Source organism: Pinus tabuliformis, chromosome 3_1 (assembly GCF_031772625.1).
Source record: "Pinus tabuliformis cultivar Carrire ecotype Pingquan chromosome 3_1, CPIR1, whole genome shotgun sequence".
NCBI classification, from domain to species: Eukaryota; Viridiplantae; Streptophyta; class Pinopsida; order Pinales; family Pinaceae; genus Pinus; species Pinus tabuliformis.
The window spans coordinates 295,374,962-295,447,050 of record NC_142301.1 but is presented as its reverse complement, the minus strand read 5'-3'; the positions used below and the strand labels follow the sequence as shown (position 1 = coordinate 295,447,050).

At 37.7% G+C, this 72,089-nt stretch overlaps 1 protein-coding gene across 1 annotated transcript; it reads right to left on the bottom strand.

Annotated features, from left to right (window-relative positions):
• Positions 1 to 34,642: 34,642 nt before the first annotated feature.
• Positions 34,643 to 38,794, bottom strand: LOC149186944 (uncharacterized). Its single transcript, XM_089409508.1, has 2 exons — positions 37,431 to 38,794; positions 34,643 to 36,683 (listed from the first exon to the last, which is right to left on the bottom strand). The coding sequence occupies exons 1-2, from the start codon at positions 38,792 to 38,794 to the stop codon at positions 34,643 to 34,645; spliced, it is 3,405 nt and encodes a 1,134-aa protein (XP_089265634.1).
• Between the last annotated feature and the right edge of the window lie 33,295 nt (positions 38,795 to 72,089).

The window sequence follows — 72,089 nt, the reverse complement described above, 5'->3', positions numbered from 1 at the left end:
TAAAATTCTCCATAAGAAACCTCTGAAGTATTTTAGAGGCATAGTACCCCTAAGAAACAAAAAATTTACGATCACCTTGTCATAGTTCCAGGTTGAGGAACTAATTCATTAAGCTGATCTATTTCATCTCAAGCTCCCTTACAAGATCCTATTTACAAGAGTGAATAAACTTATCATCACTTATCTATATTAAATCATCAACATACAAAACAAGAATAAGCAACCTACCATCTACCACAATGTGATAGAGATTCAAATCTACTTCACTTTTGGTGAAGCCAAATCCTATGAGAAAATTTTCAACCCAAGTGTACCATGCTCAGGGTGCCTTTTTGAGACCATGCAACACTCTCTTGAATATACACACATGTCAATCTTGATCATATGTCTCAAATCCTTTTGGATTCTCTATGTAAATTTCCTCCTCAACAACACTGTCAAGAAAGGCAGTCTTCACATCCATCTGGTGCATTTTCCACCCCATTTGCATAACCAATGCTACAATGGATCTGATTGCAGAATCTCTTTCAACTAGTGCAAAAGTCTCCTCATATTCCACTCCCTCTACCTAAGAGAATCCTTGATGAGCCTTGGTATTACAACAAGAATGCTACAACTCCCAAGGCTACCGACTTTAATTATCAACTCGGGGTTTGTACAAACTTAAGAGGTGTTGGCACTATATGTGCGACATACAGTGTGTCCTTCCTTTGTTGTCATGATGTAATGGAGTGCATGTACTAAAGTAAAATCCTAAACTAATTGCAAAAAATGAAATTTTTGAAATGGAACCTTAACCTATTGCAAGAAAGAGAGTACAAGGAAAGAGACAAAAATTCAATCCTAAATCACACCATTTCCTAATTAACTGCCAAGAAACTATTATTTGCAATAATGCTAAATTATCATGAACCAGATGCTACTATCTAAGCATGGAAGTAAGAAGCATCAAAAATCAATAATGTGCAAGGGACTGAAAGAAATCTGTTTTTGTCATTTTGTCCTATCGTGCAAAATCAAGTATGCAAACTAATCTCCTTCGGTGATGTGGCAGGTGAATTAATGATGTTTGAGGTTGGATGGAAGGGTTAGGATATGGTTGGATGGTGTGGGATACCCTTAGGATGCTTTTGGTGACCTCCTAGAGGGTTTCTCTCAATTCGGCCTCAAAACAGGCCATTTCAGGAAAGCCTACATGATGTACTAGAAACATATAGGATGATCCTGTAGGAATTACACTGAACCTACAAAATACAGCCGAGAGAAAAATGTGAGGTGTTGGAGGTGATGGGAGGCCTAGGAAAGGTGTGTTATGGGTGGAATGGAGTGGGAAAATTCCTAGGATCACTCAGAACTCAAAACGAAAGTCGGGAGATGGATGGATTCACTCAAAAAGCTTGGAGAAGTTTCCTTGTGAAATAATGAAATTCGTGAGGGTTTAATGACCAAGAAAATCAAATCCAAATTGGATGGGACACATTTTTTTATTAACTAGGATGTCTTAGGTCCTTATTCCAAGTGGAATCAATCAAAAATACCTATGTTAACCCATGCAAAAAAAATAAAAAACATTACTAGTCGAAAATCTAGAAATTAGAGAACTAGTGAGCCAGTAAATCTAAGAAATGCCTAACCAAATCAAGTGCAAATGCAATGGGGTAATTTTTTTATGAACTAGAATGTTTTTCTGATTAATGTAAGCGGAATCAATTCGATTGAAGCTCGTTAGGATGCTCTAAAAAATAACATAAATTGATTGTTCTTTGCTAAAAAGGAGGTCGAACAATCTAGATTTGGGAATAAAAATACTAATCCAAGAAACTCAATTATTACTATGAACTTCCAAAGCTTTTCCAAGGATGAAATAATGCTTGCGATCCTACAAAAGAACTTACTTCAAGCATTTAACTCAATCCTACAACAAAAAATCATTAATACTAAATGCAAAAATAGGCAGAAATGAAAATTAGATATGCATGTGAATAAGCAATGAAAAGGAGGAAATGAAATGATTCAAAAGGGCTCTAAGGTTCTTGGGATGGCCAAGCCCAAGGAAACTCAGAGACCTATGGAGGAGAAAAAGATTTCGAATCTGAACATGACACATGTTAGGGTCGTATAATAATAGGATTCATAATTTTGAATTGACTATGATTAGTCTTGTAATATTGTACATACTTTTTCTTTCTGCAAAATGTTTTCCCATATTTAAAAAATGAAAAGAGAGTATGTCCTAAAAGAAAAATCAAAGGAAAAAGAGAAACAAAGATAAAAAAAGAATATTAAATATGAACCCCACCAAAATAGATCCCGAAAGTGTTGCACATTCAAATGCCACTCCTCTTAGTTTACTTTATGCAAATAAAATTGTGTGCAACTTGTCCAAAACGCAACAATTCATGATAATCATACAGCTTGATCTTGATTATTCATTCTTCAAATTTCATGTTACAATAGTTAGTGAATAAAGATTTGACTAAACCATATAATCTTAACAGATCATTCGTTAGGTAAAGAATAAATGTGCTCAACAGTTTAATCTGAGCCATTGGACGTTATGAGATTAGAATTATATAGTCTGCTTATCAAAGATAAATAAGAGGGTCAACAAGCTCAAATGCACCCAATAAATGAAGAAAAAATGTTAGGGTAAATGATGTGTAGGCAGAAGCAGTTTTCACAAAGCATGCAAAGCATCAATTGGTCATTTCATATCACTAATATTCCCCAAGAATCCCCTTCCCTTGCTTAAAAATCCTATTTGAGATTCTCAACAAGCATTTTCCCTTGTAAAATGTCCTTTTCGATTTGAAAACATCCTTTTAATATCACTTTTACCTTCCCCCCTTATTTCACCCCTTTCCCTAGTTAGAAAACATGTTTTCCTTTAGAAAGGTGTATTCCCCTTTACCAATTACCTTTTCATTAGAAACATGCAAAAACCCACTTTTTGCATAGTTTTAAATGGTTGAGATATTGTCGGGCCTCCCTGTAAGAATCCTTCCCCAATGTGTTTTTAAATTTTCCCGCACATATTACTTCCCTTGTTTTATTCTAACCCTCCGCTATTATATTTTATAACCCCTTTATATCATTTTAACCCCTAGTATTTAAATCCACTCCCACTATCATTATTAACTCATCAGATATTATATAACCCACCTTATATTAAAACCCTTTTGTTTCATATTAACTTTCTGGATACATATCATACCCCATCACATTAAATATCCCGAGTCTCGCGTCAATTAACTCCACCTATCTAATGACCTAATCCTACCACCTTTTGAAGCCACAACTCAATCAACCAATCGATCACCACCATCCAGATCTGACGGCCATCGCACCATATGGCACCATCAAATGCCCAATGTTTAATACCAAAAAGAAATGTGATATGTGTGGTTTTGTCCACCCAACTTTTTCCTACATGGCACCTCCACATCTTATAGCATGCCTGAGCCAAAAACCACCCTACCACTTTTTGTGATGCAATAACCACTTGTCCCCTCCTACACTGTGTGGTAAAACCACCAATATGATAAATCCTTATGCTAATGCAATAGACCATTCATAAAGCCGCCAAACCACTGTGGTAACACATGTGCCATGCTAAAAATGACATACCACTATGCACAGTGTAATAAGCCCCCAGCATTTGAAATCCATACCTGCACCCTGTAAAATCTCAAATTTTCGAAAGAAACTTGGTTATTCGGTCCGCAACTTACATATGTTTGAATCATGGAAATGAAAATCCTTTTCTAGATAGAATTGAGCCATCCACATTCGGGACTATATCCACAGACATCTCAATTCAATAAAGCCATTAATTTATTTCCCTGTAGACATACGTTTTATTAATGATTGTTTTATTTTGTAGGTTATTAGTAGAATGGGAGCTTGGACAAACAATTTTGATAGTAGTTTCAAAACCTGTTTACTCCAAGATTTGCAAGGAAATGTATTCAAAGGCTTTATTCAGAAGGAAAAGACATTTATCACAAAGCAGGAAGAAATAATTTACACAAACACAGTAATTGTTGAAACAAAGATAAATTAGCAACAACATATTCACACTTTTACATGAAGTCAAAGAGGTCTTTAGTAAAATTAACTTTTACTAAAGACATAAAAGCACAATGAGAATAAAAGATACCAGATGATGTGATTTATTGTGATGGGTAAAATTAAAAGAAGGTGACAGAGCATTCATGGTAAAAGACTAAACAGAGGAGGCAGATAAAGAAACACAGTTGAAAGAGTAAATAGTTGGAAGGCAGAGGAAGAAAACAGTGTGAGAGACAAACTAACATAAAATAAATAGATAGATAACAACAATCAAGTAAAATAGGGACAAATTTTAGTCAATTGAAAGGTGTCACTACCTTTTAGCATCTACATATTTTGTATTAGTTTTTTCATATATACTTCATAATTCGAAGTATTAGGGGTGGATTGTTGAACATTTCTATATGTATATTGATGTGAAACCTAAGGGTTAATCGTAACATTTTCAAGTCAACAGACTGGACTAAGTAATAAAGGCATTTCATTACAAGATTCATGTGTTGGCCCACTTCAGTGAAGTATCTTTCATTCATTAAATTGTTATTTCCTTAAGTATTTCACATACATGCTTTCCAATTTGGATGTAATAACTGGATTATTATTACAAAATTTGCTTAAGTACACTCTGTCTTGAAAAGTTATTCATTTTGATGTTTTCTTCTAATATCCAGATTGGAAACCACTTCACCATCCAGCCTAAAAGATATGAATTTACTTAGCTACCTTGCCATGTGGACACTATCTTTAGAACTTGATTCAGTCTTGTTTTCTTGACATTTTGACTCCATATCCAAATGGAAAAAATACATTCATCTATCCATCTAAATCAGTGATTCCACCACCAAATCAAATAAAAACCCAATCAAGCTTAAATAACAAGCCTAAAATTGATTAATTCAACAAAGTTAAATTATTAAGATAGAGCCCTCTCTGAGCATTAGGAAGGCTAGATCCTGATCTCAAAAGTAGGTTTGTGGTTACCTCGGTGATCTCTTTCTTTATCCTTGAGAAATTACTAAGTGATAACATAATGGCAACCATACTGGGGACAAATTGTCTTCAGAAAGATTATACAAAGTTCATATATGATCTATGATGGTGGATAGTGATCAGACACACAGTGGTTAAAGTCATCCACTTGGCGACTCCATCTCCAAATTAATTTCACAATCAAGACTCCACTGGAGGAATGAACCTCAAAGAACAATATGGAAAGATCAGGCTTTTAACTTGGATTACAATCCAAGACATCATGTTCTTTCTCATCAAGATGGTTTTTCAATGTATATTTTATTTTACAGAAGATATTAGATTGGCATTTGATTATTTTCCTTTGAAAATTGTAAATATAAAATATCCTTACCCATTGGAGTAACTTTCTTCTGAAACTTATGAAGGTCATTTTCCAATTGAGAAGCCTCAAGCAATCAAGACGAACCTTACAATCCATGTACATATTCCTATACCTTGTAAAGTTCCTGATAGATATAAGCCCCTCATGTTACCTGCTATACTCCATGACTTTCTTTATAACTATTACAAATATCTCCCCAATTTTGATGGAGAGAATGGTATCACTGCCCAAAAACATATTCAATGTTTTGAGAATTATCTGGACCTATTTGAGATTAACGAAGATGATGTTAGAATCAGACTATTTTCTCTTTCTTTGCAAAGTAGAGTAAAGATTTGGTTCAAGAATCTACCTATTGCAAGCATCTCAAATTTCCAACAGTTTGTCAAATTTTTCCTTGATAGATGGATAGTCAAAGTCAATCTTTTTGTGATCATAGAAGAATATTATCAGTTGAAAAGATAGCGAAATGAAACAATATAACAATTTTCTGACATATTTAATCAAGTCTATTATTCAATTCCATAAAATATAAGACCTCCTCCTAATTCAGACTTCTTGCATTATCCAAAAGAATTTGATCCAGAAATAGAATTTTAGCTAATAGAAAGAAACCCAACAACGCTTGAACAAATGCAGAACATTGCAGTAGATGTAGAAGTTCATCTGAAAATTAGAAGACAAAATTTGAAAGCACAAGCAGAGAAGAACAACATTGCAGAGGTAAAACTTGACATTTTGGTAAGAAAAATAGAGGAAATGATACAGAAGATCACCATGAAAGATAAATTTTTTGTGCAAGATGACCATGACCTATTTATTTCATAAAAAGAAGGGGTTGATATCCATGAACAAATTTCTGCTAATTCCAATTGCCATAGATCAAAGAATGTATTTACAGATGAACATGTGGAAGAGGAATCTATTGATCTAATGTGTATGTTCGATGAAATTCATTCTTTTAATGATTTTCCTAAGTATGATTATTATGATGATAATTATGTTCTCTAATTTCAAGCTAACTTAATAGAGCAATCATAAGCATGCTTGGGAAATAAGGAAATTCAGTTTCAACATCTTGAAAACCATGATTAGCTTATTCATATCAGCTATGAAAGTGAGGAAGAAAGTGCTGAAAACTTGGAAATAAGTGAAGGTTCTTTGCCTATTTGTTTTGATTCATTTCAGATCATCAGAGAAAACTTTAAAGCAACAAAAAGTCTACAGTCTTTAGGTACTAATATTAACAACAAATAAGACAATGAAAATCTTAATCAGGATTCTTCAGTTTCGCAATTATAGTCATCAAATTCCATTGAAACACCTAATCAAGTAATACATGAAAATTCTATATCAATATCTTTTGAATCATTTCAGTTTTTAAAGGAAATGTGGTATAATATCTCTAAATAAAAGGATGAGCAACTTGTTGAAGTCTATGAAGTCCTGTGGAATCCTATATGCAATAGGTTGCAACAATCCTTCCAATTTTTTTATGATCTAATAGTTGATGTGTTGAATATTGAATGCAATCAAAATTTTTCTCCATTAACTAACTATGACATTCAGGATCAAGATGATAAAGGTTTCATTAGCCAAACATTTTAATCAGTAGAAAGATCATCACAAATCTTGTCTGAAAATTTGTAGGGAAATAACAGTTTAGTTTCATCGCATGGATCATCTAGAATAGATGTATAGTTGTTTAAATAAGTTGAGCATTAATGTATATACCTTGGAAGATCATTTTGTATAGTTTCTATAATCAACAAAGGAAATCAATTATTTCCTTATCTTCTCATTTGTTGACAATTTTATATTGGGTTTTAGAATCTCAATTTTGATCACAAACAAGCAAATGCATCAAAATACATCAAAGTATATAATGCTTGAATAGTTTCATTGGCAATGTCATTTTACCTAACCAGCAGTTGGACAAATTATTAGAGTAAGCAGTTAGGATTTCAGTTTGATTAAATTCAGTTTTTAGCAGCAAGTTTATTTCAGTTTACAGTTTTCAGCAAGTGTTGAAATAATTCATTAAGATTCAAGGCTGAGAAGAATGCCCTTAGGTATTGAGGATATAGTAGTTTGGTTTGAGGGTTGCAGTACCTTTTTTTTTTCAGTTTTAGATCAGATTTCAGTTTGCAGAAAACGTTGTGATTTCCGTTCAAGATTTTCATCACAGAGAGTATATAACAAAGCATGTTCAAGCTTGGGATAGGCCCAACGGGTCAGGCCACTAGCCAATCGTGTTATTGACATCTCACAAGGATATGCCATCCCCAAGTGGAGCCACTATTAGGGTCCTATAATAATAGGATTCATAATTTTGGATTGACTATGATTAGTCTTGTAAGATTGTACATACTTTTGCTTTCTGCAAAACGTTTTCCCATATTTAGAAAATGAAAAGAGGGTGTGTCCTCAATGAAAAATCAAAGGACAAAAAGAAACAAAGATCAAAAAAGAATATTAAATATGAAACCCATCAAAATAAATCCTGAAATTGTTACATGTTCAAATGCCACTCCTCTTACTTTACTTTATGCAAATAAAATTGTGTGTAGCTTGTCCAAAATGCCACAATTGATGATAATCATACAGTTTGATCTTGATTATTCATGCTTTAAATTTCATGTTATAATAGTTAGTGAATAAAGATCTAACTAAACCATCTAATATTAACAGATCATTACTTAGGTAGAGAATAAATGTGCTCATTAGTTTAATCTGAGCCATTGGACTTTATAAGATTAGAATTAGATAGTTTGCTTGTCAAAGAAAAATTAGAGGGTCAGCAAGGTCAAATGCACCTAATAAATGAAGAAACAGTCTTAGGGTAAATGATGGGTAGGCAGAAGTAGTTTTCACAAAGCATGAAAAGCATCAATTGATCATTTAATATCACTAATATTCCCCAAGAATCCCCTCCCCTTGCTTAAAAATCCTATTTGACATTCTTAACAAGCATTTTCCCTTGTGAAAAGTCCTTTTCCATTCGAAAACATCCTTTTCCTTTCATTTTTACCTTCGCCCCTTATTTCACCCCTACCCCTAGTTAGAAAACATGTTTTCCTTTAGATAAGTGTATTCCCCTTTACCAATTACCTTTTCATTAGAAACATGTGAAAACCTAATTTTTGCATAGTTTTAAATGGTTGAAATATTAGCGTGCACTGTAAGAATCCTTCCCCGATATGTTTTTAAATTTTACCGCACATATTACTTCCCTTATTTTATTCTAACCCTCCGCTATTATATTTTATAACCCCTTTATATCATTTTAACCCCTAGTATTTAAACCCCTCCCACTATCATTATTAACTCCTCACATATTATATAACACACCTTATATTAAAACCCTTTTGTTTCATATTAACCCTTTGCATACATATCATACCCCATGACATTAAATATCTCGGTCCCACAACAATTAACTCCACCTATATAATCACTCGACCCCACCACCGTTTGAAGGGGAAACTCAATCCACCAACTAATCACCACCATCCAGATCCGACGACCATCACACAATATCACACCCTTCAATGCTCGATGTTTAATACGAAAAAGTGTTGTGAGATGGGTGGTTTTTTCCACCCACCATTTTGCTACGTGGAGCCTCCACATATTATCTCATGCCTTAGTTGAAAACTAGCCTACCACTTTTTGTGATGCGATAACCGCCTGTCTGCTTCTGCACTATGCAGTAAAACCACCAACATGATATACCATTCACAAAGCCACCAAACCACCTTCCCACTGTGCAATAAAAACCCCGAACCACTGTGGTAACACATGTGTTGTGCTAAAAATGCCATACCACTCTGTGCCATGTAATAAGGCCCCACTGTTCGATATCCATACATGCACCCTATAAAATCTGCAGAAATTTCAAAAGAAACTCGGTTATTCTGTCCACAACTTACCTCTGTTTGAATCATGCAAATGAAAAGCCTTTTACAAATAGAATTGAGCCATCCACAGTTTGAACTCTATCCACAGAAATATCAGTTCAATAAAGCCATTGATTGCTTTCGTTGCAGACCTATGTTTTATTAATGATTGTTTTATTTTGCAAGTTATTAGTAGAATTGGAGCTTGGACAAATAGTTTTGATACTAGTTCCAAAACCTGTTTACTCCAAGATTCGCAAGGAAATGTAGTCAAAGGCTTTATTCAGAAGGGAAAGACAATTATCACAAAGCAGGAAGAAATCGCTTACACAGAAGTAGTAATTGCTAAAACAAAGATAAATCAGTAACAACATATTTACATTTTTGCATGAAGTCAAATAGGTCTTTAGTAAAATTCACTTTTACTAAAGACATAAAAGCAGGATGAGAATAAAAGATACCAGATGATGTGATTTACTCTGATGGGTAAAAGTAAAAGGAGGTGATAGAGCATTCATGGTAAAATACTAAACAGAGGAGGCAGATAAAGAAATACAGTTGAAAGAGTAAACAACTGGAATACAGAGGAAGAAAACAATGTGAGAGACAAAACAACATAAAACAAATCGATAGATAACAAACATCAAGTAAAATAGGGATAACTTTTAGTTAGTTGAAAGGTGCCACTACCTTTTAGCATCCAAATATTTTATTCCCCAGAATAAGTCCTAAATCAGTTTAGGATATTTTGTATTAGTTTTTGCATACATACTTCATAATTCGAAGTATTAGGGGTGGATATTTTCAAGTCAACGAACTGAACTGAGTAATAAAGGCATTGCATTATAGGATTCATGTGTTCGGACACTTCATTGAAGTATCTTTCATTCGTTAAATTGTTATTTTGTTAAGTATTTCGCATACTTACATGTTTTCCAATTTCGATGTAATAACTAGATTATTATTACAAAATTTGTTTAAGTACACTCTGTCTTGAACAATTATTCATTTTGATGTTTTCTTCTAATATCCAGAATAGGGAATTCTTCATTGCTCCCTAGTTTCGATTGACCTCTTTCATTTCCCTCATTATCCGGTTTGAGGAATCCTTAATTGCTCCTTGATCCCAATTGAAAACCACTTCACCTGATCCAAAATGGATCTAACATAGACTTCTAAGTCTATAAATTTTCCTCATAGAGGAAAAATGAAAGTCATTGGATTATCTTGAAAATAGTCTCATTTCGTAGATTGTTTCATTTTGAATCCAACACAATTTGAACAGGCCAAAATGGACTCTGGATGAAGGAGTTATTGTAAAAGGAAGATTTTCCCAATGTCCTTAGAAAATGAGGTGTTTCTTATTAAATTTGGCCTAAGGGTTAATATTAGCCTTATGCGCTAAAAACCTTTGTTAAGCACTAAACCTTATAAAGCTCGTTTTACATTAAAAAACACATGGGCAGTCTCAGCCAGGTAGATCTGAAGAATTTATAGAAAATAAAATAAACCTAGAAAGGATGCATGAGTTGGAGACATAGCTCTTTGTTTCCAAAGAAGCCTTAGTCAAGTATCAGCTTGAAGAAGAGATAAATAATTCCAGTTTGTCTTCAATTTCCTCTAAGAATGTTTATAATGGTTCTTTTGAAAAACATACCAGAGGCATAGGTTCCATGTTAAAGTCCAAGATGGCCTATGAAGGAAAAGGCTTGGGAAAACATGCACAGGGTATTAATGAGCCAATAATAGTTGAGGAAAGGCCTAAGTATTTGGGTCTTGGCTATTGACAAGCTTATGGAGAAAGTTCCAAAGCTGCCATAAATACCATTGAAATAGCTCCAAGAAGGCGTTTCATTGCAGGTCTTCTACCTCAAGATTGTGAAGATTGTATTCTTGAGGAATGCAATAGTGTGAAGCATAATTTGCAGAAAGAAGGTGTATATCAGCATACACTTGAACCAGAGAGTTGTGGAAACTTTGAAACCATTGAAGAGGTTGATGGTGTTCCATGGGGAGCTACTTCTTCATTCAATTCACCTCCTCATGAATGTAATAAAGGTGAAAGAGAATGGTATAAATATGGTTCTAGTCATATTCCTTTTGATTATGCAAAGCATGATAAATTTCCATATAAGCATGGGAAAAGAATTGCATGTTGCTTTTGTGGTTTGGATAACCATAATGTTTCTAGATGTTGGAAGAGAATGACCACATACAAGAAACGTTTGAAGGAAAGGAAGCAAGAAGCCAAAGGTCCACTAGACATGGTAAATCATGTTGTCAAGAGGATGCACATGTGTTGTAGTTACTGCCATAAGCAAGGACATATTGCTGCAAAATGTTGGACTCTGAATCCAAAAATGCTTCCATGAAACTTGAAGAGAGTGGAAAGAGAAAATGGTAGGAAAGGAAAGAAAGATTCCATGAATGATGTGTTTGAGGATGATTCACATGTGGATGCTGATGTGAAAACAAAGGTAGCACCTCTGAAATGGATTGGTAGGAAATGGTTAGAGTACTTATCCAATTAAGATTACATGTCTATTGATATAATGCATCTATTTGCATTTATTTGTTAATTAGATGCAAATTGCGAGATTCTACCAAGAAGGTGAATGGAAAAGTTGAGTAGGAGACTCACTTTATTGCTGCAACATTATGATCATTTCAGCTTCTAAAGTACAGTGTACTTAAGCGAAAGTTGAAGGATGAAACATTATATTTCATTTCAACTTCGAAAGTGCAGTGTACTTAAGTGAAATTTGAATGATGAAATGCATGCATAAGCATGATATGCATGAACACAGGGATGTTGATGATTTCCTTGTATTTGAACATGTATGTGTAATTAACTTGAAGGGTTGATTGCTTTGTTTTTAAACATGCATGTAATGTAATATTGAGTTGGGAAAAGTTGATTTGGTCTCCAAGATGGAGATAATGATGAAGTGTTTCATCTTTGAAAAAGAATCCTAAAGTTGTTTTTCTACATGCTTGACTTGAAGGGTCAATTGCTTTAAAGGCATGTTTTGTTGGCTTGTTATCTATTCAATCATTTGTATGCACATGTAAAGTCATGGAGGTGTTCACAAGATGTGGAATATGTTTCTTTTGTTGAAGTAGGAGTTTAGGCCATCCAGTTTTTGTTTGTAATCATGTTGTTATTAATAGTTGTTGTTGACAGTATGTCAAATAGGTACAAATGAAAATTTTGTGAAGCAGATGTAACTTTACATTAGTTCGGGCCACCTTGGATCAATGATCAAGGCAGAGAAGTTCAAACTACCTTCTGTGACCTTCTCAACAGGAGTTTTGCAGGAAGTTAAGAAGGAAGACAGTTCTTCCCAGGAGGACAAGCACATCCAAGAAGGGAGTGTTCAAAGGCTTTAGTTCGGAGGCACTATACAAGGCAAGTGTATGGAGGTTGAAAGAAGAGGGTGAGGCACTCTCATTTACTATTCAGATCAGTATATCAGTCTTTTGGAGTCCAAAAGCTTTTTAGTGGGAAGACATGATCCAAAATGGATCTAACATAGAATTCTAGGTCTAGGAATTTTCCTCACAGAGGAAAAATGGAAGTCATTGCATGATCTTGAAAATAGTATCATTTCATAGACTGTTTCATTCTGAAACCAACGCAATTTGAATGGGCCAAAATGGACTCTGGACGAAGGAGTTATTGTCAAAACAACATTTGCCCAATGTCCTTAGGAAAGGAGGCATTTCTTATTAAATTTGGCCTAAGGGTTAATATTAGCCTTATGCACTAAAAACCTTTGTTAAGTGCTAAACCTTATAAAGCACATTTTACATTGAAAAACACGTGGGCAGTCTCAGCCAAGAAGATCCGAAGAATTTATAGAAAATAAAATAAACCTTTTGATTTTCGGAAGGAGCGCAGTAAATGGTATTTTGGGCGGGCTTCAGGTGGTAAATGGTATTGGAAGGGCTTCGCCTGATTCCATACACCAGCCGACATGTAGCACACCACGGGAGAGAGAAAACCACTTTTTCGAGCGGGTAATATCCATGCAAGTGGGCCACTCGAAATGGTTGTTAGTTGTTGGATTGAAGATCGTGGATCAATCGTGGAGATTGAGTGGACTGCTTGATGTTTCAGGTTTAGCGCGAGCCGTCAGATTAAACAGGAAATCAACGGTCCAAATTAACTACCAAAATTGCATCATAGCTTAAACACTTGCGACGAAAACTTCCATCGTAGCCATCGGATGGATAAAAAGGGTCAACAGTTGTGATTGAATCAATGATTGTTGATCGAAAAGGTTAAAGGATCATGAAGTGGCAATATCACCGATACACCGATAGCCAATAAGGTCGATCGAAGCGATCAGGGATCACAGATCGGGGGAAGCAATATAAAGGGGCCATGCCATTGCAACTTGCGATAAAGCGTGGACCAGATAAGGTTTATGGACATGATTTCATATCATTTGAAATTTGGCCTTGGTGCTCGATAGAGGATTTTCTATGTATTTCCATGTATTTGAGTTTTTGAACCTTACATAATGTGATTGCGATATGGGATCAAAGTGCGGACCCAAAAGGGTTATAGAGCTGGCTTGATATTATTTGTGTTCTGGCTTGATATTATTTGGGCTTAAAGGCTTGTAATGTGTTTTCATGAGTTTTGTGTGTGTTTTCCGTTATATTGCTATTTCCAAGATTAAGGCAAAAGAAAGGTCGATGGCTCCTTTTCAATTGAAAACAACTCCTTTTCTTAAAGTGTTTTGTGCCACGCTATCAAGGGACGTTGTGGAACAAGAATGTGTTATGGAAAATGTAGAGATCCATAGAGATGGAAAGGAATTATTACTCATGATTGGGGACAGGTGAACAGACAGAAGTTGTAGAGCCAGAGAAGCTTAAGAGTGGAGAGTCAGAGAGCCAAAAGGTAGACGGAGCCAGAGAACAGCAAAGAGGTCAAATGATCAAGCTATTTATGGTGTCCTAGGTGTGTTGAAGATAGAAGAAGGAGTTCCAGAGACAGTTAAAATAATTCTGAGGGAGTTGGTGCAAGCTAGAGCTCAAGATAGTTCAAAGCACTCATTGAAGGAGTCTAGTCTAGAGAAGCCTAGATCTATTTGCAAAGTAAGGAAAACCAGGGGTAAGATGGTATTCTAAGCTCAATGGTTTAGTTGTAAACCATTTGAGTTGAGTCAAAGACTTGTAAAAGAATTCATACCATAATCCCAAAGAGCCTAATCGAGTTGATTAGTGCTCAAGGAGATGTAGCCCAAGATATAAGGGTGAACTCGATATTATATTGTTGTCTCATGTGGTTTGCCTATTTGCTACTTTATTTACAGTTAAATGTATTTAAATATCAATTTAAGCAAATGAACATAAACACTTAATAGTTAAAGGCAAACTAAAAGCATACACCTATTTCAAGTTCTTTTAATTCTGTATTTATCAATCATAAGCATAGATCTTGAAAATTGTTTAAGCTTTGGAGTGGGAGAGGTTCTTGTTGCTTGACAAGAAGCCTTTAGTGCTCCATTTCAGATCATCACCATCCAGCCTGAAAGATCTGAATTTACTCAGCTACCTTGCCCCGTGGACACTATCTTTAGAACTTGATTGACTCTTGTTTTCTTGACATTTTGACTCCATAGCCCAATGGAAAAAAGACATTCATCTATCCATCTAAATGAGTGATTCCACCACCAAGTCAAATCAAAACCAATCAATCTTAAATAACTAGCCTAAAATCAATTAATTCAACAAAGTTAAATTATTAAGAGAGAGCCATCTCTGAGCATTAGGAAGGCTAGATCCTAATCTCAAGAGCAGGTTTTTGGTTACCTCGGTGATCTCTTTGTTTAGCCTTGAGAAATTACTGAGTGCTAAGAACACCAATCTTCAATATTTTCATCAATAGAATTACATTCCTGCAAGAAAATACAATGGAGCTGCAAAAATAGAAGCTCTCTCCACAATAACACTAATGAAAAAATCTATCGGTAGAGGCAAATTTGACTTGGAACTTATACAAAATGATTAGGAATCTTTCCCCAATGAAATACCTTGATTAGTGGATCTAGTCCTCAATATTAGGAATTTGCATTAAATGGCAGGGAACATATTCCTAGATTTTCTCAATCATTGGAGTTCCACAATTTGTGCCATAATTCCATAATATCTTGTTGATTTATTATTTATTATTTATCCTCCAGTATAGGGAAAAAAACCCCTAAAATATCTCCTCCTCCAACTCTTCATAATCTGCCCAATATTCTCATAATATTCCATAAAAAAAAAATATTATGCACAAATATTCAATCTAAGTATGGGGTTTTACGCAAAGCATTATACTAGATATGATTTTGGAATTCAACTGCGTTAAGTAAGTCATTCAAGTATGACCATTTCCATGAGAGGTAGTCGTAACTGACTAATTTCTCATGCTTTTTTAATAGTTCACTTAGCACTCATTGCATCGGGTGATGCTCACAGGGGTGAAGAGGTGGGATTGATAGTAGTGAAATGAATCACATGGCATCAATCATCACTTCTTGGGCTTGCACCTGGTAACCAAGACTTCCTATGAGGTCACCCATCCCAGATCGCCTTTGGCTCAAGCACGCTTAACTATGGAGTTTTCCTCACAATCAAGCCCACTTAGCTTGCTACCCCATTTGCAAAACCTTAGCAAGTATTGTGCCTCATGAACCATTCAAGTAGAGATCCCTTCACTCTATTTTGAATTTAAGTATGGGGGTTTACCCAGTGCATTATATTAGATATCATTTTGGGATTCAACTATGTTAAGTAAGTCATTCATGTATGCCCATTTGCATGAGAGTGGTTTTACGGTTGAGATGGCCAATGTTGCCAAGGAAAGGGTGTGTTACAATTACTTTGAGGTGGATGTGCATAAGCTTGAAAGTATGAATTAGGCTCTTGCATCATATCAGGCTGAATAGGCTACCGTGTTCCTCTTTGTTAGGTCCCTATACTACTAGTGTAACCCCTTATTGCTATTAGTAAAACCCCCTTATTCTATTGTTGTGCCCATGTAGTCTTCATATTGTTATTATTGTGCCCCATAGAAGCCCACTTTTGTTATTATTGTGCCCTTACATTATTATTGTTATGTCGGCTCTGATTATATTATGACCCCTTAGACTCCTATATATACAAAGGAAGTCTTGTCATTTGTATCATCTAAAAATTGTTCATTTGTGTAATGTAAAGGAGGTTTCCCCCTCGAAGAGGCTTATTTCTAAGGCGTTGATCTATCTTTTCTATATTTTGTGAGCTGGGTTCATAACATTTGGTATTAGAGCTTCAGATTCTAGAGTTTTGCTACTCCAAACAGGTCATCATGTAATTTTTGCTATAACATTTTTTCTGCGATGTTTCAAAAGCTAAACACAAAACCCAGAGACGAAATCATACTGAACTTTGGGTCCAAATTTCATATCTTGTCTCGCTATATTTTAGGATATATGATCTGAGGAAGTTACGTTTTTTTTAAGCTCCAGAATTTCATCTAAAATAGGTCATTGTGGAATTTTTTCTATAACGCTTTCTATACAAAGTTTCAAAACCCAAACAAAAAGCCCATTTGAAAAGAAATCGTTCTGAACCTTGGGTGCGAATTTCAGATCTTGTTTTACTATATTTTCAGATATATGATCTAAGGAATTTAGGGTTTTTGCAGACTCCCAAATTACATCCTAAATAGGCAACCTTGAGAAAATCGTCATAACATTCTCTTTGAGCAGCAGATTGAAATTTAGTAAGATGTTACAGAAATAGGACAAACAATATTTTGTTTGTGTATAATTTTGAGAACCTAAGGTTTAAAAAATTGACACGTGGCACGTCATACAAGTTCACTCTACTGAACTAGTCTATCATGTAAGGGACCAACTCTTGTATCATTGTGGGAAGCTATGCATTCCACAAACTGAAAGAGTAAAGATAATTCGAGAAGCACACACTTCTCTAATATCAGGTCACTTTGGGGTGAGTAAAACAGTTGCACAACTACAAAGATTTTGTTATTGGCCAAAAATGAATGAGACAATTGCTAGATATGTAAGAGGGTGTACTATGTGTACTAAAAGCAAGCCCAACAATACAAAATTAGGCTTGTACACTCCATTACCAGTACCTTCTCATACTTGGGAAAGTGTTTCCATGGATTTTGTTGGAGGACTGTCTAAATCTAGGAAAGGTCATGATTATCTATATGTTGTTGTGGATAGGTTCAGCGAAATGTGTATTTTGACACTTTGTAATAAACAGATTACAGCTGAACAAACTGCAAAATTGTTCTTTCAACATGCATGGGTTCATTTTGGACTACCACTTCCATTGTATCTGATCGAGACACCCGATTTGTGGGGAAGTTTTGGTCAAGTCTGTGGGAATTGATGGACACCAAACTGAAGAGAAGCATGGCTTTTCATCCAAAAACTGATGGCCAAACAGAAGTAGTTAACAGGACAGTGATCCAATTACTCAGAGGATATTGCAGCAAACATCTTAAGCTTTGGGATGAGCACTTATGTTATGTGCAGTAAGATTACAACAGAGCAAAACATTCTTCGACATAGAGATCTCCTTTTGAGACCTGTTTTAGTTTCACACCAAGGTCTCCTATGGATTTTGTCTTTGGTAAAGACACCACAGTTGAGGGACATAGTGACATGGTCAGGGCAACTAGGTTCATTGAACAAATCCAAGAGATCCACCAGGAAGTACAGGAACAGTTGGAATGGAGCCAAGCCAAATACAAGGCAAGGCATGACAAGCATCGGATGGAGCATAGTTTCCAAGTTGGTGACCAAGTCTGGCTGTATATCAGCAAGGACAGGATGCAAGGTGAAGGTAAAAAGCTAAAGCCTATTAGGTATGGACCTTTCAAGATACTTGAGAAGATTGGTGAGAACTCTTTTCGCCTTGATCTACCAACTTAAATGCACATCTACTGAGTCATAAATGCAGATTTCTTGAGGTTGTTTGAACCTTCACTAATTGAGGATCCTGAAGAGCAGAGTCAATTGCCTTCTATTAATGACCTGCTACCTGAATATCTTAATGAATTGCAGGAGGACACAGTTCTGGGCAGGAAGGTGAGGATGACGCGCAAGGGAGATGTTGAGTACCTCAGAATTGGGCCTCAGAATTGGGCTCAAGGGCTCAAAGCCAAGTAGTGCAAAGTGGATAGAGATTGGACAAGTGAGACAATTGTATCCTCACTTAGTCGATGCTTGAAAACCAACTTTTGGTGGTCCAAAAGCTTTTTCAATGGGAAGGCCATGATCCGAAATGGATCCATGAAGATTATCAAAGTGCCATGACTGTATCAAAACAGGACAGAATTCGAATTTATGAACAAAGAGCAATCAGGAAGACCTATGGACAGTGGTAGTTTGCAACCAATAAGGAACGACGAGGACCTTGGTCAAAGCGTGCTGACTGAGGCCCATGGACACCACGCAGGAGGCAAAACTGGCAACTGGGAAGTCCGGATCGGGAAATCGAGGCCATTTCTAATGCGCAATTAGCACTGGGAAAAACCCCTCGAGAAGGAGAGGCCCTGAGGGCTCGGTCGCATGGGAAGCTGGGAAACCATGGGGAAGTCACTAAGGAGAAAGGCGGGGCCCGCGCTCCAAAACCGGCGGTATATCAGGGGCATCCTTGGGTGGTAAGCGGATTTGGCTGAAAGCGAGTGATTCCATTCAGTGCACGATGCATGTCCGCTGGATGAGTGAGAAAACCACCTCTCATCGCGTGCTAATGGTCGAGCATGTCAACTGCATGAATTGAGCGAATGTCGTAGAATTTGGGGGCTCTAGATCTGATGGTGGAGATTGCACCTGATGGAGGAACCGGATTTGATAAGGGATTAAGCCGTGGCTTAGAAAAGTTTGACGTCTGATTTGACCGCTGAGTCGGAGGATGAGTCATTCCATAGTGTAACTGAACTACTGAACCGTTGAGGACAAGCCGGCTCAGTTCGTGAGAGGACAAGTGGCCACTCCCTGTGAGACGTTACGAAGTTGCGATGACGCAGAGGCAAGGAACTCCAAACGAACAACAACAAGTGATTCGAAGGGGTGGATGTTAGGCCCCTATACCTTGAGCTGGTTTCATAACAACGGAAGATGAAGTGAACAGTCAAACATAGATTGGCTTTAAGCCATGAACAAACAACGAACATAAGATAGGGAAGAGGACGAAGACAGACAAAAGCGAGAGCATAGAAAAGGCAGTAAAGCAAGAAGCAGAAATAGAGAGCTAAGCTAACCTAAGGTAGCATCGAACTGATAGAAAGCTTGAGAGGGTCAAGCAATCCCTGAGAGGATCTGTCAGGAATTGAGCACCACATTGGGCTCCTTCCATTAAAGACCAAAAAGGTCAAGATCTAGTAAGGAAAAGAGTCTGTGCACTCTAGTGGCTTGGGGGATCCAAGAACCACCCTACCAAACATCATCTATTTTAGGAGACTCAAATTGAGCTCCTCATTGTAAATCTTTGCTTTAAAGACACAAAAAAAGAATGCCACCACTGAAAGCTGGACCGGAGATGTAGCCCTGGAGAATAGGGTGAACTCCATATTAATTTGTTGTGTTCTTGTATTTTCTTGCTATGTTTCTCTTGCTGTTTTCCTGTGTCTGTGTATTTTTGCAATCTCATCGATCCGTTGCCCAAAATAACATAGAAACACACCAGCACATGAGTTTCTAAAACCTTAATTCATTAATTATTTAACTGAGATCACTTAATGGTGATTTTCAGATCAGGTCAGAATCTTAGAGAAATTACAAACTTATGACAGCTTCAAAAAGTACGGATATGGAAAGATTGTTCAAAAGTTTCAAAAGAAGGTTTTTGAATTCATTCAAAATCATGTCCCGCTTGATGTTAACCTTAGTTTAAAAAAATAGATGCAAATTTAAGGTCGAAATGACTGATTGCGATCATGAAGATTGCAATGACGAATGATTCCAATTCCAATGCTATCATACTTGGGTAAATCAACACAACTTCGAGATTTTAAAACCACGATTAGGTATTTAAAAACCCTAGTGACCATGCAATTGCAAAGTTTTTGACCATTCTATAAACTACACCTACCAAGTCTAAGAGATAAACAAATTTCTACTAGGTTTGAAAAATCCAGTCAATGTTGTCAAAAAATTTCTATTGCAGGGTGGTGTTAATATCATTGGAGTGATAGGGATGGGTGGAAGAGGAAAAACAACTCTTGAATTTCCCCTTTGCAATCACCCCCAAGTGATATGTCACAACAAAATTTGAATTCCTATTATATTTTTCATGCAAACTTCAATTGTATGTTCTCATCATGAACTTTACAGTTTATTCTCTCTGATTTTCAGATTTCTTCAATAAAAACATAATTTTCATTACAGTTTCAAAGTATCCAAATGTGACCATCATTTTGGATATTTTAGAGACTATGTGGGATAAGGTAATTGGTGGTCAAAGGCCTAAATTCTAGAAGATACTGGATGTAGGGATCCAAATATAGTATAAGCTTACAAGAAGAAGATATCGGTGAACTCTAATGATTTTAGACAATGTTTCATTTGCATCACATCTAGAATCCTTGCTATTTGAAGAGGAAGGATACAAAGCAGTTGTCACACCAAGAGAGAATTCCCCTGTTCTAAAAAGAAATGATGCTCTTCTTTAAAATATGCATATGTTGGAGGTGAATGACGCCCTACCACTTTTCTACTTCTGGGCCTTTGGTCAACCTTCCATCCCAACAATAGAAGAGGTGGATCTTGTTAAACATGTATGAATTAGACATGGCATTCATAATCTCATGTATCATTATTATCCTAACGCATGTGAGAGAGATACTAATTTTGTAATCAATATCCAAAAATTTGCAACATAACAATAATGGCTCAATAAAACTCCAATAGAAGTTTGCAACTCATGGATTAATGCACCAGAGTGTCAAATGATGGTTGCAAGTGGAGGAACAATAAATTTCTCTAGAAACTACCATAATATCAAGCTATCCATGGGATAATATGTATTGAATATCCCAATGATTTCCATTCCAATGGGTGGTGCTGATGTTTTACTAGGAGTCAAATGGATACAATCTTTGGGTACGATAACTTTTAATTTTCACGAACTTTTCTTGAAATTTCTTTGGGAAGGAAACGAAGTTGAATTGAGGGTTATCGAAGGGAAATCATGAAATATAATCAACTCTAATAGCATGAAAAAGCTTCTAAATAAAAAACAACAGGGTGTAATTTCACAATTATGTTCACTTATCCCACATCGAAATCATGTATTTCTCCAGATCTCTAAAGAATTTTGGACAATCATTCTAAGGTATTTGAGGCTCCCAAATGCCTCCCACCTATTCAAAAGCCTCTGAGAAAAAATTTTCTAGAAAAAACCACCACAGATCTACATGGTGGGAAGGAGCACAAAAAGAACACTACACTGTTATCAAAGAAGACTATTCTAGAGAAAACTCTGAGTCACAAGAAATCAAGGAAGAAGGAAACAACTCTCAAAGCAAGCAAGGAGAAAGCCTGCCCCAACAAATCAACAGTTATGAAGATTTGAATACCGCAGAAAATAAATCTTCATTTAACAGCAAAGCAGATCTCCTAAACCAAACTTCTCCGACTATAGATCGCGAAGCTAAGACACCAATGTCCCAAGAACCAGAAGAGATGAAGGAGATGCAAGACAAAGGAAGTTGGAAGACCGTAGAGAAAAGAAAGAAAGCTACAACACCAATCTCGCCAAGAAAGACGAGGAGCCAGACAAGTAAAAATTAAGAAAATTGTAGGTCCGATAGACCAATTTGGTCTCAGTGGACGTTAACCATCATCATCATCATCATCATCATGATCATGATCATGCTATTCATTTGATTCCAGGAAGTGTTCCTCCAAACATCAGGCCTTGCAGATATCCATATGCCCAAAGGAGTGGGAACTCATTCAAAAGTTGCAGAAGATCCCAGTTCAAATAGTATTGCAAGAACTTGACAAGGAAGGAAAAATCATATTGGAACCTGAAGCAGTCACAAAACCGAGAAATTGACAACTATGAAATAGATCAATTTCAGGGTATCTCATAAAGTGGAAGAAATTACCCACTGAAGATCCAACATGGGAGGACAAGACTTTATACAAAAGCATTAAGAACTACTCAAGTGTTGAGGACAACACTTTTTGAAGGAGAGGGACATTTTAGGTCCCTATACTACTAGCGTAACCCATTATTGTTATTAATACAACCCCCTTATTATACTATTGTGCCCATGTAGTCCCCATATTGTTATTATTGTGCCCCGTAGAAGCCCACTTTTATTATTATTGTGCCCTTACATTATTATTGTTATGTCGGCTTTGATTATATTATCACCCCTTAGACTCCTATATATACAAAGGAGGTCTTGTCATTTGTATCATCTAAGAATTGTTCATTTGTGTAATGTAAAGGAGGTTTCCCACTTGAAGAGGCTTATTTCTAAGGTGTTGATCTATCGTTTCTATCTTTTTGTGAGTTGGTTTCATAACACTCTTGGTGATACATAACATTGCTGCATTGGCAATTGACTTGTTCCATTGTCCTCTTGGTGAACTTCCCTCAACCTTGGTAATGAGGAGAAACATTTAATATCATGTGATTTTGCATGGAAAAAACAAACACCTTATTTTTGCTCATTTTGTATTCTTAACATTTTTGCTTGTTTGGTTAGATTGCTAAGAATTTCTATTTTAAAGTCATCAAACAAATTTCCAAGATTAACTTGACATGCCGATCTTGATGTTGATTTACCTACTCTTGCTTTTCCTCTTGATATGTGTTGGCATGTTTCACAAATTTCCTCAAATGATAACTCATATACATCACATGTACTTATGAGATTAAGGAGATCAATCCACTCATCCCTAATTGTTCTATGTAAGAGGGTTTTTAGTGTGTTAGATCCTAAATGATGTAGCTTTTCCCTCTTAACATTATACATGAGCCTCTCTATTTGATCCTCTAGACTCTCATATTCTCTTTGATTCATTCTAAATATTTCTTCTTTAAGTTCATGATCTTTATATTTTTCTATAAATATCTTTTGCATATCTTTTCATGATCTTATTGAATTAGTCCCTAAACTCATGAACCATTTAAGAGCTCTATCCTTCAAAGTTGCCGGAAACAATCTCAGTTTCTGAGTTTTTAATAAGTAACCATAAGATCTAAAAACAATCTCAAATTCAAAGAGTAGGGTTTCTGGATCCTCTGACCTTAGACCATGAAATTTTGGAAGAAAAGAGGTAGGGATGTTCTTCATGTCCACACCACCATTAGTATCTTGAATGGGAAAATCGACAGGATATTCCTCATTGTCATCATCTCCATCCATTTCTTCTACATTCTTTGTCATATTCTTCTTCTACCTGCAAAAGTGAATAGTGATATCGCTCTTAATGTAACATGTGATCAAATGGGGGGGATGGGTTGGTGTTGGAAATTTTTTTGTTTTTTATTTTATGATTGAATGAAAACTATAATGCACTGCAATTTTCTACTTTTGAAATTAAATATGCCTAATGAAAACATTTTTTGTTTTTGCAAGAAGTAAAAAGAAATGAATCAACTAGTGAAGAAAACAATGCGTACTCTGACACCTCCCCAGAAACAGTGCCAAAAAGTGATCAGCCTCAATATTTCAACAAGAAGGTTTCAACTCCCAAGGCTACTGATTTTAATTATCAACCTAGGGTTCATACAAACATAAGAGGTGTTGGCACTATATGTGCAGCATACAATGTGTTCTTCCTTTGTTTTCATGATGTAATGGAGTGCATGTATTGAAGTCAAATCCTAAACTAATTGTAGAAAATGAAATGTTCGAAATGGAACCTTAACCTATTGCAAGAAAGAGATTACAAGGAAAGAGACAAAAATTCAATCCTAAATCACACCATTTCCTAATTAACTCCCAAGAAACTATTGTTTGAAATACTGCTAAATTATAATGAACCAAATGCTACTATCTAACCATGTAAGTAAGAAGCATAAAACATAACTAATGTGCAAGTAAAGGGACTAAAATAAATGTTTTTGTCTTTTTGTCTTTTCATGCAAAATCAAGGATGCAAACTAATTTCCTTCAGTGATGTGCCAGGTGAATAAAAGATGCTCGAGGTTGGATGGAAGGATTAAGAGATGGTTCGATGGTGTGGGAGGCCCTTGTGAATATTTTAGTGACTTCATAAAGTTTTTCTATCAATTCAGCCTCAAAACAGGCCATTTCAAGAAAACCTACAGGATGTACTAGAAACCTACACGATGATCCTGTAGGAGTTACAGTGAACCTACAACATACAACCGAGAGAAAAATGTGAGGTGTTGGAGGTGATGGGCGGCCTAGGAAAGGTTTCTGATGGGTGGAATGGAGTAGTAAAATTCCTAGTATCACTAAGAAATCAAAACCAAATTCGGGAGATGGATGGATTCACTCAAAAAGATTGGAGAAGTTTCCTTGTGAAATGATGAAATTTGTGAGGTTTTAATGACCAAGGAAATCAAATCCAAATTGGATGGGAAAAAAAAATTTATTAGCTAGGATGTCTTAGGTCCCTATTCCAAGTTGAATCACTCAAAAATACCTATGTTAACCCATGCAAAAAAAACAAAAAACATTACTAGTCAAAAATATAGAAATTTGAGAACTAATGAGCTAGTAACTCTAAGAAATGCCTAACCAAATAAAGTGAAAATGAAATGGGGTAATTTTTATTATGAACAAGAATGTTTTTGTGATCTAATGCAAGTGGAATAAATTTGATTGAAGCTCGTTAGGATGCTCTAAAAAATAGCATAAATTTATTGTTCTTTGCTAAAAAGAACGTGCAACAATCTAGATTTGGGAATAAGAAGACTAATCCAAGAAACTCAATGATTAATATGAACTTCTGAAGCTTTTCCAAGGATGAAATAATGCTTGTGATCCTACTAAATAACTTACATTAACCATTTAACTCAATCCTACAACAAGAAATCATTAATACTAAATGCAGAAATGGGAAGAAATAAAAACTAGAGATGCATGGGAATAAGTAATGAAAAAAAGGAAAGAAAATGATATAAAAGGGCTATGAGGTTCCTGGGATGGCCAAGCCCAAGAAAACTCAGAGACCTATGGAGGAGAATAATATTTAGAAGATGAAAAGGACACCAATCTTCATTATTTTAATCAATAGAATTACATTCTTGCAAGAAAATACAATGGAGCTGTAAAAATACAAGCTCCCTCCACAATTACATGAATGAAAAAATATATCCCAAGAGGAAAATTTGACTTGGTACTTTTAAAAAAATTATTATAAATCATGCCCCATGAATGGAGGAAGCTTTCCCCACTGAAATCCCTTGATTAGTGGATTTAGTCCCCAATACTAGGAATTTACATTAAATGGCAGGGAACACATTCCTAGATTTTCTCAATCATTGGAGATCCACAATTTGTGCCATAATTCCATAATATATTATTGACTTATTATTTATTATTGATCCTCCAGTAGTAGGGGACAAGTCCCTAAATTATCTCCTCCTCCAACTCTTCATAATCTGCCCAATGTTCTCATAATATTCCACAAAGAATAAATAATATTAGGCACAAATATTCAATTATTCATAAACCTTCTTAATGAATATATTAAAGTTAAAAATAAATTATATAATATAAAAAGAGAGGTTTAATGTGGTGAAGGATGGTCATAGGCCTTAATTTATGTTTTAATTTAGAGGCATGGGCCTTAATTTATGTCTAATTTAGAGGTCCATCATACTCCCTGCTGAAAGTTTTGCTCATCCTATGAGAAAATTAGTGACCTCATTGTGTCTCATCCATGGCCCTGGTACCCTCTCTCTTATGCATTAACAATCTTGGTTGTAAGCTCTGCAAGGACAAGCCTAAGAACATATTTGTTCAAAGAAAAATCATTGTTTCTTGAGACCATTATGTCTAGTCAATTTAATATCTTAAATTGCTCTACATAAATTATCAATCCGGGTATCATAAACTGATGAAGTGTGGTGCACCATATGTACTTAGTTAACCATTTTTCTTACTTCATTGTTTTATAGTTTATGTTGTTTTTGGGTTTTTCTTTTGTTGGTCTCCTACAATCTTCTAATGAAATGGAAATCCTAGTTTAAAGTTTTAAGAATGCTTTTAAAGATCAAGAGTGGATGTATAGTTGAAGAGAAGGTTTATGCTTCTTATGATAATTTCCAAACTTAGCACTTCAAAGATCTCAAAACATGCTATCTATAAAATCAAAACTTGAACAAAAGTGTAAACATGTAGCTACTTAAATCAAGCAAAAGATGAAGTACTGAACATAAGGTTACTGTCTCTGTTGTCCATCTAATTATAGAAATAAAATCTAAACTACTACACTCAAAACCAAAAATTGCAGACTAATGAAAGGAAAATCAAATTACTTCACTTATAATCTGATAGCTCGCCAATTAACTTCTCGGGTTAAGCCATGGCACCGGAGATAACATCAAATAACATGAAGAACTTGATATCTAAATTACCTACTTGTAGATTAATGAAAGCAAAATCAAATTACTTCACTTATAATCTGATAGCTCACCAATTATCTTCTCGAGTTAAGCCATGGCACCAGAGATAACGTCAAATAACATACAGAACTTGATATATAAATTACCTACTTGTAGATTAATGAAAGTAAAATCAAATTACTTCACTTATAATCCGATAGCTCGCCACTTCACTTCTCAGGGTAAGCCATGGCACTGGAGATAACGTCAAATAACATGAAGAACTTGATATCTAAACTAGCTAATAGCAGCAAAAAAATCTCACTGAAATCAAAACATAACAACTGAAATTTAAGAGCTAAAGTTCAACAGAGAAGCAAATCTCATATCACCACTTGATGCAAAAATTGCATTAAAAATCTCGAGAAAAAACTAAGAAGAAAATACAAGAACATGTAAAGAAAAACTAATCTACAATCAATCGGTTGAATACACTTGCATGAATTAGAATTGCATGAATGGAAGCTCTAAACTATCAAACTTGAAAGCAATAAAATGACATACATAAATGAAATCAAAGCAAAATTACAAAATAAAATCTACTCTACCTTACATTCTAATATGCTCCATGACATCTACTTCACATCTCCTTCCATGTTGAGAACATCAAAGCTTTATTCAAATTCTTCAAAATTACAAAGTACAACAAAGCTCTCCAAAGTTTTCCAAAGCCATCAAGGAAGAACTACAAACTCCAAGCTAAAGAACTAAAAAGCCAAGCTAAGCTAACAAATGAAGGAGAGAGATCTCCTATTTATACAAGAAGATGAGAAGCCATCTCATTAATGAAAGCCCATGAATCTCTCCCTCTACCTCTAGAGTCCTAATCAAAATAGGAACTAATAAGACACGTCTTCTTAGAGTTTCAATACAATTAGGAGATGTGACACATATCCTCATGATCCCATGATTCCCTCCACTCAAATTCGAATTTGGCTTTAGAGTGCCACATAAAGATCTTCTAGAAGCCTCCTTTTGACCTACATATGTCAACAATTTCAACCCACTTGTTAGGTATAATCATATGCACATTATTTTCTAATTTTTAACCACAAATTCACTTAAAAAGTATAAGAATTAATAAAGTTTGGAAAAACATAAATGTGGCCCAATGATAATGAAAGTGGGATGAATGTAGTGACATAGTAGTGAAATGGAGGTGAAATGGAGGTGATATAATGGACATAATAGTGATAGTGTAATGGAAATGAATGACATTTTCAAGACCCAAAACATTAGCTTGCTTTCTTGCCCTTTTTCAAGATGAGTTCTTGAATATTTTTTTAGTTTGGAAAGGTATTCCACACCCTTTTCAACCATCTGCTACCTTGTTCCACCATTTAGACATATCTAACACCTCCAAACTACCTTTAGATAAGAACTAGGACATCTTGTAGTAATTCCTGTCAAAACTACAGGAAACCCTGTTAAAACTACAAGATACCAGTTTTGAGCATAAATGATAGCCTGAGGTTAGGGAAGGCCCTTACTTGACTTCGATGCCTTTCTCACATTTTTATAACATATTTTAGGCTTTGGAAAAAATCTAGAAAGAGATTAGAGACCTCTTGGAAATCCTCTTTTTATCACTGCAGTTTGAGTTCTGTTTTCATGGTGAATGCCCCACTTCCTTGTGTTGCCTTCTTCTTCTGGTTTGTGGCCTAGATGACTACCTAATCTCCCTGGAGATCTCTAAAAAATCTTTTCCATCTTGGGGTTTAGCATAATTTGTTCATTTGTTCCTTCTTTTAGCAACATTTTTCCTTCTTGCAGTAGTTGTTCCTCCTCTTTCAGGATCTTCTAACTGTATGAGAGTCTTCTTCATTTTCTTGTTGTTTTCTAATGAGTCCTTTGTTTGTGCAGGTACCTATGGTTGAAGATGGTGGTGATGGTGCTACTTTGGAGCTCCCTTTTTTTCAAGAATGGAATGGGATGGCTAAATGATGAATAGATAGTGACTATGAAGTGGATGGAGGGCTTGGAGTGTTGTGGTGACCTTGGTCTTTGCAAAAATTTCTTCTTTTAATTGTTGTCCTCATTCCTTGAAATCATCACCCTTCATAATTTGACTTTTGAACATTTCATGAGCGAATAAGCGTGTTGCAATTAACTAGTTGAAGGCAGCTAAGATGACTAACTGATCCTTATCTTCTAAAACCTCATATCTCATGCATTGACAACAAATTTCTAACTATAATACGCTCAAGAGAAGAGGTTAAGAATATTGCATACCTGTACCTACCTGATGCTTGTTGGAGAGACATGCATGCTACTTCTTAGTGGATGTTGATGTGCAGGTGTTGGATGGTGATTTTAATGATCATGATGCTGCTGCTAAGCTCTGGAAAAGCTTCTTTGACCTCTGGATCTCCTTTAAAATTGCTCACTGCTAATCCTGTAGGTGTTTTTCTGTATCCTGTAGGTTTATAGGATAGCAACTTGGTTTGTCCATATCTCCCAAAAGGTAGACTAGATTGAGTTGAAACCTTTTTAGCATGTTTCCAACATCATTTATGCACCTCTCCATAGAAATATTTTTGTCAATGGATGCATGGATGTTGAGAAGAAATAAAAATGGCTCAAGGTGATGGAGGTTGATTTCTTGGAATCCATGCACTGGAATTTGCTGAAATTGCTTGAGCATGTTACCATCATCCATATGCATCTCCGCATGACACAACATTTTAAATGTATGCATGGATGAGAAAATGAAAAAATGGCTGAAGGTGATGCAGGTCAATTTCTTGTAAACCGTGCACTAGAATTTGCTAAAATTGCTTGAGCATGTTACCATCATCCATATGCATCTCCCCCTTAAAAAAATGGGCAAATGGATGCATGGTTTTCAAATTATGGCAAAAACAAATTTCTGCTCTATGTATTTTTGTATCGTGTAGTAAAATAGAGCATCCTGTACCTTTTTAGGAAAACAAGGAAAATGAGTGGTAGAATCTTGAGAATGATGGGTGGATGGTTAAAATAGATGAGCGTGATGGATTGAAATGGCCTTAGGCTTGTTGGAGCATTTGAGCGAAGTATTGAAAGTCAAAATTTGACTTCTTTTGACTAGGCTTGACCAATTTTCCTTTTCGTTGCGGAGTTTGGAGAGTACATGCATTCATGGAGCAAGGATTATTTTATTTTTTCTCTTTTTTTTATTCTAGGCCTACTAGATGCCTCAATTACGTTTTCAAATAGTAGGTCTCCCTAGGCACCTCAAAGAAGGTTTTCACCTATGATCTTCTTTTTTCTCTTTCTCTCTTTTTTGTTTTTTTCAACCCATTGACCGCCTCATGGAGGTTTTGAATCAATGAGCCAATCTGAGGTGCCTCCAAGGAGGTTTTCACCTTATATTTATATTTTTTCTCTTATTTTTCAAAAAAATTAATTCTTCTACCCTACCCTACTTGAAAAACAAAATCACTTTCAAGTATAACAATACTTCCAATGCAACCATGTGCACATCAAGATGACAGACGAAATGATGTGGAGGCTTGAAATGTATGCTTTGTCATATACCTGGATTTCACACCAAATGATTTGATTTTGAAAGGATCAAGCATAGTTGAGGAAGAGAGTGATGTTGCAACTTAGTGACTGTCTGGAACCATATTTCAATATAGTTGTGATGCATCTGGTCCACTTGCTAATTTAGATCATCTTGTATGTCTTCTTCTACCATGACCTTCAAGACTTCTCTCTTTGTTGATTGATCTCTTGAATACATGGAGGATTTGATGGTAACCATGATGGATCTTTCTCACTCTCTGATATTGTTGTCTGCCCTTCATCAAATGCAACCCATGGTTCTTTGATCTTCTCTTTTGAGTCTTCTTCTTCTATATGTGGTCCTTCAATGATATCCATATAATCTCTTTTCTGCAATAATCTTCCTAAGCTATGGTGAATACCACTAAGCTCAAGAGGACTTGTTTGGAAATGTTGTACCTGAGCATTGTAAGTGGGCTGAGCTACTTCAATGTGTGGGTTTGGAAATGGTGGTAAAGGTAGTTGAGGGGGAGTGTATATTTGAGATGGATGTGGAGGGGTTGGGGTTGTGGTGGAGGTGAATGGTAAGGATAACATGGAGTTTGGTATGGAAGATATTGAGGAAAATACTAAGGATATTGTGGATGGCTCACATAAGTTCCTTGCCAACCTTGTTGCCAAGATTGGTTTTGGGGTTGAGATGACCAATGTTGCCAAGGAAAGGGTGTGTTCCAATTACTTTGAGGTGGATGTGCATAAGCTTGAAATTGTGAATTAGTCTCTTGCATCATATCAGGCTGAATAGGTTGCCATGCTCCTCCTGGTGCTACATAACATTACTGCATTGGCAATTGACTTGCTCCATTGTCCTCTTGGTGAACTGCCTTCAACCTTGGTAATGAGGAGCAACATTTAACATCATGTGATTATGCATGGACAACAAAAAAATCTTCTTTATGCTCATTGTGTATTCTTAATATTTCTACTTGTTTGGTTAGATTGCTAAGAATTTATTCTTTAAAGTCATCAAATAAATTTCCAAGTTTAGCTTGACTTACCGATCTTGATGTTGATTTACCTACTCTTGCTTTTCCTCTTGATATGTATTGGCATGTTTCACAAATTTCCTCAGATGGTAATTGATATACATCACCTCTACTTATGAGATTAAGGAGATCAATCCACTCATCCCTAATGTTTTATGTAAGAGGGTTTCTAGTGTGTCAGATCCTAAATGATGTAGTTTTCCCTCCTAAAATTATACATGAACCTCTCTATTAGATCCTCTAGACTCTCATATTGTATTTGATTCATTCTAAACATTTCTTCTTTAATATCATGATCTTTATATTTTTCTATTAATATCTTTTACATATCATTCCATGATCTTATTGAATTAGTCCCTAAACACATGAACCATTTAAGAGCTTTATCCTTCAAAGTTGCCAGAAACAATCTCAATTTTTTAGTTTTTAATAAGTAACCATAAAATCTACAAGCAATCTCAAATTCAAAGAGGGAGGGATGTTCTTCATGTGCACACTACCATCAGTATCTTGAATGGGAAATCTTAGAGGATCTTCCTCATTGTCATCATCTCCATACATTTCTTCTACATTCTTTTCCATGTTCTTCTTCTACCTCCAAAAGTGAATGGTGATATGGCTCTTACTACACCATGGGGGGGGTGGGTTGGTTTTGGAGAATTTTTTGCTTTTGTTTTTATGATTGAATGAAAACTATAATGTAATGCAATTTTCTACTTTTGAAATTAAATATGCCTAATGAAAATATTTTTTGTTTTTGCAAAAAGTAAAAAGAAATGATCCAATTAGGGAAGAAAAAAATGCATACCTTGACACCTCCCCAACAACAACGCCAAAAATTGATGAGCCTCAGTATTGCAACAAGAATGCTACAACTCGCAAGGCTACCAACTTTAATTATCAACCCACAGTTCGTACAAACTTAAGAGGTCTCCGCACTATATGTGTAGCATACAATTTGTGCTTCCTTTGTTGTCATTATGTAATGAAGTGCATGTACTGAACTCAAATCCTAAACTAATTACAGAAAATGAAATGTTCGAAATGGAACCTTAACCTATTGCAAGAAAGAAAGCGTAAGGAAAGAGATGGAAATTCAATCGTAAATCACACCATTTCCTAATTAACTGCCAAGAAACTATTGTTTGCAATAATGCTAAGTTATCATGAACCAAATGCTACTATATAAGAATGGAAGTAAGAAGCATAAAAAATCACTAATGTGCAAGTAAATGGACTGAAATAAATCTATTTTTGTCTTTTTGTCTTTTCATGCAAAATCAAGTATCCAAACTAATTTCCTTTGGTGATGTGGTAGGTGAGTTAAGGATGTTGGAGGTTGGATGGAAAGGTTAGGAGATGGTTGGATGGTGTGGGATACCCTTGGGAGGATTTTTGTGACTTCCTAGAGGGTTTTTCTCAATTTGGCCTCAAAACTGGCCATTTCAAGAAAACCTACAAGATGTACGAGAAACCTATAGGATGATCCTATAGGAATTATAGTGAACCTATAAGATACAACCGAGAGAAAAATGTGAGGTGTTGGAGGTGAAGAGAGGCCTACGAAAGGTGTTTGATGGGTGGAATGGAGTGGGAAAATTCCTAGGATCAGTCAGAACTCAAAACCAAAGTCAAGAGATGGATGGCTTCGCACAAAGAGCTTGGAGAAGTTTCCTTGTGAAATGATGACATTGGTGAGGGTTTAATGATGAAGAAAATCAAATCCAAATTGGATGGGATTTTATTTTTATTAACTAGGATGTCTTAGGTGCCTATTCCAAGTGGAATAACTCAAAAATACCTATGCTAACCGATGCAAAAAGAATAGAAAACATTACTAGTCCAAAATCTAGAAATTTGAGAACTAGTGAGCTAGTAAATCTAAGAAATGCCTAACAAAATCAAGTGAAAATGAAATGGGGTAATTTGTTTTATAAAATAGAATATGTTTTTGATCTAATGCAAGTGGAATCAATTCAATTTAAGCTCGTTAGGATGCTCTAAAAAATAGCATAAAATTATTGTTCTTTGCTAAAAAGGAGGTCCACCAATCTAGATTTGGGAATAAGAAGACTAATCCAAGAAACTTAATGATTCCTATGAACTTCAAAATAATTTCTAAAGATGAAATAATGCTTGTGATCCCGAAAAATAACTTACATCAACCATTTAACTCAATCCTACAGCAAGGAATTATTAATACTAAATGCAGAAATATGAAGAAATAAAAACTAGAGATGCATGTGAATAAGCAATGAAAAGAAGGAAAGAAAATGATACATAAGGGTTTTGAGGTTCCTGGGATGGCCAAGCCCAAGGAAAATTAGAGACCTATGGAGGAGGAAAATATTAGAAGCTGAACATGACACCAATCTTCATTATTTTGATCAACAGAATTACACAGAATTACATTCTTGCAAGAAAATACAATGGAGCTACAAAAATACAAGCTCTCTCCAGAATAACACTAATGAAAAAATATAACCCTATAGGAAAATTTGACTTGGTACTTATAAAAAATGATTAGGAATCATTCCCCATGAATGGAGGAATATTTTCCCACCTAAATCCCTTGATTAGTGGATGTAGTCACCAATACTAGGAATTTGCATTAAATGGTAGGGAACACATTCCTAGATTTTCTCAATCATTGGAGTTCCAAAATTTGTGCCATAATTCCATAATATATTGTTGACTTATTATTTATTATTGATCCTCCAGTAGTAGGGAACAAGTCCCTAAATTATATCCTCCTCCAACTCTTCATAATCTGCCAAATATTCTCATAATATTCCACAAAAAAAAAAAATATTAGGCACAAATATTCAATTATTCTTTTTTTTCCCCTGGGAAAAAGTCGTAATTTCTATTATGAGTTAAGAAATTACATTTTGCAGATGCCGTAGCATATTCATATGTAGGTATCATTGCCTATCAGAGTTCAAAAAATAACTATAGAGCAGTCCATGATGACTCCACGCAGGGAGCATTTCCAAAATAATAAAACTGTTAAGTTATTAGAGATCAAAAAATTGACTGTGCTCTTCGCAGAGAGCAATATATATACTGTGTATAAACAAAATAAGGTGTGTTGTAGACATATCTGGATAGTGTCTATGTACATATATATAAACAAAAACGGTGCTGATATAATGTGGGCTTCACAGCCCCGCGTCCAAGAGGTCGTCAAAAGGTCTGTGGTAATGTTGGTAGTATGTGCCATCGATCTCCTCCTGTATCAACCAGTCTTCTCCATCTCTATGTGCGGCCTCTTTGGAGAGCTGGTCGGCAATGGTGTTATGCTCCCTGTATACATGTTGGCAGATAAAGGATTCAAAAGCAGCTGTTAATCTCTTTGCTTCATCAAGTATATGCCTCAAAGTAAATGCATAACAATGGGATGCATCATTCAGCCAATTACAAACAATTTTAGAGTCTCCAAAAAGTTGTAGGTGTCTGCAATGCTTATGAAGAGAAAAATGAATGATGTGTTTGGCGGTGCATAGCTCAGCAAAATTATTAGTGCCTCTCCCAAGGTTGATTTGTAGCTTGTAACAATGCCTTTCATTTAGGTGAAGGATAGCTCCTCCCCCACAGCCCGCTTCTTGAGCCGAGCCATCAAAGAAAGCCCAAGGTTTGGATGTGTCAATGGGTACAGGTCTGAGGATGCGGGGCGGGGGTGGGGGATCCTCATCAGGTAGCATATTGTAGTCTGCAACAGTGTGGAGAATGATAGTAGGCCAATGAGGGGCTTTAAGATTGAAAATAGACTGATTCCGAGCGATCCAAATGGCCCAAAATGCCAGCAGTGGCATGTTATTAGCTTTCCTAGAGTGATTTTGACACCAGGTAGTCCAAGCATCCATGAGGTTGTTGCCTTGCCAGTCTTTTAATAGCGGGATCTGCGATGTAAGAGATTGCCAGAATTGCTGTGAAGATCTGCAGGAGAGGAATAAGTGCTCGGTGCTTTCCTCTGCGTTATGACAGAGGTGACATCGGAAGGGTCCATAAAAGGACCGCTTCATGAGATTGGTGCCAGTGGGAATTTTATCGAATAGGATGTTCCACATCAGCAGTCTCGTCCGGGGGGCTGACTTAAGTTTCCAGAGAGCCTTCCAGGTGGGTTGAATTTCCGGGGGCTTATAAGGTTCCATGAGTTTTAGATATCCAAGCTTCGGTGTATAGACACCATGCTTGGCAAAAGCCCATATGATTTCATCCGGACCATCAGTGAGCCTGATATGTGCTTGAGATAGTGCGCTTGTATACTCCGTCCATTCGTTTGTCCATTGAGCAGGTACTTCCAGAGCTTGTGCGGTCAACCAAGCTTGATGTAGGAACGATGAGTTTGCATTGTCTCCAATATGCTTGATGTGTGTAATGCCTCTATCCTGAAGGTGTCGAATTAATTCAGCAGGTAATCTGTGGGCATTTCCACATCCCACCCATGGGTCCAGCCCGATGCGTACTGCGTTTCCTTCCTTTATGCGCCAGGTGATGCCTTCACGCAGAAGAGGTAAGGTACCCATGACCGCTTTCCAGATATTTGAGATTTGATGATTGGTGCCATGATGGGTACAAATCCAATCCAATACGGATTGGGGCTTGATGTATTTAGCGTAAGCCACCTGTGACCAGAGGCCATCTGAGGTGAGTAGCCTCCAGCCAAGCTTAGCAGCCAGAGCTTTGGAGAAGGAATCCAATCTCTTGATGCCCCATCCGCCCCAACGCTTTGGCTTGGCAATGGTGTCCCATTTGACCCAAGCAAAAAGTCTCCCCTGTTGATTTCCTTTCCAAAGGAATCTGCAGCAAATACTTTGTAGCCTATTCAGAATGCCTTTTGGAATCCAGGCTAGGGCCATCCAATAGACTGGCGTAGCTTCAATAACAGCTTTGATGAGTACTAATCTGCCAGCGTGTGAGAGGTATCGATGGTACCATACCTGGAGCCTCTTTTCCACTTTTGCAATTAGCCATAACCAATCTGCAATCTTATATCCGGATGGTTTTAGTCTGAAACCCAGATACTTTATCCCATCCTTCAGATTCATAAGAACAAAGGGAAAACGCTGAGAGATATAGGCAGATTCCTGTATGGAGCAGCCCACCATGGTGATCGTGGATTTGTTTTCATTAATCTTCATTCCCGTGGCTTGCTGAAATAGAAGGAAAGAGTTGTGAAGCGTTGTGGAGTCGCCAATGCTGCCATTTAGGAAAATCAAGATGTCATCAACAAATAACAGGTGCGTGAGGAAGAAGTTGTCCACCATTTTGATGCCTGTTATTTGATGTCTCTCCCTGGCTGATGTGATAATTCTGCTTAATCCTTCCATGATTAGCAGGAATAGCAAAGGCGAGAGGGGACATCCTTGTCTAAGCCCTCTCTCAGAAGTGAAGAAAGGGGTGGCTTCCCCATTGAGTAAAACACTGTAAGATACATCAGTGATGCAGCTCATTGTCCATTTGATGAAGTCATAGGGGAAACCAAGATGAGTAAGCAGCAGCCTCAGATACAGCCAGTTTACTCTGTCAAAAGCCTTCGAGAGATCCACTTTAAGGATCATTCCTTTTTGTTTTTTGATCTGCAGGGTGTGCATGAGCTCTTGAGCAGTGGCGATGGCTTCATGAATCTATCTGTGGTGAAGGAAAGTGAACTATTCAGGGGAGATGTGTTGCGAGAGGATGGGCTTGAGGCGGTTAGAGATAATCTTGGAAATGATTTTATAGAGGCAGTTGCAGAGTGAGATGGGCCGGAAATCATCGAAGGAAGACGGATCATCGGATTTGGGGATGAGGGCGATGAATGTGGTCTTGATGGCTGCGGATATCCTGCCTCGTCGCCTACTATCCTCCACAATCTTCAGAAGGTCATTCCCCAAGATGTCAAGAAAAGCAATGTAGAATTCAATGGTCCATCCATCTGGGCCCGGGCTCTTATCTTTCTTAAACCATTTGAGAGTTGCTTCCAATTCCTCCATGGTTACTTCCTTTTGCAGCTCATCCAATTCATCTTGTTCAACATATCTGGGAAAGAGTTCAGCAACTCTCATGATTTCCAAGATATTTATATCCCCAGGAGCAGAGTATATACCTCGAAAGTGTTCAGTGGCCAATCTTGCCAGGTTCGGTTGTGATGTAACAGTATGGCCTTGGTTATCCTTAAGCTCCCAAATCGTATTGATGGCTTTGCGACCATTGGCGAATTTGTGATAGAATTTAGAATTATTGTCTCCCTCAGTGAGCCAGATAGCCCTGCTCCTAAGCCTCCAGCTCTCTTCCCTTTCCTTCAGAATTTGTGTGCGCTTTGCAATTAGTGAAGCGTACTGATCTTTCCTCTCCTGTGAGGGGAAAGTCCCAGAGGATGCATTTTCAAACTCCTCAATAACCTGTTCTGCCTCTTTCAGAATAAGGTTATCTTGTATACGCTTCTGGTGGGCCCAAGATTTAGAGATATGTTTTAGCTCCCTAAGCTTTCTGACAAAGCCTGCTGCTAGATCCTCCTCTTCCCTGATGGGATTGTTCAGCCAGAAATTTTGGACCAGCTGAAGATACGAAGGGTCCTGGAGCCAAGAGGCGTTAAATTTAAAGGGGCTCTTGATTTTGAGATTAAGGTCCTCAGCCTCCAGGAAGATAGGTCTGTGATCGGATATGCCACCTGATCCGACCCATTGTCGTATTCTGGGGAGGCGATTGTACTGGGTTTCCTTGATAAGAAAACGATCGAGTCTCCTGGCTAAACTCTGCTCCCCACTCCTATTATTCGACCAAGTGTATTGTAAACGAGCAGAAGGGATGTCCACCCATTTATGATCCTCTACTAAGGTGGAGAGGGTTTCAGAGAGGGAGTCGATCTGTGCCATATGCCCCCATGATTCACAATAGCCCAAGGAAAAATTTAAATCCCCTCCCAGTATGATGTTCTCAGCTTGGAGAAGTTCAGATGCCATTAATGATCTCCAATAATTGACACGATCGGTGCAAGGGCCATAGATGTTGATAATGCGTAGGTCTCGTTCGATAGAGTGGACAAAAATGTCAAGACCTATGAATCCCCTCCCCCCCCAGAGGTTCTGAATATCCACAGCCCTGTTTGAGACCCCAATAGCCAATCCTCCAGATCGCCCAGCTGCATCCAGTGCGTGGAAGGTCCAGTTAGGGAGCCAAGAGGAGAGGGTGAGAGTGAGGGGTTCAGCCAGGCATAGAGTCTCTTGCAGGAATATAATATCAAGTTGAGTCGAAGTAAGCAGCCTCCTGAGCGCTAGTTTTTTTGGTGAACTAGCAAAACCACGGCAATTAAAGGATAAAACTTTCATGGGGGAAGGGGAAGAGGGCCATCCTTTGCTCTAAGCGCCCCAAAAATAGTCTGTTGTCGCCCAAGGGCAACCTCTTCGTCGGCTGTATGCCTAGCTTTTGTGATACGGGAAGGTCGACCTCGGGAGGTCTTCAGAGAGGAGGGGATGCTCATAGAGTCAAGGCCAACCGCATCAGGACCCTTGTCCCTCATCCGAGATCGCAGAGCGTATCGCGGAGATGACTGAGTCGATCGGATAGAGAGGGAAGCCAGCGTCGATGTGATCAAAAGAGGGGGGGCCAATGGCGGCGGGAGCGGGAGGGAGCAAGTAAGGGGAGAGTGAGAGGAAGAGTGTCGCGGATCGGGCTGAGATAATGAGGGAAGGGGAGTGGAGCATGAAGGGGGAGAAGATATGCCCAATGCAGTGCAAGATGCATGAGATATCAAAGAAGGGGGAGATGAAGACATACCCGAGTTCGCAGAGTCCTCCGGCTGTGCTGAATGAACAGGTGTTGTTGTAGAAGGAGGTGCCTCAGGGGCAGTGTCAGTATCAGCGACCGCAGGAGAGTTCTGTGGGACAGCTCCTTCTTGTGCTTGCATCTGAGGCCCCGAATGCTGAAAGGATTGCTGATTTGGGGAGGTTTCCAGGGGAGGGACTGCATCAGCTTCTTTACCTTTCCCAGCTCCTTTCCGGAGGAGAGGGCAATCCTTATAGAGATGCCCTACTTTGTGGCACCTGCGGCAGCGGTAGGGAATGCCCTCATAATCGATGATCTGTCTGCGAGCAGAGTCTCTCCACTGAATTGTAATGTGCTCATATAGCCCGCCTCTGGTATCCATATTGACTAAAATTCTAGCATAAGCCATCATGCCAGTCTGATGATAAGATTTATCATAGCCCATGAAAGTACCAAGTGCATTTCCAATGCGCTTGAATATATCCTCGGACCAGTATTGAAGAGGTAAACCCGGAAGCCGAATCCAAACTGGTCCAATGCCTATCTGCTCCGTCTCAGGGTCGAATAAGGGTGTCCATCTCTTGAGGAGCACAGGGGCATGCTCAAAATGCCAGTATGAGGACAAAACCCAGTTTGTGTGGTCGGCACGCGCGAGCCTCAGTGCGAACCATCCCCTCACGAAAGTCTGCACATGAGGGATGTTCACCAAATGATGTCCCCATACTTCAGTTGCCCAGGTTTTCAATTGTGCCACCGAGTAGCTGCGTCCCCTGATGCGGCCGACCAAGACCCGATCTGCAAAGTCCATCGATTCTCCCCACCGAATGTCCTCTTCGAGTCTGAGAAAAATGTCGTCCTCCTTGGATTTGAAACACTTATACTTCCGCTTAGAGCCGCGAGCAGGTGGAGGGTTCAGTGATTGTCCCTGAGGCGGGGCTGTATCATTCAAAGGGGCTGGGGACTGGTGGGAGATAGGAATGTCAAAACTAGATGTAAAAGGGGGGCCCGAAAGCGGGGGTACGGCATTGAAACTACCAGAATGGTGACCAAAGGAAGCAGCGAGACCGGCGGAGGATGAAGGCAGGGGAGGGTTAAACGGTGGAAGAGATAAGGAGCTAGCAACCGGGGGAACCGACCCAGGGTTAGGGTTTAGGCATCCGGAAACAAAACCGAGGGTTGCCGGAGAGTAAGGCGGCGTGGAAAGGGCAGGCCATGATGGGGGCTCATCCGGGAGGACCACAGGCTGTGCCCTAGACGATTCACCGGGTGAAAACTGTGAGAAATTTCCGGGAAAATCAGGATTAAACATACCTTCTGATGTGGCATAAGGGGTGCGCCAGATGGAGACCCCTTCCAATGGGTCAGCGGAATAATCTACGGCCTCCAAGTCCTCCATGGCCAGCTGCACCTCGGGACGGCGGACACCTAATTGGAATAGAAAATCCCGGGGAAAATGACAGGTTGCAGTAACAGCTAACGGACCGAGCCAGGTTAAGAATGTAAACCGCCACAGATAAGTAAACGGAGGTCACGGAGGTCACGGCGAAAGAGTCCCACAGCGCGAAACCATTGAAGCCTACAGCCGCATTGTAACGGAGAAAGGAGCGCGGAGTCTGCAGTAGCGGCGAGAGCGGAAAACGGAGACCCGAGCGCGATAACTGTAGCTTCAAAGTACAAGAGAAACCCTAACCTAACCCGTCGCGAGCGCTAACCTGACCGGGCGATTTCAGAGCCATCTTTTCCTCTTCAATTATTCATAAACCTTCCTAATGAATATATTAAAGTTAAAAATAATTTATCTAATACCAAAATAAAGGTTTAATGTGCTGAAGTATGGTCATATGCCTTAATTTATGTTTTAATTTAAAAGCATCAGCCTTAATTTATGTCTAATTTTGAGGCCCATCAATCCTTTGGCCACAAATCTAACCTTGTATTTCTCGATTCTCCCAACAGTTGCATGCTTCACTTTCTATATACCTTTAGATCCAACCATTGATGTCCTTTATATTTTGGCCCCACCTCCCCATACACTTTTATTCATGATGGATTCATATTATTCAAATATGGCACCGACCCAAATAGGTGGAAAATCTACTTATGCAAATGAAGAAGGCCTCGTCACAATGAGATATGCCATGAGATCCATGTAGCTAGTGCAATTATTATTGCTGAGTGGGTGCCTCCACTTTGCCTCCTGTCTACTCTGCTTCATGTGGTTACTCCAGAACCTCCTAAAGCTCATCCCAAGGATCCTCCTTTGGAGCTATAAGCTCTTTCTCTTGTGGGATACTTAGCTCTTCTTCCAAAGAGCATCTCATATCCTTCTCCTCATCGAACTTCACATCTCTCCTCACAACTATCATCCTTAATGAAGTTGAATACACTCGGTAACTTTGTGGAGTTTTAGTGTATCCTACAAAACCTCCCAAATCTACTGTAGGCTCAAGTTTCTTCCTTGAATCCTCTGAGACATGGAAATAAACTGAAGCTCCAAAAATTCTAAAATAAGACATTTCAGGCTCTCTCCCAGAATAATATTCCTTCGATATGATCATGCCAAGTATTCTATGAGGACTCTAGTTCTACAAGTAGACTATTAAGTTGCATTCTTCTGCCCATAGATGAAATGGCATCCCCTGATCATGCAACATTTCCCTTTCTTCACCCACCATGCTCTTGATCTTCCTCTCAGCTATCCCATTTTATTGTGGGTTATTAGGCGATATCAATTGTCTTTGAATACATTCTCTCGCATAGAAATCCTCGAAGGAATGTGAAAAAATTCACCTTCTTTCCAAACTCCTCCTAAACCAATGCCTTGAATTCAATAAATTTTGAGAAAAAATCAGACTTCTTTTGCACCAAGAATATCCAACATTTTCTATAGAAATCATCAATAAAAATGAAATAGTACTTATGTTTTGTTGTGGAGAATGTAGAAAAGGGTCTAATAAAATCATAGCGGACTCGCTCCAAGATTGCATCTTATCTACTATCTCATACATTCAAAGTGTATTTTAAATATTTCCCCAATTTGCAACCCTTGAAGACATCATGTTGGTCAAGGGAGCCTCTAGGAATATCTGTGGTAACTAGTTGCATGATTTTTAAAGAACCATAGCGTAAATGACCCGATCTCCCATGCAAGAGTTCTCCAACATCCTGAATCTGTACTTTTTCTTCCTTGATAGTTAATGTAGAACAATCTCCCACCTTAAGTTTTTATAGGTTCTTGACTCGAACTCCATTCTACTTCACTTGCCTAGTATCTATGTGTCTCAGAAAGGCTTTCCATTACTAAAAATAACATCATAGCCACAATCCTCGAAAACCAAAATAGAGATTGGGTTCTTCTTCAACCCAGGTACAAGCATAACATTTTTTAGGTGAAGAGGAGAGGATTTCTCCCTCTCAAAGGTGATTGCACCAATTCTTGTAGCACTATACCTCCCATCATCCCTCGTTTCGATAGGCATCTGGAGATCCTTCTCCTCCAAGCTACTAGAAAACTCCTTGCACCTTGTAATATTGAACGAGGCATCGAAATCAAGGTACCAAACAATCCCCATAATAGTGTTTTCAATGAATGATATTAGGGTGAAGTATAAATTGAATTGTGAACCCAGTTCTTCACCTATTGCTCCTCTTGAAGGCTTCTTCGTAGACTTCTTGTGCAGACATTTTTTTGCATAATGCCCATATTCATGGTAGTGGAAGCATTTTTTCTTTCTCAAGTCTCTTATCTTGCCATTATTTTGGTTGGATTGTGAAATTCATGCTACCCTCCAAGGCATACTCCAGTCTTAGGCCATTGAAATACATTCTACTGATCTTGAAGAAAAACTATTGCAATGAAGCTGCGGATTCAAAATTCATCAAGGGAAAACTCAAAATACTGATTCTAATGTCATTTTAGGGCTTCGATACCATGTATAAATTTGATGCAAATTGAAACTTCTCAAGATGTCAGCCTAAAAACAAGAGGCACAATTCCACACTGCTGATATGCAGAATGAAAATCATAATTTACAGAAACATGCATAGACATGAGATAAGAAAAACCATCAACACTAGGAATTCGAATTCATTCTATTCACTAGATATTTTGGGTTGATTGATCGGTTAATCAATAGATCTTTGACTTAGACAGTTGTCCCAATACACCATTGACCTTCAATTAACTCTATCAATAGTTATAGGTCAGTTAATTGAATACAACGGAAAATGACTAAACTAGATTACTAAAATTTAGTAATCACACATGCCTAACTAAACTCCAAGCCCTCCAAATCAAATTTATTGAACTAACTAAGTGGAAAGATCCATGTCACACAAGTTAAGTACCGCAAGTTGTCTTGCTGATGTGGAAATTCGATTTACTGAATTTGACTAAGGCTAAAGTCAAATTGAGCCTTTCTTGCTACATTTTTTAAAATTATTTAATCAATTTAATTTAAATAGAAAAAAGACATAACTACTCTAGATATAAATTTCAACCTTTTATTTTTGTATGCTATTAACTAGAGTATTCCCATACAGTTTAAATCTCTACCATTCACTTAATAATTAATGATAATTATATTGAAATTCTGAACACCCTATTCCAAAATAAACACGTGTATCTGTATAAATGTTTCATGAAAATTCTATATAAATTAAATCTTGACAAACCACTTAACTATTACACATATTTTTAAACGAACATTACTCATAAGACCTCCAAATAATTTTCAATTGAAGGTGTATCGACACTTTCTCATGAGAAGCTAAATCTTTTCCTCAAAACTCATACAAATATATTCATATTTTTATGTAGGTCCATATTGTATAAGATTAGAGATATAAGAATTTTTCCTTCTAATTTTCAAATTTATATGTCATCAAAATAGTGTCAGATAGTCAACTCTATATATTTATTTTTAAACCTTATTTTTATGTATTAATTAAGAAATTATTATTTGGTTTTGGTTTCTATTTGTTCAATTTACTTTCTAAAGGTAGGAGTATTATTTAGGATCATTGAATTTGAAGGAATGCTAAGTGGAAAGAGTTTCAAGGAGAAGCAACTTGGATACATCTTGTGATTGTAAAATTATTTTAGTGTTAATGGTATATATTTCCTCTCGTGAGTAGATCCCCACACCACTCCCATGATGTGCATCATCTTTTTGCCACTCAATCATTTATTTCTATTTGATTTAATGTTGTTATTTGATTGCATTTTATTTCTATCATTTAATTAATTAAGTATACTAAAAGTTTTAGATCTATATCACTTGAGCCAAATCTATTAACTTGTTATGTAGCAAAGAAAAGGGTTTTGTTTACTTAGTGTGAAATTTACTTAGAGGTTGATGATGACTTCATCCTCCTACTTGAAATATTCTTAAAACGAATCCATTTAGATGTTCTTCATCATTTCCTCCAAACCCTAATTTAGATCTTGCAATTATAGATAGTGTAAAATAGCTTGTTTCTTATTATTTTCCACTAACTTTGGATGCCAATTAGTGGAAAATGAAGTAGAATAAATTGTATGAAAGTTCCTATCAACATAATGAAAACTGCACTAGGGTAGATATTCTTTAATTTATAAAAGCCTTATTTAGGTTGGTTTATGGGTTGCCTGTAATATTTACTCTTGGGATTTCTTGTCTCCCTTATCTATCCAAAATCATTGGAATTTTAATATCATGGTAGTGATCCCTTTGGATTTTCATTTTCTTGGTTATCCCTACGAGATTTTTCCCTTGCTTCTATATTTTCGTGACTCAAGTGAAATGAAATTCCATTTTATTAATGTTTTCTTAAGGAAAGAAATATAGTGATTGTCATGGATCATTCAAATCCCCTTTTTCGACTATATGTTGTGGACACATAAAATCTATGTGTTTGTGTTTTCACTCATTACTCATATTATTTTTTTTACTTTCACATGATATAGGGAAATATGAGTAGAAATTATTTTTCTACAACAAAAAAACCTTAAATTGTACCTACTTACATAACATAACATTACAATGCATTTTCCATGCTAGGATAGAGAGTGCCTCTTACAATAGCATAGATCCATCTCAACTATGGATCTATCAAGTGCTAAGAGGGATCAAAGCCCTCAAGTTGCAAACCTATTTTTTGAGTGAAAATTTTGAGGAAAGGTATGCACCTTGATAGAATTGATCCACCTCAGTGCTTCATGCATTCAAATTTAATATGGGCCTAGGCTAGTTTAATTTATATTAATACAATGTAAACTTAAAATGATAAAATTTTAATATTAAAATATATGATATGGAAAAGATTATCATAGTAATTTTTAAAATATTACCCACCAAACAAAAAAAATAGTTAGAAACATCCATTTTTCACCCACCAACACTAACTAACACATTTACCTGCAGTCTTTCCCCCTTCAAACAGTTTATATTCCATATGAATACAATGGGCTAATAAAATGGGTTCTCATAGACCTAGAGTTGAAAAACTACCTATAACTTGACCAAGTCAAGTTTGCTTGAAGCAATGAACAAAAATTAATAAAAAATCATATAAATTAATAAGTAAACTAGTAAAAATATATATGCCTTCAAAAGTTTTCTATCATTATTTTTTTTTAAATAAGATTTTCTCTAGTAAATTCATACCAAATTACACAACATCAAAATCCTTTTTCCATAGTCAGCTAGATTGTAAATGAGACCAATGAAAAAAGTTAATGTCTTTAATCCTAAATGTCCATATTCTATGCAAATACATACAACAATATCTACTAATGAATACTTCATTACGCAAAACATTGTACCATGCTACTTGTAAATTCCAAGATGATTAAAGAAGACATAAATTAATGAAAACTATTATGAGGATGTGGAAATATTAACTGTGCCTAGAATGGCTAGATTGATTGGAATTGCTTGATTTGGCTTGTTACAAAACTTCCCCTAAGTTCTATCAATCTCTTCATATTCTTCCACCTCCAATTGAGTCTATCTATATTTTTTTCATATCAATAAGACTCTATCTCCATTCCTCCAATAAATTATTTTTCTATCTTGCACAAAGATGAAGATGAATCTTATTACATCCAAAGTTGGATATAAGGTCTACTACCTTATTTCTTGTTCTATTGATGTGAAAGGGAATAATGATTATAATCATATGGACCAAATGGTTAATATGTTTGATATGTCTTTCCAATCCCTAGTTGTGGTAAGTTTTTTTAGAGACGCTCCATTGATAAATTTCCTTACCCTTGATATGAATACCTAAAAATCGCCATCCATAACTGACATATAGAAGGCTTTCAATGATGAGATAATAAATCCATTCTTTACAACTACAAATTCAGTTGTGTTTTTAATTGAACATCCCATACTATCTATGAATAGAACACTAGTTTCTAATAATTGTCTCAAATGATTCCTCTAACACTAGCAGAACCTACATTTCCTTTAGATGGAATACCAAAACTATGTTTAAGGAATCTATTGGGAGGTGGGTCCTAGGATGAATAGAGAATTGAAAATGGGCTTCTCAGAGGTTATAAGACAAAATTGTGGCATCCAAACCTTCAGCTTCACAGTTTGATAATGAACAAAGATGGGTTAGTATTTTTCTATATAAAGTGCTCTTAAGCCTTTGGAGGCTAAAAAAAAACTACTTTTTCCAAGAGCATTATATCCACAAAAAATCCTTGTAGGATGTCAACATCAATAATTACATTTATTTTCATTTATGTACTATATCATTTATTCATGCACAAAGAGTCAATAATAAATTTCATATCCTATATCCTAAAGTATTTTACGAAAATCCAAAACATTTGCAAAAATATTTTCTTCTGATGGAAAAAATCTAAGTGGAAACCTTCTTGATTTATTTTAATTTTTCAAATGCCTAAACCAAGATCCAATCCAAAATTTTAGATGATGTCAATCTCTAGATTCATATCATTGAACACATGATGATATGTGATATGAGAAAAGGAACAAACTAATATTGAATGATTTTTAAAAGAAATTAAATAGAGTATCTATGATTCCTTGAAAATCCCTTCATCCTATTCATTTCCACAAATTTATGACTAGTAATTACTCAACATATATGTGATGATGGATGAGCTTGTATTCTTGAGCATGTTGAAGTGATATTTTTAGATCCATGAGTTCAATAAATTCATTAGTTATAGTTGAAATATCCATAGAAAATGATATTGTGTAAGTGGTAGTGAAGAAGAAAATTCCCCTTGCACCTCTTTGAGGATGATGTCCTTAAACTGGACCATGAAAGGAAGACCAAGGTATGTTAGTTTGGATCTATGACTTTCCATGATGTGCTTTTTGACAACCACAAGTAAGTGTTGTAGCGGCTACAACCACCCTCTAAAATTTTGCTTTAGCTTCGTTTTGGAGTCCCCGTACCAACTTTCTAGATCATCTTGTATTGCTTCATCAAGTACGTAAGCTTCAGTGCTTTTCTTGCATAGAGGTAGCCTGTCAATCATAGCTTGATGCATTCCCCTCACAGGTTCTTCATCCAAACTCGGTCCAACTGCAAGCTGAGTAGCTCCCCAAAGAAATTGTGCAATTCTAGAGGGCAACCAACCTTGCCTCCAGAAATTGCGCAATCCTGTCTGGCATCCTGGTGGGCTCTAGAATCGCGCAATTTTTCCAGTCAACCCTCACAGTGAAAATTGTACAATTTTCCTTATTAGGGCTACTCATCCCAAAATTTGAGCAAATCTGGGTAGTATTTAGTTGCTCTGCCCAGAAATTGCGCAAATATATTCGGTAGCTAGCTGAGCTCCCTGCCAGAAATGTGCATTTCCTTCCAGCAGTTGAGAAGATTTATGCATGAGCATTTGGGTTGACTAGTTCCACCCGGAACCAAGGAAACTTGACTTGCATTCATGTCTTGCTTTTTCTTGGAATAGAAAAAGGAAACATGAAAAACGCATCCCATGATTCAGGGAGCTATTTTCAGCAACTGGAGGTTACATGGAAAGTTTCTTTAGAAAATTTCCTCCAAGTGTTTCTTTTTCCTAGGTTTGTGGCTGCGCGTCACGAGCTCAAAACTTATTTATTCAACACATCAAAGCTCATTCTTTCACATCGATCTTGGATCTCTGACATCCCACAGCACATCAAGGACTCTTCGACACATCGAGCTCAGCTATTCATGAGTAAGTGGCCTCAACTTTTCTTTTTCAGCATTTCTGACGCTTTTTGTGTTTTTGCTTCTGTGAGTGTTGTTTTCTTGATTTATTTTAATTCTTTCTATTGTTTACATGTATACTAGATTCTCGTAGCACAATTTCCATTTTCATTGATATCTCACTACTGTCGCATGCATGAAATTGTTTTGCATGAATGGTCATTGATTCGACGACTTGTTTCACGCACATGCATGTTGATATGTTTACTAAATATTTCATTCATGTTTGCATGTATTGTCAATCAATTCTACATTCACTTAGTGTCTCCATGCCTTTGCTTTCATATTTGCTTTCATTTTCCCGTTGGCGAGTCTGGCCAACCTTAGCCCAGACTCTACCTTCACCGAGACAGAATTGCACAATCTGGGGAAGGGAGGCTTTGTCTTCCTCTCCAGAAATGTGAATTTCTGCATAGACACTGTCCTCTAGGATTGTTTTGTGGATTTTCGAGGGACAGTGACTGCTACCCCAAAAAATTGTGCAATGGTGTCCCTAAACCTACAGTCATTCCTAGATAAAATTGTGCATTGCGTAATACCAGCACCTAGCGGCCAGTCTGGATTGCACATTGCGCAAATCCATCAGCCAGTCCTACCTCCCAGATAGCCCAGACTGCCTTTTGCATAGTTCTGGCAGCCAGTCACCTAACCTCCAAGAAGAAATTACGCAATCTTGCCTATAAATTCTTGAAGTATGTGCTATGTCATTCCCCGAATTTTCTTTAGTTTTCACTTACTGATGTCTTGCCATGAATGTTGCTTGTCTCCATATCTTTCAGGTGTTTTCCTCTTAGAAGTATAGGATCAATGGCTTCTAAGAGAGCGGGATCATAGGACACTGATAGAAATGCACCTGGAGCAATAGTTGAGCTAGTGTCCTCTAGTCTATCAATCTATCAAGATACAAAGTTGTTTATAGACAAGGACATCAAACTCATGTGGCAAAAGGTCAATGAAGAATTTGAAGGAATTTTTGAGGAAGACCTCGAAGACCGTCAGGTGTATGTGAACATTCACAAGTTTGGCTTGTACTGGATTGCATGAAAATACCCCACATTCCCTTGCGCGGACATGATACACTGGATCATCTATCACACTGATCCCGAGACAATGACCTTGAGTAATGTTAGTAGGATGAAGCTTGCAAACTTCTAGGCATGTGATTATGATGAGATGTATCAGATGTCAGAGCCCATGACTATCATGAATATTCCATTTAGCTTACCCAACATCAGTGATAACTCAAGAGACATTCTGAAGAACTGGGTAAAGGAGCCGGCTCGATTCAGGTTGACACCTGACTAGATCTACAAGACAAAGATACTACGAAAGGTGTATCAATACCTGGTCATATTTTCATGTCGACTGTATGTCCAAGAAAGCACAAAAACCTTCTCGAATAGTTGGGTAATCACGCTAGAGCAACTAGCTGCAGAGGGAAAACCATGTAATAGATCTGACATGTTAGCTCATCAGCTGAAGGAATAAGTAACGAAGGCTCGACAGTCACCCGTAGATATGCATGCAACCATTTACATGTCTGCCTACATCTTAGATGCAATCTGTGCCCAATAGAAGTTACCGAGCTTGGAGTGGGCATGGTCACTGGCGAAGACCACTGTGAACACATGTTTCAAGTTGTTATACAAACGTAACTTCAAACAAGTAATCACATGGTTTTTCGATCATTTTTTCACCCCAGTCTACAAGATGATATCCGAATGGGATCCACACTGCATGTCGAATGAAGCAATGGAGGCAATGATAGGCATTATTGATTTGTGTGCCTCACCATCTGACACCTTCATATGAATGTTCAGCACGGAGAAGCCTTCGCATGTTCCACCGAAGTTTTCCTCAGATATACTTGTCATGCTGGAAGTAGCATATCACATCTCAGTAGGATTGACAGCTAGAATTCATCAGAAGAAGAAGCCACATTGACCCCCTCTTCCATTGCAGATTGGGTTATATGAAATATGGAGAATCAAGCAAGCAGATGTCGAAGAAGAACAGATGAATAAGTACCCATTCGACCTCCGAAGCTACAATCTGTATGACCCACATTGCATTGTGAAAGATCACTACACAAGAGTTCAGTTGAACTCAACCCACGGGGCATGTCGTTGGGTCGAGGAGAGCCCATGGAGATATTGGTACAGCTTCTCTAGCCCAAATGAACAGGTCCGCTTCATCATGGAGTGGTTAGCGAAGCATACATGAAGTAGCATCACAAAGATAACCACTAGGAGTAACAGCAGTGGAAGCAGAGGTAAGCATACCAGTGCACGACAAAGGTAAGAGGAAGATTGTCGATCGCTTGGAGGATGGGAAAAGTTGTAAGTTTCAAGAAGATCCATTAGTAGGGAAAGAAACTATGGCTATAGAGGCAAAGAGGCATCAGTGTGACATGTGAATCACACAGAGGTAGAGGGATAAGAGAAGAATGGAAGAACCATAGAAGGAGTTGCATGAGCTGAGGGGGAAACTCCGAAAAGAATAAGAGCAGCGCAAATAGGAGAGGGAAGCGCAATAGTATTAGATACAAAGGGGGCGCAACATGTGAAACTGGATGAAGCAACACCTATACAAGTAGTTAAGTCATCAGAACATTTGGCATCAGGCAAACACGGTGAACCATCACAGGAGAAATACTTCGCTCATGAGATAAAGAAAGCACTTCAACAATTGGATGCAAACATGGAGTAGCAAGAGCTGGAATAGGACAACAACATCATGCCTTATGACTAGGAGGTCGACTTACCCACTTCACCGCATCCAAATGATGAGAAATTTTCTAGTGACCAAGAAGACACTAAGATTCTTGGCGATCAGCTGGAAGGAGAGATGCACAACATCTCATTCAACGAATATCAACATAGAGTTGTGTAGTATCGCAGAGTATCAACTTCAGAGGATCATACATCTCCTGCGCAAGTTGAAGAACAAGTCATCATGACTTATGTGCACAAACATCTAGCAGCCGTGGTTGATGCAACCAAAGTGTATACCAAAACCACTAGCTCAAGTGTTCACTTTCTGATAGCTAAGAATGAGCGAATGGTGAAGGAACTACAGACAGCTGAGCAAGGAGGAGACTTGGTGACAATGTCCACCCGAGCTGAACTAAAGAAGGAAATACCAGATGAATTATTGTCCCTTGACACAGTGACAAGCATTTTACTCCAAGCTTGGTACCATGCATAAGGTCATCGTCCATCTCAACGGATGGCAGCAGTGATGTTCTAGAAGAGCACGTATCTTGATGAACTTGCATGCTGCTATTGATGACATGCAAACATGGATGATGAAATACAAGGGAGCCCCACTTCACTTGCCTAAGATGATGAGGGCCAATGCGTTCGAGATGAAAGCATGTATTCGAAGTTAGATCTGGAACTATGAAGAGCTCCCACAGCTCATCACTAGCATACAAGCTTCCCACACATGAGTATTTAGGTCTATGGATGTTATGGTGGATACACACGTGATCCCATCTATTGGGGCTCTCGCCTAGGTGAAGACAAAGAAACAAGTCTGACTAGAGCTTGACTCATACTTCAATGAGTTGATGCGCATTGCCACTATCCCAGACTTGCCCATCAATGTAGACATCATGCGCAAGAATGTTTCTGGTCCAACCACATTGAAGATAATGATGCACATGCTTTCAGATGAGTTGGACAGAGGAGCCCGAGATATGTACCTAGATGCTATTGAAGCAAGATTCAGGTTTCAGACGGATGTCACTGCAGAGCACACAGACACCATCAAGGACTCCTGATCTTGGCATCAGTGTGTTACTGTCGATCAGCATGAAGATGTTGATGAGTTGGAATTCCATGGTTGTCTAAGTCAGTGTGATGTCTAGCATAGCTTCCTCAAGCCATTTTGTTTCACAGGGGTTGTTGGCTTAATGGGGCCTGACCCAAGTTCAAAAATGTTTAGCCAAACAAATCCCAACACTACCGGTCCTTTCGGCAATAGTTCACAGAGCACTGACTGAAGTCTCACCCGAGGTAGTATGGGAGAGTGCTAGAACTAGGTTTCCGCACCCTGGGGATGTCTTGATGTGGTTTGGGTTGGTTCAGATCGATCCTATGTGCTACGTTGCTTTCGCACAACTGTCATCTCAGAGTAACTACCTTAGTCAAGTGCAAATACAGTTTACCCTTTTCTGTGCTTAATATTATTATAGATCTTTTGTTACTTACGAAGGCACAATTCTTTCAGTTATTACTTAACATAAAAAGACTTGCTCGTAATAATAAATCATGAACATATGCATAAAATAGATTATTAATGTCGTTATTTGGTTACAATCCACTTCCTGCCCTACGCACACAGCTGCAGGGGTCCGCGCATACAGCTGCGAACTCTACCAGGCCTCTCTGCACATAGCTGTGGAGCCTCTATCTTCTATTACAGCCCAAACTTCAGAATTATAGACTCAGATCTATTATCACCTTCAGACACCAATATTACTTCTTACACTACCAAAAACTGCCTTTTACACTTAGAGCCTTGCTCTTATTTATACATTCCCATGGTCCATGGACCATGGGTAGGCTGACACATTCTAGATTAATTTATAATATATTAGGGCAGACTACCCTTAGACTTGACCCATTACAATTCACACTCCACGCACTTTTCGAAGCTTTTATAATATATTACCCAAAATTGTGGGCTTTAAGCACCAAAACCGTTACACAGGGGATGACTCCATTCATATCTGTTGCCCAGCCTATTCCTAGTAATGTGGGGTAAGGGTTACTGTCATCTACAATCTATATTACCTCAAAATCTGTCTGCATGCTCTCATCGTCGATATCCACTGTTACTCCTATCAATCTTCCCATGGGCAAGATCTTTTGTTGGTTCACCATTCGTAATTGAATAGGAGACCACTGTAATGTGCGCATGCCCATGCATTCCCAAGTTTTCTTTGGTAATATGTTCACGTCTGAACCTAGGTCTAAGATTACCTGATCCATCTTATATTCGTTGATTTGCACAATCAACCGCATTTCCCGTCCGGTGCGAAAAGCATGCTTCCCCACTTTTCGAACTACGTACCGTTCCCGTGACCATGCGCACCTAGTGATCAACTCTTGTAGTCCTTTAATTGCATTATTGTCATGCATTTGTTTCATACATGTCTCTAAAAATGTAGTTAGCATAGAAGGATCAAGGTCCATCTCTGGTTGATCCCTACTACCTAAAGTAGAGACCTCCATGAAGCTCTTCTTAGCTTCCATAATGAATTAATGGCTCTAGAGAAATGTCTAGAGATTCTGATTATTCACTACAGCTCAAATGTCATTATAGAAGTAGACTCCGAAATAACCATCAACTTTGTAAAAAGAATTAGCCGTGGCACTAAATCGGAGAAAGTCTCAAATCATTGGAGACTAATTCAGGTCTATCAAAGAATTCAAGCACACCTTCATGAACTTCGTACTATCAGTTTCAATCATGTGTGATGAAATTCCAATAAGCTTGCAGACATTCTGGCCAACCAAGGTGTGAACAATGCAGATTATAGGATGGAGAAGAAGTGGCAGGAAATGCCCCATAACCATTTAAAGGCACTCTACGATGAACAAGCTGCAGAGGACAATGAAGTGGATCGAAATCGTGGGAGGGTGTCGAGCACGAATGGAGTTTTCCTTGCTAGAGTTTCCTCTGCCTCTTAGTTTGGCCACTTTTCCCATAAAGTACCTTTTTTGGGTTCCCATGATTTTAGGCTGGATTCAAGATGGTGCTTTTCTGCATCAGAGCAGTCTCGGGGTCCATGGTAAGATCAGGAGAAGCGGGAGATTTGTTCCTACAGTCAGCGGAGTTGTTATCCGGGCCGTGTTCGGGTGGAAAACTGTGCCATGGTGGTTTTTCGGTGATCGCGCGCAGCTAGCACGGTAAGTGGTTTCACTTTTTTGGATGCGATTCCATTGAGGAATCAACACATGGTAGAGGGTTGTTATGATTACCACCCTTCATCACTGACTATCGTTTGGTTAATTGGGATGGAGCGATATGGTTCTTGGCTGTTGGATGCAGGCGCTCAGATCAGTGGTTGGAAAGAAGCGGATAGTTTGGTGGAGCCAGAAGGATTTAATCTCCCTTTGGCATGGTTTTTGAGGCAGGGGATAACCATCATAAACTCATAAGATGGCTCCCGCGGGTTGGGTTTAACCTGAGGTTGGGTGTAAGGTTTTGGCTTTTTGTAAGGGACTGTTTGTCCATAGTTCTTGTTATCGGAAAATTTTGTGTACATAATGTAACCATATTCTGATTTAATGAAATAGAAGGTTTGGCTCTTGCTACAGCAAAAAAAAATGAAGGAAAATGGGTAGTAATTAGAAATGGAAAGCTATTATTAGGGATACAGACCATAATGATACTAATGATTTTGAATTTAGGACATTATCAACCCATTTCTAGAGTTGTCATGGATTTACATGGCATAAAATTTCTTTGCTAAGTTTTCTCTTTATGGAGCAAACATTTTATGTTTCGTGAAAACATGAAGTACATATTATGACCTAGTGATATAGGCTTATATGTCATTGGGAAAGGTAGATCTAACCTGGAATGTCAACCTTTTCGAAAGATAAGAGGACATGTTTCCTCTTGTTGATATAAAAACCAAAACCTAAAAATTGGGATACGTAGGCCAATGATAGACTAAGAATTACAAACAAATATTATGAAGGAATAAGATAAAAAGAGATTGGTAAGGGAAATTTTTATTTTTTAGATAAGTCCAACATTATTATTTGAGGGGAGAGTCTTCAAAGGGCTTCCGTGAGGATAAGATTTCCAAATATGATGATACACTTACATAATTATCTAATTTATCTGTAATTTATTTCCAGTTCTTATGTGGGTTGGGATGATCATCAAAATGGAAGGAAGGAGAAATGCTACTCATATGAGTAGGATTTCATGTATCAAAATAAAAGAAATTATTCTAGTTTAGGTGCATTCTAGGATTCATTTGATTATGTTTATAACAAGTTGAGAATCTCCCACCCCATAAGTTTGGTTTAGCCTTGAGTCTAGGAAATCAGTAGTACATCTTGCAAGGCTTTCAATTTTACTACATTATTACTATTATATCCCACAAAACATATATAAATGTAGATATGGGATCCCAAATTATCCATGAAGATACACCCATATCCCACCTTGCTTGGGTTACCTTTTCAAGCACTGTAAAAAAATGAGCTTTAGAAAATTAAGGGGAGGAGGGATCTAAGAGGAGGGAATGGAAATTGTAGAAGAGAAGAGAAGGGGGAAATATTAATTCCTAGAATAGATAACTAACTATGACGTAGCAAGACCTCCTCACATAAGATGTGCTAGTCTTTGTGTATTGAGGTCTGCATGATAATTGATTCCTTTACATTGTTTTGAACTATGATCCAATGAAAGTTGTGAAGGAGGGAGAGATTCTTGAATATGCGATAATTCCTCTCTTTCCAAATATCCACAAGAGGACACTTAGAAGGGTATTGAAAATGAGGCTCAAGTTAGGATTGTTAAAAGGACGAGCCCTCCAATTGTTAACAATGGAAGGGCGACTATATATATCACAATTTTATCTCTTCTTGCTATCTTGTATATTTCTCAATAGATGATTGCAATGGGGAGAAATCTTGCAGAAGTGCTCCACATTTCAACTTCATGAAGCCACAAAGAATAGCAAGAGATGTCCCTATTATTTCATTTCTGAAGGTTATTCCAAGTTAAGTTTTTCCATTTAACTAAGGGCCATAGGAAGATGGAAATTTTCAGCCATATATTTCTTTGATATATGCTACTAAAAATGGAATCTTTTAGAAATTATTTGAATCATATTTCCAATATATGGGCCTCACCGACGTAAGGGAACCCATCTCGTTGGTAACCCCATTCTAGTTATCTACTAAGTTCGATATCAGGATGATTCTCTACTATATCTTCCACCAAAATTTCGACCAAGCCTCTTGAACCATGAATTTATTCCATCCTTCACAACCATGCATGAAAATGCAACAACTACAACTCGAACTTCCATCATTGGATGTTAAAGAAAATGTTTTTATTGAATTGTTCCAGTAGTTCTAAGGTCAATGTTTAGAAAATTTATAACTGTAAACACAGTCTACCTCTGTCATTTGTACTTTGTGTAATAAAAAAAAAAATAGCTCCCTTATTTACACCCCTCATTGTAAATTTCATTTCATTCTTCCTTAATGTAGTCACATTGAATTAAGCAGTCTATGTGAATCCTTTGCAAACTATATTAGCATACAATGAATAAGATGGTTGTATTATTTGAAGAGGCCTTCATTACATTGGAAAAACAATAATCGAAACCATAACACCAAAAATGTCACAAGTTTGGTCTCGTAGAACATGACCTTAGACCTTTAGAAACAATGAAATGTAGTTATAACATGTGAAAAACTTGATCAATTCAATTCTAGTACTTGTAATTCAAGTCCAGTACTTGTAATTTTTCAGATATCACTTGCTATAACATAGTTTCAGATAACACTTGTTACATAATATGTTTCTTTCAATGAAAAAAGTACGCAAAGAAACAAGATTGAAATTAGTGAGGTCCATGATGCTGCTTTCCTTCCCATGACCTTCAAGCCCACCTGACTGAATTTGTGACCCAACCAACTGGGAAAAACCTTTCTGACATCCTAGCCCTATGGAACCTCCACAAATTCCTTAACCCTCTGTGCCCAAGCCCTAATTGCCACCCATAATGTTTTCAAACCGTGAGCTCAAATCATCAAGTTCCTATCACCTCCCTTAGCCTCCTTAGAGAACCCTTAGTATCCAAACTCTTTCAACTTTATTCCTCTCCTCTCTCCCCAAAACTTTAACAAACCCAAATATGACAAAATGACCAGAGTTCCTTCTCGCCATCCTCTCCTTCCAAGACTTATTCCCTCTCCTTCCCCAAAATATTTATTCCCCATTAATGGTTCACCTACCCATTGTTTAAGTCCCATAACTGACATTCTCCTCTCCCCCCCTCCCACCAAATAATAAGAATTAATACATGATAAATAATTAAACAATTTTAGTTATTTAATCAAAGTCAAAGAGCCATGAGAGGGCCAAAATTAATTTAATATTAAATTATTCATAAGGTTATACTTAAAAGCATAGTCAAGCTTAATCAATGTTAATGCTAATCATAAGCTTAATCATTAATCAATCATCTAGCATAATAGACCATAGAATACTAGCATATCCATGTGAGTTATGGGTATGTAGATATCATACACATACCTTGTATTTATACCTCAATGCATTTTGTTTTTCCATTTAGTCCAATAGGTTCCTTTCTTAGAGAAACATATCAAGCGTTAACATTTATTAATGACTCCTAAATATAAAAAGCTCCAAAGTTGAATGATATTTGTTTATATTGGAATTGTATTCCACTAGTTTTACCTATTAGGATTTGTAAAGGCACTTCAATAAATTTAATATGCAATTCAAATTACACAAGTGACACCATATAAAGACAAAAAAATAAAATGAGGTTGGTTATTATCATATTTGCATTGAAATTATACATTTGCTTTTTGGTTAAGTCGGGAGAAGGAAACCTACTTTCACTACGAAAAAGGGGCAAACAATAAGTTTTTTTTTGCAAGGAAATTCCAAATACATTAACACATTAGTTTAGTGGTTATCATTTATTAATATAAGTATGCAATTGAGGAATGGAAATGGCATCCAAACGAGAGACCATGAAATTAACAAACCTTGGACTTTGTGTGAGATCTCTGCCTTATACCCTAATTTTCTTAGGAGTTTCTCCTATGATATGGTGAAGCATGTATCCCAACATAGACTACATTAAATTAACACCCAATTTTGCACTAGTATAGATATTATATCTTGTACCAAATGGAAGTAGTCCATTGTCATGGCCCTCCATATCAACATTTTCTTTAATAAATATCTTAGGCCTAAAGGTAAATGGGCTCTTCCATATAGTTAGGTCTTTTAAAATGGATTGCATATTAGATCCTTTAGATATATTATGACAACCAATCATCAATATTTTATGTTTTTCTATGCAAAATCATTAGAGAAGTGGGTGAACATGGAAAGGGTCTTTTTTGTGATTTATTAATGAATTATAGATGATGAAAATCATTGTCACTCATCACTTTATCTAGATTGTCTTGTGCTAAAAATATAAACATACCATTCCATAGGTGAAGATACTAATAATATCCCCTATACAAACTATTAATGAAGATGATCCCAAAAAATAAGCACAACACCCTTTGTCAAAAGTATCTTCATCCCAACATGATCTCTTATAGTACTGTGCGATATTGCATATATTTATTTTGTTGGTTCTTACCGATCTTATGTCACCATAAACATAATACATCCTCCTAACAATATTTTCACTCCTTACATACAAATCTTAATATTAAATATGTGTTAACATTTTCCATAATAGTAATGGATATAAAAAATGCAACATGAAAAAATCTAATTCTTCTAAATAAGAACCAGTTGTAACTTTAACACCCTTTATATATTTTGTACAATCAAAAATTATTTTGTTTCAAACTCTTTTTCAAGTCGCATAAATGCATTTTCCTATAATTGTTCAATAATTTATTCATACTAACTTAATATTAAATATACATTAACCTTTACCATAATAATAATGGATATAAAAATTACAATCAGAAAAAATATAATTTTTCTAAACGAGAACCAATTATAACTCTAACCCCTTGATATATTTTGCAAAGGCCCTTTATATATTTTACACGAACAAAAGTTATCTTGTTTCCAACTCTTTTTCAATCGTCTAAATATATTTTCCTATAGTTTTTCAATAATTTGTGTAGTACACACAAAGAGATATTTATTCATTACCTCAAGGACTAGACTAGTATGCATCAAATCGGAAAGGATAGGAGAAGAAGGCTTTTGTACACATCGTAATGGAGAACTTCCAATAGTGCAATTGCCATAGTTCCACATACCACCTAGTTGGGGGGTGGTACAACAAACTACAAACTATGGCACATGGCTAACAACTACAACACTAGCAAGTTTCTCATACCCCTTTGGATTTCCTATTCTTGCTACTCACTCACTCAATTGAATCGATAGAGAGGAGCCCATAACCAAGGGTAAAAAAATGGAGACAAGTGTGGATATTTCTAGGAGCCACAGTAACTATTGATACGGCATTGAGGATCCCATAACCAAAGGAAAAAATGGAGAGCAGTGTGGAGATTGTCAGGAGCCAGAGTAACTATTGATTCAGCAGATAGGAGCCCATAACCAAACGGAAAAAATGGAGAGCAGTGTGGAGATTGCTAGGAGCCACAATAATTGTTGCCCCTCCTCACCACGACACTGCTAATAGGGCCGCGGGATTTACGCTCAGCATCCATGGGGCACAGAGTCTAGAAGGAGACCATAACCAAAGGGAAAAAATGGAGAGTAGTGTGTAGATTTCTAGGAGCCACAATAACTATTGATTCGGCAGAGAGGAGCCTATAACGAAAGGGAAAAAATGGAGAGCACTATGGAGATTTCCAGGAGCCACAATAACTGTTGCCCCTCCTCACCACGACACTACTAGCAGGGTTGCGAGATTTACTCTCAACATCCATGGGGCGCAGAGTCTGGAACAAAGTGTTCACACAAAAATACCAAAAGCTCAAGTCCCGTGCACTCCTTCTTTCTCTCGTTTTCGCTCTTCAAACACGTCAAACACTTAAATTTTTCTAAATGTATGGATCAATTGGAGGACCAAGATATCTAGTTGGCCTCCAAATCCATTAAAAACATAGTTAGGGAACCTTGACCAAACATAGGAATGTATTTGAAATCTAGGGTTTGTAGGGTTTCGGAATAAACATGTTCTGTTGAAGGATGTTGCCACTTCCATACCCAATTTGTAGGATCTAGGTATTAAGGGCTTGATTAGGATTTGTAAAAGCTTAGCCCTATTTATAGCCAGAAAATCCTCAAGTTTTCCTACTCGTTGTCCTTCTTAGACCTTAACTACACTTTGTAGTCTTGTACGTAGCTCCTCAACACATAAGCTCCTCAATACTTCTGAATTACCCTCTAATAATAGTGATTTCCACTGGAATTTGGTTATGGCCCTTTGTATTTTCTTCTCGGATTCTCAATGAAAGCATGGTACTCTGCATTTGGCACAATCGTCGCCTTGTGAGTAGATAATGTGACGTTGGGACTATCAGGAATTCACTAGCGACAGACATTCCGCTTATGTTGTAGTAATTTGCAAGCTACAATGGTGTTTTGGAACACACGTAGGAAACACCATTCACTACATAACATTGTTTGCCATCGATGGTGAGGGATTAGTTTGAGAGGATTATTGTTCAAGTAATGTTGATTTTGCCATAGTGGAAAGATACTTGTGGATTTCGATGAGCCACACTGGCTATCAAGTTCCATATGTACAACATTAGCCATTCAAATTTTGAGAACTTGATTATATAGGATAGGTACAAACTCCTAAATATTTTAAAATTCAACTTTGTTTGGCTGAGATTCTTTGGGGTTTCCTCCTTCTTGAACCTAACCTAAACAATACAGTCTAGCGCATGCTTCGAGAGACTTGAACCTGAATAGATGAGATGGCAAGCCACAATCCCAACTACTCAAACCAAAAAACCATTAACCATTCTTTGAAATTTATTTTTAATAGCTATCCCCAATTTCTATGATGATCTTTTATCTATATTTTCTGGTAATCGTAAAACATTATCAATCATAGTAGCTACCTATCTGGTCCTTCACCTAGAACTTGTACGTAAAGTTTTCCCCTGGTATGGGGCAGTTTGTGCTAGCTACTCCATCCTATCACAAATTTCTCCATTGCTAGATGCCACTCCTGTACCAAAACGTTTTTAAAGACCTCAATGCAATATTGTAGATCACCAAAGAAATCCATGAATCTCAACTGGTCAATCCACAAAGATAGAACCCAAAGAATTTACCAAGCTAATAATAAAGCTTGATCAAGGTTGTTAAATACACTCACAAAGATGTTATCATTGGTGACATTGTCAATCTAGGGTCCAAGAAATTGTCCATTTATTAAAATCCCCTGCAACAATAATAGAATGTGTCTCAAAAAAATCCTGACAAATCATATGTGAGCTACAACTATTGGCATTGAAACAGGCCTGAGATTTTTTAAAACTGTACCTGTTGAGGAATACCAAGAGGCTGTATTGTGCCCCATGGAATGTTCCATGTAAAATATCTCTAGGGATCTTCAGCTAGAGAATAGCCAAAAAATGCCATGATGAAAAACAGCCTCAACGAACCCATTGAATTCTTGTTGAAGATCTTTGGCCCTTTTTCTAGGTCTTGCTTTATATGTTTATTGGTTTCCAGCAAGATGGGCTTCTTCAACAATGGTTTCTTTTACTCTGAATGTTAAGAAATTGGCTTCTTCAGAAAATCTGTTGAATTCTCATATATATTAGAGAAAAGAGCAACCAAACAACATAGATCTTGCAATGCACAACAATTATAATGAAAGCAATTATAACTAAACTGAATGGATCAACAGTCCACGTTCCATAAACTTGGATTGAGATAGTAAAAGAAATCAATACCTTATTCCAAATTTGTTGTAAACAACCCAAAACAAGCCAGGCCTTAAGATTACACACCAAATGCACAAATTCTTGGGCAACTATTTACTCCATTCTACCTCTAGCCTATATTTGTTTTATTATCAAAAATGTACCTGTGATTGTGTTTGTGGTTGTATTGATCTACAAGCCTGACATAGTTAAGATGACAGAGAGGATAAAGCTTAAGGACTCGTTATTGTCCTCCTCTCAACCTTTGTCAGTGATGTAAAGCAACAAAGTATCACAGGCACTTTCTCTGAGGATATCCTGTAAATTTTAGCATAAAAGTGCCCATGAAATTTTCACGTAGTTTCTGTGTCATAATATGTAAACCAATCAAAATCCTTTAAATTTAAAAAGAGATACATGTAATTATTTTGGAGGGAAAAGAATAAAAACCTCCTTATTGGCCTAGAATCTCTTTTTTATCTAATAAAAATGGGAGGCCTTCCCTTTTACTTTAGGCTATTCCTTCTCTAACATTGTATATGCAAAGTTTACTCAACTTTGGTTTAGAGATGATTGTCATATTCTATCCAACGTTAATGTTTCCATCTTTGTATGATCTTCTTTGCAATGCTATACCATATTAGTATTGATAGTTTGATTGGGTATATTAAGACTTTAACTGTATTCACATTTTATGTTAAGTTTTACATCTAAATCCTTTTCCTTGTAACACTAGTCGTGAAACATAATTCATGCTTTGTCATAAGCTATTGTTATGCCAACAACCAAATTCTTGTGGTGTGATAGTTCTTACATTTCTGTTTTAGATTTTGGAAATTTCTTTTTTAGTTTAAATATTTGTAACTTCTTGAAAGGCTTTGAAGGATGGAGTAAGTAATTGTTTAGTCAACATATATTTATGTCAATGTGTACTTTTAATGTTCATGCACATATACATATGTACTACAGGTATGCAAGTACAATTGAAAGGAACCCACAAGACTATGATGCACTTTACAATTGGGCTTTGGTTCTACAGGTATTTACTGCACGTTTAAATGAATGGTTAAAAGTATTTTTCCAATCGTAGAATTTTATTATGGTAAAATTATCAATGAATGGATGACTGGCACTAATAGGTGAGAGGTGAGAGGGTGCATCTTGTGACGGATCATTAGAGGATATGGGATTGACCATTACGAAAGGTCGAAATGGCATCACTGCTTCAAGGGATGACTTGCCATAGTGGATTCACTTTATTAATTATCATGTTCATTCATAAAGGGGATTTTAAAATTGTGAAAAATGTAGCCAATATATTATAGATATTGGGAGTTGGGATTTTTTGTAGAGGGTTATAGGTTTTCGAGGTATTAACATGAGTATTTGGTAAAACTAAGGGATATCTACTAAAATAGACATGGAGTAGTATCGACTATTTATTAATAAAAATAAAAGGGTAATCTAAATCGTGAACACGCTGATGGTTGTTTATCTCACCACTTGAAAGGATGTTACGAGTTAAAATAACCAGTGATAAGATTATACATTACCAGTACTTTTTTACAACGTTTCAAATCAGATGTGAATAGAGAGGACTTTGTGAAGGTTTTTTGCGAGGGTCAAGTGTTTCTAGGGTTTGATAATTTATCAGAATGGTGGCATGAGGAGGTGTTATCCAATGCAATGTGGTTAGAGGAGGTGGATTCAATTGTAGATTTGGATGTGGTGAAGATGCCAAAGGTTGTGAGGTGCATTATGGTGGCTACGAGGACAATGACAATTGTTCTTTGCTAAGGAAGAGTAGGTTAGACTCCTCTTCTTTGGTGGGAGCTATACACAACAAGGGGGCACTAGAAAATGCATTTGTGCCTTTCAACACCATCATTGATGAAATTTTATCCTCAATGGGTTTTCGTGTTGGTTAGCTGGTGCTGGGGCACAATATGATGGAGACAATCAAGGATGAGGTTTGTCGATGTGAAGGATGTCATGATGCAATGGGCCCTATGGTCCTTCTTCTCTACTTATTTTCTAGTGTGGGTTGTTGGCTTGCATTGGGGCCACCATGGTTGGGGTTTCATGATCGTTTTGGTTCATATCAAATATGCTTTGAGTTATTCTATGGCATTTCTATTGGTGGCCTTGAGCCATTTTATTCATGGTTATTTTCAAGGCCCTAATCCTCCTCAAGTGGAGCACTTCCTTTTGTCTTTTGAATGAATAAAATGGGTCCATATTACCACTTTACACATTCTATTTCATGAAATCCTTTTAAATCATGAATTTAACATGCATATGAAGGCTTGATTATGTCAACAACCACATGGTATCCGCTCATGCAAAATTTCTTCCAAATATGAAGAAAAGCCCTTAAACAATATGTACATTGAGAAATGTAGTGCAAGAACGAACTTGTACATGCTTCAGTAAAGCATAAAGAAGAAAATATAGAGAGGTATTTCCCACATTTAACAACTAAGAGAAAATTCACAATAAGGATGAACTTATAGGTTTTCAATAGGTTGACTAGAAATTGCACAAAGAATCAATACAATCATATGGACATGTATGGCCATATGGAGCAATACAACAATTGTACAACTTCCGCCTTACTTTTTTGTGTAGATCATATACCTCATTTTGAGATGATTATAATGACCATGTAGTTATTTTTTAGTAGCTTTTAGAGGTTTTCTTGAGGTATGCAAAGGTGATTTTCAAAAGAAATTACTTATGTATCTATAGAACTCTTTTATTTTTCCATTGTTTAAATTTTTAGTTATTGTGTGATATATGCTATGATCTAAAAGTAATTTCTACATTATATTAAAGTTAGAAATTCATCTATTTAACTAGGATCATATGGATAATAGTCACCTAGGGTTGAGTTTTTGTAATGCACTTAACCCCAAATACCTAAAAAGGTGAAATATGCCTTCAAATATGTGAAAATGTGTCCTTATCCCAAAAAAATATACTTGACGGGGACACACACCTTCAAATACATGGAAGCTATTCCATTAGGGTTATTTCTCACCCCTTCTTACTTGGAACATCCCACAGCCACCTCCTTGAAGAGGGTGTCCAACCTCAAGACTCAAGTGGGCCTTTGACCAAACCCATGTGTAACTTAGTGCTACATGGCATGATGTTAAGTTGGATGTTCATCATGTAAAGCTCCCTTTTTATTTATATCCTTCATCCACATGGGCTTAAGCCTTAGTTTTAACCTAAGAACAAGGATATCCATCAATTCCATGAAAAAAAAGAATGTAATACATGTAACCATTCCTCCAATTACATGTAAAACATGCCCAAATGGTTCCTCATAGTGAAATGCATCTTTGGAAGAATCTTCATCAAGCCAACCATACACCTTCTATTCTTCCCTTGGATGATGAAGAGTTCTCAGGATTGATGGATTTCAAATGCATATAGTATCCCAAACTGGTACAACCACCCTAGTAGTGTTTTTCAATGCACATCATAGCATACCTCTAGAAAAAATGAGTGCTTTTGTCCCTGCTCAATATGAATTCCAAATTAGCAATCACATTTGGCATGATATTAAAGTGCAAATAGAACATAAACATAAATCGCAGAAGACAAGCCAAGACAAGAGGATAGAAGATGTGGTGTGAGCCAGGGACAAAGCCCAATGTGGGGAAACCCTTGATCAATTCTTCTTATATGTTCTTCAATAGTTCAGTAGAGAGAGACATAGTACATATACATCAAAAGTCAACCTTTTGACTTATCTAAATAACAGCAGAGATCTTCTCTAAGAAGATGGCATATGAGGTAGCTGATCTGATCTTAGGTGAAGGCACACTGCTTCCATTGATCCAAGGTGACTCCATCACCATGATTCACCTCACTGTGCTACACCCAATCATCATGCTGGACCTCATTACTATGTTGCACACATCATACTACTGTACCTTATCATCATGTTGCATCCCCTTGTATTGCATCATCATGTTGTACCTATGCTACATAATCATGTTGTACCTCACTGTGCCCATCATGCTACATCTCATTTCAGCATTCATTATCATTGTGTTGCACTTTGTTACACTTGTGTTGCACACATCATGCTACACTACACTTCATCACTATGCCCATCATTATGTAACAACATTCAACATCATGTTGCACCTTATAGCAATGCTATCACATCTTATCATGCACTACATTAGTTCACTATTAGGGGATTCTATTTTACTGCATATGACAACATTCTAACAATAGATTAGGCAACCTTCATCATGGACTGGTTAGGGCATTAAGACAATCCTACCAAGCCTCACACATCAGCAGCAACATCAAACTGATCCATGTTGCTCCAACCTTGTTTGTATATGATTTTTTGTGACTGCTTGGTTAGGGCATACTATTGTAGCTTTAAACATATCCCATAGTCAACAAACGAACCCCATAAGGACTACGGCCCATCTTGGAAGGCTTCCTCCCTTTCCACGCTACCTTCTTAGGGCACTGTCCATCCTTGACAGCCCTCACACGGTCCCTAACTGTGTGCTATGGCCTGTGGCCTAACACAACAGCCTCCCTATAGCTTTTGCCTCCACAAAATGTGACCAAACAATCTAAGAACAAAAGCATACTCCCTTACTAAGAATCGACCTAGTAGCCTGCTCTCTTAGCCCTTGAAACAACAATATTCCATACCTCAACAAATCTACACTTGCCTCACCTTCAACCTCCTATAGCAAAATTCAGACCCTTTCTTTCATGCTGTACAAGACCCTTCTCTTCCTGCGGCTAGGTTGGCTTAATTTTAGAGCTATCCCTTTGAGAAAATTTCACACTAGATAAAACAACATCTAGGGCTAGGGCAGACCCTTTAGGAAAATGTATATATAGCTCCTTCTTTGACAATGGAGAGGGTTCTCTTTCCATGATATCATTGTAGTTAGGGCATCATTAGGCTAGCGGTTAGGGCTTCTCCTTGTGAGCGTTTAAGCTTCTCTGTGGTAGTGTAGAGCTAGGGAATCTTCACATTTCCGACAGTGTATCTCAATCCATGAGAGACTCTGCCCTGAAGATATCTCAGATGATTCTTAGAACCAATACAGTGAGGCTCAACCATGTATGTGCTCAACATGCTAACTACAAACATATATCCGGACGGGAGTTCACCAAGAAAATCAATGCTAGAATGAGTTTATGAAACTCACAGGCATTTCTCAATTCAGGTCTGGCATAACTACCGCATAACTTCTTAAAGTTTGGCTTCATTGAGGTAGTCATGGGTGTTATAGACATTTTTGTGCCTTACAGCATTGAGCATGAAATGTCCATAATCTAAGGGACCCAAAGTCCCTAAACATGTTGTTCCTACCCCTAGAGGAACAAGGCTAACAAACCATAGCAATTCACAGAAGTTCTCCACCAGAAAACTGCTCAAAAACAAGTCAATTCAGGATCAATTCAGTGGCTCCACTAGCTGTCTGTGTTGAATGTCAAAGCCAACACTGGCTACCTGCGCTGAATGTCAAAGCCAACACTGGCTACCTGCGCTGAGCAAGAGTTGACATGTGGCAAGTTCATTCCAAGAGGTGTCAAGACCCAGGAAGCTTCCAGAATCTTCCTCAATGACACTTGCCTCAGTGAATTCGACTGGTTATGAGTAAGAGGTTCCTAATCTCCAAGTGGAAGCAAGAACCTCCAAGTGGAATCAAGAACTGACAGAGGGAGAGGACACTAGTCAGATCTCAAGCTGACTCATCCTCTCTCCAAACATCTATATATGGATCTCTCCTCCATGAGATCTAGAGGCTGGAATTTTGTTATTGCAAATAATTGTTGTTGGTTTGAGATTGGAATCATTGGGTGCTTAATGCTTTGAAGGGGGTGAAGATAGGAATTCCATTTGCTGGGAAGGAGATGCTGGATTGGAGCCCTCTGGGTTGTATCTCTTCCTGAACCTTGTTATTCATCAATAAAGCTATCTTGGTTTCTCCTATATACTGATGTATTTTTGATGTATGATTGCATTAGTATGTTTAGTTTATTTCTAATCCTGAACTAGTTATGAATATGAATCCATGTCTTGTGTAGTGTTCTCTTCTTGTGATCTTGCAGAAACCTCTTGAAGCTGGGCGAGCGAGAAGGCAAGTAGCTGGGAACTCTCCAAGAGAAGAGAAACCGGATCGAGGGACAAACGGAAGACACCGGTTAGTCCATCTATCTCTCTTCATTCTTAATTCATAAAGGAAGAATACTAGAATAGCTGTCTTTGTTTGTTGCTAAGGCATTGTCACACCTTAGGTGGATAGGATCGTCCTGCATAGGCATTTTTCCCCACAACAAATTGGCGACTCCACTGGGGAGATCTGTTTAGTCATTTTATTTGTGTCTCTATCATTGTTTGTTTCATAGACTCAACAGCAACAATCGAACTGCATCTACTATTCCCAGATGCAAAGTAGACAGTTGCTGCTTTGATCCAATCACTGGACTTGTCTATGATCTGAACAATGGACTCACAAATGATTTGATGATCCTTTCTGATAGATCTTAGTACTCCCTCAAAGCATCCCTTTGATTGTACCTTGCTTGTTGCTTTGATTTGGCCTGAAACAGTAGATTAAATAGCAATCTGTGACCCAGAACCCAGTGAGAAACGAGAGTTTCTCCTTCAGCGCAGACCCTGTGAAGGGATTCTGCATTTCAACGCAGGTCCCGTGAAGGCTACCTGCGCTGAATGTCAAAACCCCTGTGTTGAGGTTGCGTTGATCCAGTTGGCCCTTGTGCAGCTGGGGTTCTCTGCTCTGTTTTGCCCTGTTTTGATCTCTGATTTTTGCAGCCTGTAACCAGCATAGGTACCAGTCTGATAACTCCTTGTCTCTGCTTAAATTCCGCCTCCTTTTGTACAAAAAGACTGTGAGTGTTTTTATGTGTTTTTGGCGTCATTTACAGTTTTCCTTTGCATGAGTGAAATAATCATCCTGTAGCCCTTGATTCAGATCTGTTGATCGTGATCTTAGGAGAGAGTTCATTGGTTGTTTGCAGTTGATTATACATTTACTTTTGCATTTGGTTTGAGTTTGTCTCTTTTAAGTGTCGAAACAAGCATTCATTTCGAAAATCGTTAATTGTTGTAATCTCTTCTACCCTCTCTGATTTCGAAAAAGTAAACTTGTTTGTATTTGTCATTTAAAAGCGAATTCAAAGTTGTACAAAAAGCTTTCTTTGTAGGCATCAATACTAAGAAAGCGGAAAACAAACACCTGCATTGTGCATTTGCATTTTGATAGTTTGCATGATTGGTTTAGGAAAAGTGCATTAGAGTGTGCTGATTGCTCTTTGAGAAAAGATGGTGTCTTTCTTTTCCCTTTGTAGCTAGGATTTTCATAAGTTGAAAAGATATAAAGCTTGCTTATCATCTTTAGACTGCATTTAGGAATTGTATCGTACATCTCGTGGTGAACCTCAAAAGGCAAACTTCTAAAAAGATCAACCTAAAATAAATTGAATGAACTTAACAACGCTTTGCAACATAACGCACAACATAGAGGTCTAGGCTAGAGACATGTTCTGGCGTCGTAAAGCCTGGTGACTGTCGATCTCGTTGATGGTGGGTGATTCCTCCTGAGGGACGATAGCGCCAGTACGGATTGTGCTCCCACGTACCGTCGCGTATATATTGGGAGACCCCTATAGGCATAAAACCTTTATCCTTAGGAAGCCGTGTCGGCCACCCTACTGATCGTAATGCACTGAACACAGCATTCAGGAAGATCGACCGCCCGTACCCTAAAAAGTATTCTGCGGTTTTGCGAAAAGTTTGGCACACCCTCTGCCTAGAACTCCAGAGCAGTTCCTTTTGGCTTTTTCAGACTCTATAACGGAAAAAGTCCATCCGAGCATTTGTCACTTCGGGCTCGTTAAAACATCGAAGGAGACTAGAGTCATCTTTAGCTTTTTCTCGACTCTTTAAAATTGAAAAAGCAAGTTGTGTCTAAAGCGTCGTTAAAATTTATTTTAAATGGAACAATCACCCCTATTCCTGCGTTGATCTTTAGGTTGAGAAAATGGAGCACACCAACCAAGGAATTCCCCTTGGTGGAAATCCTACTCCCTTCTCCTCTTCGGGAGATGTTGGTGCGCCCCATATGGCCACATTGTCGCTTCCAAGACTGACAATTAGCTTGCCGGTCTGGCTCTTTTCAACCAATGTCGTTCAGAACACCACTATTCCTGAACAGTCGAATCAACAGTTAGACCAGACCAGAGTTGCCCATCAGCCTTCTACTTCATCTAATTCTTCCTCTCCTCCTTCCTCTTCGCTTGACGGAACTGGTAAAACAAAAAACCAAGTTCCTAAGGAGAAGAAGGAAAAGAAGAAGAAAGAGAAGAAGAAGAAGGAGCCAAAAGCAACTGGGGGCAAACAAGTGTCGTCTGACAAAAATCCACACACAGCACTGACTAGGCCTAAATCGCCATGTGTCATATGCAAGGGAGACCACTTCCACAGAGATTGTCCCTGCATCCCTCGGATACTAAGGGACTGGTCTCCCCGTTTGCACAATTCGGTAGCGTCAACCTCTGATAGCCACGTTGACTGCTCACCGTCAACTAGTGAAAGTGAAGCCACAGGACAGAGAGGGAAAGCTAGATTTCCCTGCAAACTGTGTGAAGGCGATCACGCCATCCACCGTTGTCCCTTCTTAGACGAGGCTAAAAGAGTTTTGGAAGATCGCCCGATCTTACGAGCGCAACATCCTCCTGGATATCAAAAACTCCTGCCAAGTCCTTCACTAGTTGAGAACCCGGCTGGCCCGCCCAGGTGGTCCGCCGAAGCACCTATCATTGAAGATGAACCGTCTGAATCCATACCTGATGAAAGTCAAAAGGTCGAGGCGGCAGTTGACCCGGTTTTTCCTTCAAAGGCTCTATCTTCGAATGATACCATCACAGAGGAGAATAAAGACGACACCGTCCAAATTCTCTTCATCAACACAGACTCCGACGAACAAGGGGGCAATTTGCCCATTCCTTTGTCGCAGGAAGGAACTTCGTCAGAGTCATACCCGGCCGTCTATTCGGTCCCACCACCAAGCAACCTAGTTGTCTCGTTCGACTGGAACCAACTAGGCAGACCCCGGTTGCCAGCAAGCATACCATTCAGAATTATCGTTCAAATATACAGAATGGTAATGGCTGGCACTATCATTGATGAGGGGGCATCTGTGAGTATCCTTTCCTCTATTGCTTGGAAAGCGCTTGGTTCGCCAGCGCTTTTGCCTGAAATGAGAAATCTATCAGGCTTTGATAAAGGAACCAGTCGACCTTTAGGGATCCTCCCCAATGTGCCCATAACATTGAAAGGGAAGACCGTTCAAATGAACGTGATGGTCGTTCAAGGACCCTTGGATTATAACCTACTCCTTGGACGAGATTATATATATTGCATGGGAGCCATCGTCTCCTCACTCTTTAGAGTAATGTGTTTTCCGCATGAAGGAAGAGTGGTCAAGCTCGTGGACCAACTTTCATTTCCCAGATCACGCATCGCAAATAGTCATATACCATCCCTAAATGGTCTCTTCACGCAAGAAATGTCTCAACCCACGGTCCGTCCTCCTGATGAGCGTGAGTAATCCAGGAGGATATGACTGGAACCCAGGGGGCATGCGTCCTGGTCTGCTTCGGCAGGAAAACTTTGGGTATAGAGTAGGTTTCCACGGGAGAATATGACTAGTCTGTACCCCGCCCATGCTGGAAGAGGGTTATTCTAGAATAATATTCTTTTGTCAAAGTTACGTGTTTGGCACTAAGGTCATTCACCTTTGTCTATCTCTGTAGACACCGCCGAAGAAGTGTTTTGTTTGAAAGATTAACGGAACAATCTTTGGGTAACCTGAAAGAGGTAGGCCTTTCCTGGTAGAACAAATGTTTTACTTGCAAATTGAGAGGTAACCTTGAAATCGTACTTTATGCCTGGGGGCATGCAAACCTTTTGGAGTGCAAGCAAGGGGCGGCTATT

Bases quoted from the DNA above. Each gene is read 5' to 3' on its own strand.
- LOC149186944 (XM_089409508.1), bottom strand. From the start codon at position 38,794: ATGAAAGTTTTATCCTTTAATTGCCGTGGTTTTGCTAGTTCACCAAAA. The intron at 36,684-37,430 runs GTTTAAGAAAGA...CCTAAATGGCAG, and splicing joins TTGGAAGCAACTCTCAAATG to CATTGGCGACTCCACAACGC.